General features: G+C 45.3%; 1 long non-coding RNA gene across 1 annotated transcript; it reads right to left on the bottom strand.

The window, feature by feature from the left end:
* Positions 1–21,377: 21,377 nt before the first annotated feature.
* Positions 21,378–57,875, bottom strand: LOC147120566 (uncharacterized). Its single transcript, XR_015077856.1, has 2 exons — positions 57,331–57,875; positions 21,378–22,298 (listed from the first exon to the last, which is right to left on the bottom strand). It is a non-coding gene; the product is annotated as an uncharacterized LOC147120566 (long non-coding RNA).
* Between the last annotated feature and the right edge of the window lie 14,214 nt (positions 57,876–72,089).

Raw genomic sequence — 72,089 nt, 5'->3', positions numbered from 1 at the left:
CTTAAATGTAAAGGCATGCTAAAGATGCCTGTGTGTTGCATGTACACAAAAGTCACCAGTGGTAAACGGGAACCTTTTGAAACTAGCTTTCATAAACCGCAGCAAAAGAAAAGCCCATTTTTATTACTTAGTAATATAATGCCTATATGACATATGTGGGTTCATAAATAACCTAATATCTTGCTGGAGAAAAAAAAAATGATCATATTTTACCGGACCAATTGCATAATGAATAAACTTCTGCTTGTTTGCATTATAGTCACCAATCATTTTTACCTCAAACACATCAAAACTGAGGTTATATGTGGAGCTGTTAACCTTTTGCCTTTTGAATTTTTACTAAGTAGCTAAATCAACCTTTATCTTGCATTCCTAAATTACATTGTTGTAGATTTTTAAAATAATTAAGTGAGGGATATACTGTGCCACATCTGTGCTGCTGTTTTTAAGTCAGATTGTAATATAGAGAAATGATTACCTCTCATCGTCACATCATTTTCAACACTGGAATAGTTAAATCATCATTGATATGGCATTTTTAGAACCACCTTCAATTCTAGTTCAATGCATTCAGCATTACCTCCTCATACGATTGCCCCGACTCAGCCTATTTTATTTTAAATTTTGAATTGGTGTTTCTTTGATTCCCCCTAGTCACAAGAAATTGAAAGTGTCACTTTCTTTGTTAATGAGATTAAATCTTGCTGATATGAAAAATTGATGGTATACCCCACTTACAGGTAGTTGATATTTTGATAACTAGTTTTGTGTTGTCATAACAATTTTTGACAAACCTCTGAAAATCCACTAATTCTACAATTCCACGCCGTCTGATGCTTCCTTCAAGCCAGAAAACTTAATATTTGCTGCAAACCCATTGTTTCAATTAGTTTAGAGGGTAGTTTCCAGGACTTGCTGACACCGTGTACACAAGCAACTCATGTAATACTGGTACGTTTTCATTTATAGGAGGGTACAATAAGGGATATTTCAGACGTAATGCAAAATTATAATGGAATTAAGAACCTGGTATATTTTGTATATTGAGTGCTAAGACATACCTAATTATAATAAGTGTAGTAGGTTTCTAATTAAAAAATATTAATTTTAATAAATAATTCTGTTGCCCAAGGAAATCTGTTGAAAGTATTTTGTGATGTCATGTTATAATTGTGCACTGAAACTAGTTCAATTGATATTCTTAAACGTAAGTTTTATAATAGTGTATATTTTATTTATGAACTACTAAATGATTTTTTTATTATACACTCTGATCAGTCATGTGACAGCATTATTCTAAGTCCATCACATCACAATGTAAGGGAAGAATTACTCTGGTTGCTTTGCATAATGATGTCACAAATGTGATCATGAATATTTCCCTTAGTCACACCTTTTTGAATGTGTTTACAATATAATTAGAAATACTGACCTGGGATGATATTCATCAACACAATTACCCTGTCACTCCACTTAGTGAATAGAGCAATTCTTTTCCCACAATCGTCAGTCACTGCAGATGCAGCTCAACTTTTAATTGTTATTTAGCAGCAATTTTATTTTATTGAGTCTTTTAGTATATAATAAAATTGTATTCACATTAGAGTGAGCATAAGGCAATAATTGCATTTTGAGGCTTACATAATATCCAAAAACCCTTTCAAACTTTTGTTCTCCTGGCTTAGGATGTCATTTAAATCTGTTTAATTAAATAACAGCCTTGCTACTGTAGGAATAGAAGGAATTGAGAAAGGAACAGAAGAAAATGCTGATAGGGTTAGCTAAAGTAAGGTGGGAGGTGGCTTGTGTGGAGCATAAACACCGGCACAAACCTGTTGCGCCCAATGGCCTGTTTCTGTGCTGTAAAATTCTATGTAATTCTTTGTAATATGTAAGAGCAAATTGTTTGAAAATGCACACTCACAAACACAGGACTGGATTTTACCAGCCCTGAGGAGGTGGGTTTGGAGGCGGGATAGCTGGGACAATAAAAAAGAATGGGAAATTAAAGAAGCATGCAATGAGGGCACAGCAGTCATCATGGGTGATTTTAATCTACATATAGATTGGGCTAACCAAATTAGTAACAATACAGTGGAGGAGGAATTACTGGAGTGTTTAAGGGATGGTTTCCTGGACCAATATGTTGAGGAACCAACCAGAGATCAGGCCATCTTAGACTGGGTATTATGTAATGAGAAAGGATTAATTAGAAATCTTGTTGTACGAGGCCCCTTGTGTCGGAGCGATCATAAGATGATCGAATTCTTCATTAAGATGGAGAATGAAGTAGTCGACTCAGAGACTAGGGTCCTAAATTTAAATAAAGGAAACTACGATGGTCTGAGGAGCGAGTTGGGTAGGATTGATTGGGGAATGTCACTCAAAGGGTTGATGGTGGATAGGCAATGGCAAACATTCAAAGACCTCAGGGATGAATGACAGAATTTGTTCATCCCAGTTTGGCATAAAAATAAAACAAAAAAGGTGACTCAACCGTGGCTAACAAGGGAAATTAGGAATAGCATAAATCCAAGGACAGGACATATAAATTGGCCAGAAAAAGCAGTAAACCTGAGGATTGGGAGCAGTTTAGGATCCAGCAAAGGAGGACAAAGGGATTAATTAAGAAAGGGAAAATAGAATACGAGAGTAAGCTTGCAGGGAACATAAAAACTGACTGTAAAAGCTTTTACACATACGTGAAGAGAAAAAGATTGGTGAAGTCAAGCGTAGGTCCCTTGCAGTCGGAATCAGGGGAAATTATAATGGGGAACAAAGAAAGGGCTGACCAATTAAATACATTTTTTGGTTCTGTCTTCACAAAGGAGGACACAAATAACCTCTCAGAGATGTCGAGGAACATAGGATCTAATGAAAGGGAGGAACTGAAAGAAATCAGTATTTGTAGGGAAATGGTGTTAGGGAGATTGATGGGATTGAAGGCCAATAAATCCCCAGGGCCTGATAATCTACATCCTAGGGTACTTAAGGAAGTGGCCCTAGAAATAGTTGATGCTTTGCTGATCACCTTCCAGCATTCGATGGAATCTGGAACAGTACCCATGGATTGGAGGGTAGCTAATGTTACCCCACTATTCAAAAAAGGTGGTAGAGAGAAAATGGGGAATTACAGACCGGTAAGCCTGACTTTGGTAGTGGGGAAAATGCTTGAGTCCATTATAAAAGATGTACTAGCAGAGCACTTGGAAAACAGTGACAGGATCGGACAAAGTCAACATGGATTGACAGAAGGTAAATCGTGCTTGACTAATCTACTGGAATTTTTTGAGGATGTAACTGGTAAAATAGATAAGGGAGAACCAGTGGATGTGGTGTATTTGGGCTTTCAGAAGGCTTTTGATGAGGACCCGCATAAGAGATTAGCGTGTAAAGTTAAGGCACATGGGATTGGGGGCAAGGTATTGACTTGGATAGAGAACTGGTTGGCAGACAGAAAGCAAAGAGTTGGAATAAACGGGTCTTTTTCCAAGTGGCAAGCAGTGACTAGTGGGGTACCGCAGGGATCGGTCCTTGGGCCCCAGCTATTCACAATATATATTAATGACCTAGACAAGGGAACTAGATGTAATCTCTCCAAATTTGCAGATGACACAAAGCTGGGTGGGTGTGTGTGCAGTGAGGAGGATGCCAAGAAACTCCAGGATGATTTGGACAGGTTGGGTGATTGGGCAAAAGCATGGCAGATGCAATATAACGTGGATAAATGCGAGGTTATCCACTTTGGTGACAAAAACAGGAAGGCAGATTATTATCTGAATGGCAATAGATTGGAAGAAGGGGAAATGCAACGAGACCTGGGTGTCCTTGTGCACCAGTCGCTGAAGGTAAGCATGCAGGTGCAGCAGGTGGTTAAGAAGGCAAATGGCATGTTGGCCTTCGTAGCGAGAGGGTTTGAGTACAGGAACAAGGATGTCTTGCTGCAGTTGTACAGGGCCTTGGTGAGACCACATCTTGAGTATTGTGTGCAGTTTTGGTCGACTTATCTGAGGAAGGATGTTCTTGCCATGGAAGGAGTTCAGCGAAGATTCACCAGGCTGATACCTGGGATGGCAAGAATGATGTATGAGGAGAGATTGGGTCGATTGGGCTTGTACTTGCTGGAGTTTAGAAGAATGAGAGGGGATCTCATTGAAACTTATAAAATTCTGACAGAACTGGACAGACTAGATGCAGGAAGGATGTTCCCAATGGTCGGGGAGTCCAGAACCAGGGGTCACAGCCTAAGGATAAGGGGTAGGCCATTTAGGACAGAAGTGAGGAGGAATTTCTTCACCCAGAGAGTGGTGAACCTGTGGAATTCTCTACCACAGAAGGCAGTAGAGGCCAATACATTAAATATATTCAAGAAGGAGTTCGATATATTTCTTAAGGCTAAAGGAATCAAGGGGTATGGGGAGAACGCAGGGACCAGGTACTGAATTTGGATGATCAGCCATGATCGCATTGAATGGCGAAGCAGGCTCGAGGGGCTGAATGGCCTACTCCTGCTCCTATCTTCTATGTTTCTAAATTAGTTAAAGGTTTAGGCCAGAATTTTCCCGCTGCTGTGCATGAGGGTTTGGAGGTGGGTCAGCAGTAAAAGCTGCAGAAATTGCGAGCGCGTCAGGAACAAACCGTCATCCCACCTCCTCGCGCCTTTAACTTGGGCACATTTGCTAGCTTGCCACAGACCCGAACAGCAGAGGCGGGTGACCTAATTAAGCTCATTAAATCCTTGTTGTGAGACCTGTAGTGTATGTACCTTTAAGAGAGAACTACTTTTACAGCTCCTGTATACTGTAGTACCGGCAGTGACCACCCCTGTATATAAGCCTTGAGCATGCCTCTGTATTGCCAGTCTTGAGACTACCCTACTCCAGTAAACACCTGTTGATTGTTAAGTTACAGCCTCCGTGTAGTTATTGGAAAACATCATACTTTAAGAATCACGGATTCAACAGTGGCGACGAGGTCGATTCGAATCTCCCTGCAGCTCTGCATTTCCCTTCAAGGATTCGCTCCAGGAGGGCGGTGGAAGAAAGTCGAGGCCAGAAGCATGGGCGTCGACCACGAGCAACCGCCCAGTCGTCCGGCAGAGAGTGAACATCGCAAGGGAGGCTGTTGAGAGCCGGGCATGGTTCCCCAGCCACGGCGATCCAGCAACAGACTGGCAACAGGTACAGCACAGAACCTTCCCGGACAGCGGCGGCTGGAGCAGACCGACGGCAGAGAAAAAGCCGAGCAGCGTCGGCAGGGTAAGAGAGAGGGTGAAGCGCACAGGGCGCAGCCGGGGTTTGAAAACTGAGCGGCATCGAGGAAAAACAAAACATAGAGAGAGAGAGGGTAAAGCAGCAGCCGGGTTCAGGACCAAGCGGCGGAAACGGGAAAGGCGCACAGGAGAACGCGCAGAGCACAGCCAGGGCTTAAGGGCTGAACAGCGCCCACGGAGATAAGAAGGGAGAGCGCGGGAGATGCCATTTTGTGCCAGCGGTGAAGAAGGGAGAGCGCGGGAGACGCCATTTTTGACAGTTAAATCACACCTAGGGATGCCGAAGAGTGGCAGTATCTCTGCGTTCGACAATGAAGTCGAAGATTAGGCGACATATGTGGAACGCATTGAGGTGTACTGCAGGGCGAATGAAGTGCCAGATGCTAGGAAAGCACTGGTTTTGTTAAATTCCATGGGTGCAAAAACTTATGGCTTACTGCGAAACCTAATAACCCCAGAGAAGCCCGTGGATAAGAATTTCGAAAGCATAGTAGAAATCCTACAGGACCACTTAAACCCCACACCGCTGCTGATAGCAGAAAGATTTAAGTTCCACAAAAGGAACCAGCATAAAAACGAAAGTAATGCTGAGTACTTAACGGAACTGCGCAAGCTATCAAAACACTGCCAGTTTGGAGTGGGACTAGCAGATACGTTAAGGGACAAGTTTGAGTGTGGGCTTCAAAGTGAAGGAACCCAGAAACGGCTTCTATCAGAGAAGGATCTTACGCTGGACAAGGCTTTCAGCATGGCAGTATCACACGAAGCAGCCGCAAGGGGCGCTGCAGAGATACAACGGAGACTGCAAGAATATGGCACCAATGAAATGTCATATAGAGCAGGAAAGTGTTATCGCTGCGGCAGAACAACACACGACCAGAAGGATTGTTGGTTCAAGGACCAAGTGTGCAGACAGTGTGGAAAAGCAGAACACATAGCAAGAGTCTGCAGGTCAGGGAAGAAAACCAACAGCAAGAAATCTCCACAGGAGAAGTACAAAAAGGTACATAAGGTGATGGACAGTAGTTCAGACGAACAGAAAAGTGATACAGACTCCGGAAGCAAGGAGCTGGGTTGTCTGTAACTACATAAGGTAACCAAAATGGAGGATTATCAGACTATCTGGGTCACACTCAAGATAGATGGAGTCCAAGTGAAAATGGAATTGGACACAGGATCAGCCCTAACAGTCATAAACCAAAGGGACTACAAGCGGCTATTTTCACATATACCCTTGAAAGCTACAGAGATTGTCTTGAAGACGTACATGGGGCAAAAAGTCTACCCCAAAGGAAAAATAAGGGGAAAGTGATATACAAAGGCCAGGAAATATCTAAAATGGACCTCTATGTATTGCCAGATGGAGGACCACCACTACTAGGACGTGAATGGATCCAGAAGATACAATTAGATTGGCATTCCATACAGGCACTGAAGGTTGAGGCCAAAAAGGATGACGACGTCACACCTGGACGACTATCAAAAATGCTAACTGACGCACAAGAAGTGTTCCAGGAGGGACTTGGAACACTAAAAGGCATAACAGCAACGATTAAAATAGAGGAAAATGCAAGCCCAAAGTTTCTGAAGGCCAGACCAGTGCCTTATGCGATCCAACCAGCCACCGAAGCAGAGCTGGAAGGGTTGGAACGTCCAGGAGTACTGTCCAAAGTAGACTGGAGCGAGTGGGCTACACCCATCATTCCTGTAATGAAGATGTCGTTGAGTAATACGCCTGGGGAACCAAAGAAGGTTCGCATCTGTGGGGATTTTAAGGTGACAGTGAACCCAGTCCTTCACACGGTACAATATCCGCTTCCACGGATTGAGGGTATTTTCGCCTCGCTATCTGGAGGTAAACGCTTCACCAAAATTGATCTAGCCCAGGCGTATTTGCAAATGGAGGTAGAAGAAGCCGCGAAACAATACCTCATGATCAACACTCATGAAGGTCTCTACCAATACAACCGGCTGGTGTTCGGGGTAGCATCGGCTCCAGCTATTTGGCAAAGGGCGATGGATCAAGTCCTGCAAGTGACTCCAGGGACCCAGTGTTATTTGGACGACATCCTGGTCAAGGGCGAAAATGACAGTGATCACCTCGACACCCTGGAGAAGGTGCTCACTAGATTAAAGGAATATGGGCTACGAGCTAATCGCCACAAGTGCGAGTTTTTCCAGAAGCAGATCTCGTATTGTGGCCACGTTATTGATGAAGAGGGGTTACATAAGTCCCCTGAAAAGATTGAGGCAGTAGTCAAGGCTCCAGCACTGGAAAATGTGTCAAAACTGAGGTCGTTCCTCGGGCTGGTGAACTACTACCATAAGTTCTTACCAAATTTGTCTACAGTATTACACCCACTGAACACCCTACTGCAAACGGGGGTACCATGGAAGTGGAATGACGAATGTAAACGAGCTTTCCAGAAGTGCAAAGAATTGATCACATCAAAAGAGGTGTTGTCCCATTTCAACCCAGCACTACCAATTCGTTTGGCATGTGATGCATCACCCTATGGTATTGGAGTGGTGCTGTCGCACAAATTCCCAGACGGGTTGGCGAGGCCAGTAGCCTTTGCATCTCGGTCACTAACCTCAGCCGAGCGCAACTACACCCAGATTGACAGGGAGGCCCTCAGCCTAGTATGGGGAGTAAAAAAATTCAACCACTATCTGCATGGGCAGAAGTTCACCTTGCTGACTGACCACCAACCACTTGTCTCCATCTTTAATCCAAAGAAGGGCGTTCCGGTGATGACTGCACAACGGTTACAAAGATGGTCCCTTTTTCTAGGGGCGAACCAATATGAAATAGAATATAAAGGCACGAAACAGCATGGAAACGCTGATGGGCTTTCACGCCTGCCACTGCCTACTGGGGAGGAAGCACCAGCAGTGGACCCTATTGAGATATTTTATTCATCAATAATTGAACGATTGCCAGTAACTAACGCGGATATAGAGAAGGAGACCCGCAATGATCCGACCCTGTCTTGGGTATATGATTTGACGGTGAGGGGATGGCCAACGCATGGCGACTCACTGTTGCCAGCATTCTCATCCAGAAGAGAACAGCTGTCAGTATGCCAGGGGACAGTGATGTGTGGATCCCGAGTGGTAATTCCACCCAAGTTAAGGGAGAGAGTGCTAAATGAGCTTCACGAAGGTCATCTGGGAGGGGTGAAAATGAAAAGCCTTGCTAGAGCTTATGTGTGGTGGCCGGAGATCGTTCAACAAATCGAGGACCTAACCAAGAGCTGCTCAGGATGCCAGAAGGTCCAAAATGCACCACCACATGCCCCTCTACACCCATGGGAGTGGCCCTCCTCTCCATGGCAACGGGTGCATATTGATTTTGCTGGTCCATTCATGGACTCAATGTTCTTAATAGCAGTGGATGCTCACTCGAAATGGCCTGAGGTGATAAAAATGTCCTCAACCACTACAGAGAAAATGATTGCAGTCCTACGGACCACATTTGCCAGGAATGGCTTGCCAGAGCAGATTTGCTCTGATAATGGACCACAGTTTGTGTCCGAAGAGTTTCGGAAATTTATGAGAAGGAATGGGGTAAGGCATTACACATCCGCCCCGTATCATCCAGCCACAAATGGATTGGCTGAGAGGTTCGTACAAACCTTTAAAAAGGCAATAAAGGCCATGTGCGATGATGAAATTCCACTACAGCATAAGGTGGACAATTTCCTGTTAGCCTACAGAAATGCGACACATGCAGTTACCAACCAGACCCCGGCCATGATGTTCTTTAACCAAAGGTTGAGATCTCGTCTGGATTTGCTCAGACCAAATGTGCGAAGAAATGTTGAAGATAAACAATTCCAGCACATCAATGAGAAGCCGACAAGGAGCTTCAATGTAGGACAACCAGTCTTGGCCCGTGACTACCGAACAGAGAAATGGCAACCCGGAACGATATGCACACGGCAGGGGCCATTAATGTACACAGTGGATGTCGGGGAGAACATTGTGAGACGCCACGTCGATCAGATCTTAGCGTCACAGGAACGAGTCAACCCCATGTCTCGCGTACCTGGGGATGAACCCGACATACCGGTAGCATCTACCTCAGAAACAGTAGCAGTGGAAACTGATGAACTAACCGACGAAAGGGGGCCAGAATCTCCTCCGCACCAAGAACAAGAACCTCAGGAAAGGCGCTATCCAGAAAGGATCAGGAAGCCGCCCCAAAGACTGAATCTATAAATGGACTATTTCTGTTTAATGTGCATGTTAAAGTGTTAATTGTTATTTGAATATTATGGGTACTGCTAATCTAAAAGGGGAGGAATTGTAGTGTATGTACCTTTAAGAGAGAACTACTTTTACAGCTCCTGTATACTGTAGTACCGGCAGTGACCACCCCTGTATATAAGCCTTGAGCATGCCTCTGTACTGCCAGTCTTGAGACTACCCTACTCCAGTAAACACCTGTTGATTGTTAAGTTACAGCCTCCGTGTAGTTATTGGAAAACATCATACTTTAAGAATCACGGATTCAACAAGACCCTTAACAGGGATTTTAACCAGACCTTTTGATTTTTACTGGAACCACGCAGCTCGGGAACCACTTCTGTCAACCTGAGGCGGAAGCTCTGTGGCCATTGATTGAGGTCATTAATGCAGAGCATGGAAATCCAAATAAATACTCCCACATGAGAACTCATTATCTGCCTATGGGAAAGGCTCTTGCTGACTCCATCTTGAGCTCAGATTTAGATGTCTAGAGTTTGCAAGTCTTTTCTACAACCTCAGAAGCCACTCTCACCACATTGCTAGTAACTATCACAACATTGACAGATTGGTCCTCTTATCTCTACTTGACCTGACATCTATTACTTTATCATTGGGTGCCGCTTATACTATCTCACCTTGGTCCTCACAATCGGACCAGGATGTGTCCCACTACCAGTAGAAGCAGGCACACCAGCAGCAGCAGCAACAACACCACCAACCTTCTCCTCAATGACCTGATGCTCCACAGGATAGGGGGCATCATTACAGGGCTACAGCGTGCCGGAGGCGATACCCCCAACACAGGGTATACAGGCAGAGAATGAGCTTCCTCAACATGACTGAGAAGCAGTGCTAAAGGAGGCTCAGGCTATCGCGCCAGGTCGTCAGACATTTGCAGCTTGCCTGCAGCCCAGAAGACCTGGTGGACACTCCTTACCAGTGGCTGTCAAAGTCACCAGCACCCTCAACTTCTTCACCTCAGTCTCCTTCCAGGGATCTGCAGCAGACATTTGCGGAATCTTGCAGTTGGTTGCCACATCACCCAGGTCACAAATGCCATGTTTAACAAGTCAGCCAATTATGTGAGCTTTGCCAATAATGAAGTCAGTGTTAGTGAGCGTGCACTTGGCTTTACCGCTCTGGCAGGCTTCCCACAGGTGCAGGGCATCATTGACCGCACACATGTGGCCATCAGGGAACCCCATCATCACCCAGGAGTGTTTGTGAACCACAAGGGCTTCCATTCCCTCAATGTGCAGCTGGTCTCCAACCAGAGGAAGATCATCATGCATGTGTGTGCCAAATTCCCTGGCAGCTGTCATGACTCTTTCATCCTGCGCCAGTTCACCCTCCCTCAGCTCTTTGCACCACCAAACACACTTAGTGGCTGGCTGCTTGGAGACAAGGGCTATCCACTGAAGACATGGCTCAAGACACCCTGAGGGGGCCAAGCAATGAGACCTTGGAGTGTTATAATGAAAGCCACATGTCCACCAGATGTGTCATAGAGCAAGCAATAGGCATGCTGAAGATGCGCTTCAGATGCTGTGACAGATCTGGAGGAGCCCATCAGTATGCACCAGCCAGGGTATCCAGAATCATCGTCGTCTGCTACACCCTGCACAATAGGGTGCAACAATGAGGATTAGAGCAGCATGAGGAGCAAAGTGCAGAGCGCACAGCCTCTTCAGAGGAAGAGAAGGAGGAGCATCAGCTGGAAGACAAGGAGGAGGAGCAGGAGGAACCTGAGGTCTAGATGGCACCAGCAGCGGAGCACATTGTTGCCCGGGAGGTCAGGGATGGCCTCATCATGGCCAGATTTACTTAACTTCCTGCATTGCACCCATATGGCTGCCACATGCTGTGCCCAGTTCCCACCCCCAACAACACCATAAAGCATCCCTACAATGAACAAGCCATTCCTTTCACACTGACCCCCATTGCTGGAGGTTACATTATGTCTCACCATTCACTGCAACTCACAAAGCCACTTTCAAAGTAGCAGCCAAAAATGGGCAGGACTCGAAAGTGGTGAAAATAAATACTTTTATATGTGTGATAACAGTAACAGAACCTTAACAATAACACTCCTTTATACACTCATGTGCTTACCCTTGTGCATCTACTTTTGCGTCATTTTTCTTTTATGTGTGCTTCTACGAGGTGCACCCCCTATGGCTTCAGAAGAGGTAGAGGCAGGCTGCTCACTTCCCTGCTGCAAATGCTTTGACGCTTTTAGTGGATGTCCTCTGTGTTTTGGAGCCTGTGATGGCCCCGCCAAAGTCTGCTCCTCCTGCGACTGTGCAGAGGCAGATTCAGCCATCGCGATTCGAGGAAGCATCTGGGGCTCTGAATGGGGTGAGGGGGAGGCAATGGGGAGAAGTGGAAGTGCTTTGAGAGAAGCCCCAACTTCCATGTTCCCTCTCACCATCATCCCTCTCATGGGTCACTCGCACTTCCCTGCTAGCAAGGAACTGGAGAACATAAGAACATAAGAACATAAGAAATAGGAGCAGGAGTAGGCCAATTGGCCCCTCGAGCCTGCTCCGCCATTCAATAAGATCATGGCTGATCTGATCCTAACCGCCAATCCACTATCACAGAACCATCTCCTGAATCTAACAGAATTAAACACACGAAATAGGAGCAGGATCAGGCTACACGGCCCCTGGGCCCGCTCCGCTACCCACAGGGCCATGTCCGATCCGAACCTAGACTCATGTCCAAATTCCTGCCCGCTCCCCGTAACCCTTAATTCCCTTTGCTTCTAGGAAACTGTCTATTTCTGTTTTAAAGTTATGTAATGATGTAGCTTCTACAGCTTTTTGGGGCAGCATATTCCATGGACCTACCACCCTCTGAGTGAAGTAGTTCCTCCTCATCTCAGTTTTGAAAGAGCAGCCCCTTATTCTAAGACTATGCCCCCTAGTTCTAGTTTCACCCATCATCGGGACCATCCTCCCCGCATCCACCCGATCCAACCCCTTCACAATCTTATATGTTTCAATAAGATCGCCACTCATTTTTCTGAACTCCAATGAGTAGAGTCCCAATCTACTCAACCTCTCCTCATATGTCCATCCCCTCATCCCCGGGATTAACCGAGTGAACCTTTTTTGTACTGACTCGAGAGCAAGCATGTCTTTTCTTAAGTATGGACACCAAAACTGTATGCAGTATTCCAGGTGCGGTCTCACCAATACCTTGTACAACTGAAGCAATACCTCCCTATTTTTATATTCTATCCCCCTAGCAATGAAAGCCAACATTCCATTGGCCTTCTTAATCACTTGCTGCACCTGCATACTAACCTTTTGAGTTTTGTGCACCAGGACCCCCAGATCCCTTTGTACTTCAGTACTTTCCAGTTTCTTGCCATTAAGGTAATAACTTGCTCTACGATTTTTCCTGCCAAAGTGCATAACCTCACACTTTCCAGTATTGTATTCCATCTGCCAAATCTCTGCCCACTTACTTAGCCTGTCTATGTCCCCTTGCAGGTTTTTTATGTCCTCCTCACTCACTACTTTCCCTCCCATCTTAGTATCATCTGCAAACTTTGATATGTTACACTCGGTCCCCTCCTCCAAATCGTTAATATAGATTGTAAAGAGTTGGGGACCCAGCACTGACCCCTGCGGAACACCACTAGTTACTGATTGCCAGTCTGAGAATGAACAATTTATCCCAACTCTCTGCCTTCTGTTAGATAGCCAATCCTCTATCCATGCAAGAATATTACCCCCAATCCCGTGATTTTTTATCTTAAGCAATAATCTTTTGTGTGGCACCTTGTCAAATGCCTTTTGGAAGTCTAAATACACTACGTCCACTGGTTCCCCTTTATCCACCCTATATGTTACTTCCTCAAAGAACTCCAGCAAATTTGTCAAACATGACTTCCCCTTCATAAAACCATGCTGACTTTGTCGTATTAAATTATGATTATCCAAATGTCCTGTTACTGTCTCCTTAATAATGGACTCCAAAATTTTACCTACCACAGATGTTAGGCTAACCAGTCTATAGTTTCCAGCCTTCTGTCTACTGCCCTTTTTAAATAATGGTGTTACATTAGCAGTTTTCCAGTCTGCCGGGACCTTTGCTGAGTCCAGGGAGTTTTGGAAAATTATTACCAATGCATCCACAATCCCTACTGCCACTTCCCTCAAGACCCTAGGATGTAAGCCATCAGGTCCAGGTGATTTATCCGCCTTGAGTCCCATTATTTTACCGAGTACCACTTCCTTAGTGATTTTGATCGTGTTTAGCTCCTCCCCCCCTATAGCCCCCTGTTTGTCCAGTGTTGGGATATTCTTAGTGTCCTCTACTGTAAAGACTGATACAAAATATTCATTCAGTGTTTTTGCCATCTCCATATTTCCCACCATTAATTTCCCGGTCTCATCCTCTAAGGGACCAACATTTACTTTAGCCACCCTTTTTCTTTTTCTATAACTATAAAAACTCTTACTATCTGTTTTTATATTTTTTGCTAATTTACTTTCATAATCTATCTTTCCTTTCTTAATCAATCTTTTTGTTATTTTTTGCTGTCTTTTAAAATTTTCCCAATCCTCTATCCTCCCACTAGATTTGGCTACCTTATAGGCCCTTGTTTTTAGTCGAATACTATCCTTAATTTCTTTACTTAGCCACGGATGGCTGTCTTTTCTTTTACACCCTTTTCTTCTCAGTGGAATATATTTTTTTTCAAAGTTGTAAAATAACTCCTTAAATGTACACCACTGATCATGTATCGTCTTACCCTTTAATCTATTTTCCCAATCCACTCTACTCAATTCCGCTCTCATACCTTCATAGTCTCCTTTATTCAAGCTTAGCATGCTTGTTTGAGATCCAACCTTCTCACCCTCTAATTGAATATGGAATTCAACCATGTTATGGTCACTCATTCCAAGGGGATCCTTTACTAGGACATTTTTAATTAATCCTGTCTCGTTACACAGGACCAGATCTAAGGTTGCTTGCCCCCTGGTCGGTTCAGTTACATACTGCTCAAGGAACCCATCCCTAATACACTCAATGAACTCATCCTCAAGGCAGCCCTGCCCAATTTGATTTGTCCAATTAATATGATAGTTAAAATCCCCCATAATTATAGATGTTCCCTTATTACAAGCCTCAACTATTTCCTGATTGATACTCCGTCCAACAGAGTTGCAACTGTTCGGAGGCCTATAGACTACACCCACTAGTGTTTTTTTCCCCTTATTATTCCTTACCTCCACCCAAACTGTTTCATTATCCAGATCTTTTGACCCAATATCATTTCTCTGTATTACAGTGATTGCTTCCTTTATTAACATAGCCACCCCACCTCCCCTTCCTTCCTGCCTGTCCTTCCTGATCGTTAAATAACCTGGTATGTTTAATTCCCAGGCATTGTCACCCTGCAGCCATGTTTCTGTAATGGCCACAAGATCATACCCATATGTAGTTATTTGTGCCATTAACTCATCTATTTTGTTACGAATGCTACGTGCATTCAGATAGAGAACTTTCAAATATGTTTTGTGACACTTAGTTCCTGCTTTTGCCCTTTTTATTACTTTACCTTTTACTCCATACCTTCTGCCCCTTCCTGACATGCTCTGGTTTTTAATTTCCCCACTGCTACCTAAGTCTATGGCCTTCTCTGTTGTCATTTTTATTATTTGCTCTCTAGGAACCTCCCCCCCACTAGTTAGTTTAAAGCCCTCTCTACAGCCCTAGTTATATGATCTGCCAGGACTCTAGTCCCAGCACTGGCCAAGTGAAGCCCATCCCAATGGAACAGCTCCCTCCTGCCCCAGTACTGGTGCCAGTGTCCCAGGAAGCAAAACCCATTTCTCCCACACCAGTCTTTGAGCCACGCATTTAACTGTCTAATTTTATTTGCCCTAGCCAAATTCGCTCGTGGCTCAGGTAATAATCCAGAGATTATTACCCTTGAGGTTCTGTTTTTTAATTTGACCCCTAGCTGCTCATACTCCTTTAACAGAACCGGCTTCCTAGTCCTATCTACGTCGTTTGTACCAACATGGACCACGACAACTGGATCCACCCCCTCCCACTGCAAGTTTCTTTCCAGCCCAGAGGAGATGTCCTTAACCCTGGCACCTTGCTGCACAGCAGTGGGGCCATGAGGACCCAAGTCTATATTTAGATCCCTCCTTGATAGGAGATCTATGAGCCTCTGCCTTCTGTTCTCCATAGCTAGCATGTGCTCATGTGAGTGGCGCATTAGCTGCTCCATGCAGGTGGCCATCCTTTCCATGGAAGAGCATATCATCGCCATCGCCTGTGACATGGTGGGGCTCATGTTGGAGATGGACTCCTCCATTCTCTGCACATTTGCAGACATCGTGGCTGCAAAACCTGCCATAGCCTCCTGCATTTCTTATGCCCCTCCAGGATCACCCTCTTTCTTGATGGCTCCCGAGGTTCAGCGCCTGCATGCAACTAAGCAGAGCTTGGAGCGTCCTGCACCCTCCGGCAAGGAGTCTCCACTGCTGTCCATGTCTCCACCATCTACTGTTGCTCACTTGTGAAGTGTGAGACACCAGGTGACAACACTACTCTATCTCGCATAGAACCCACCGAGGTGTGCGTATCTGCGCTGGTGCTGGGTGCACTTGGGTCTGCTGATGGTGCGCCCTCAGAGGCTGGAGGTTCCTATGAGGAGTCGTCTTCCTCCTCCGCTTGGATGGTGGGGTGGGGGGCTCTTGATGGACCTGTGGGAGAGTAAAAAGAAGATTTAGAAATGTTATATTAAGAATGGGTAACGATGCCATTATGCACATGATGAACATTCACTGGCTGCTGACATCAGTCAACATATGAGTGACTGCTGTATGCCATGTGGCTGTATGAGATGTAATTCTGTCACTAGGTTGCTGAGAGGTCCCCCCCGCTCTGTCTCCCACCGCCAGCAGCTCTGCAACTCTTGACACCGCCAGGGCCACTTCCTCTGCTACAGTCAAAGTACTGAAGACTGGAGGGCCACCTCCGGTTCTCTCTCTCTCCCTGTTGTTGTTGGCTCTCTTCTCCTGCAAGGAGGGAAAGACGAGACGTTTGAGTGAGAGTGATGGCATAAGTGTAAGGAATGTGTGGGTTACATCTGTAGAGGGTGACTATAAGGTAGTGTGATGCCAATGTCAAATGGCCTCTTTCTTTGATGTTACTTGGTATGATTACATTAGGATGAGGGTGAGTGTGAGGGGTGGTTAGTCAGATGGGGATGTAAGTATGTGCATAGAGAGAGGGATGGGTGGACGTGCAAGGTATGTTGGTATGAGTAATAATGTGCAGAAGTAGGCTTGGGAAGGCAGAGTGATGGGGATGTGGTGACAGGCACATCAAGAACTTCTCAAGGGCAATTAGGGATGGGCAATAAATGCTGGCCTTGCCTGCGATGCCCACACCCCATAAATGAATTAAAAAAAGAATGAAGGTGAGTGTGGCTTTGCACTCACCTTTCCTGATCTCATCAGATCATTGAAGAGCTTCTGGCACTGCACCCATGTCCTCCTGATGACATCTCTGCTGCTGACCTCCTCAGCAATTTGGAGCTATGTCCTTTTGGTTTCTTGGGGATGTCTCTTCCACCCATCAGCAGGTAAGAGGACCTCCCTGCGTGCTCTGACTCCCTCCAGAAGAATATATAGGGATTCATCCAAAAAGTGGGGTGCAGCCCTCTGTCTTTGTGAACTCATTTTTCTATTTCTCAGCAACAACACACTCCTCTCCAATACTCCCTCCACACCTCTGCATCTACCTTCAAATGCAATGTGCCCAAGGCTACTTTAAATATCACCGCTGGAAATTAGTAATCGATGATGTCATCAGACCCGCACCATTTAATAGGGCCGGGAAATGCGCATGCCTGTTTTAATAAGGGCCATTACCCTAAAGGCGCTCTGATCAATACATCGACCTGTTACGTGGGCCGCACGCACCCGACCCGACTCAGTAGGGAAAATTCCGGCCTTGGTGTCTGATCCTCCTGGTCCAGCGGGAACCCTTAAAAAAAATTGAAATTTAAAACTTACTTGGGTTTCTTTTGACTGACCCTGCCTGCCAGGTTTCACTGGGATGCCCAGCGTTGAGTGTCACCGGTGCGGCAGATAGTTAATATTGCTTCAGGATCATCATCGGACCCTTACTTTTAGATATTAACGAGGCCTGCCTATAGCAAGCGGCCCCCATGCTGCTGAAAACCCAGAAGTTAAAATAGCAACCGGGAATGCAGCGGGAAGCACCAGTCTACCATTTAACCACTCACCCGTCTCATTCCCACCAGGTAGACAGGTTAAAAACATCCTTTTCAAATCCATAATTTGAAATAAAATTAGTAATCATTTAGAGCTGCCTAGGCTAATCAAGGACAGCCAACATGCATTTGTTAAAGGTAAGTTCTGTTTAGCAAATTTAATTTGGTTATTTGAAGAGGTGACTGATTTAGTCGATAAAGGGAATACAGTAGATGTAGTGTAGATAAATTTCCAGAAGGTGTTCGATCACATGTCTTACAGGAGGCTTGTTAGAAAAATTCAAGTATATGCTGAAAGAGAAAATGTACCAATATGGATAGATAGTTGGTTTGGTTTATGGTCAGAAAACAAAGAAGTAAATGGGTGCTGCTCATATTGGAGAAGGGTTGCAAGTGGTGTATCCCAGAGGTCAATGCTGGGTCCACATTTGTTCTTGCTGTATATACAGGAAACTCTCTTTTAACCGGCACCTAAATATCCAGAAATCTCTCTTAACCAGCAAAATTCAGGAGTAGGTTCAGTTAAATTTTACTATATATTAGTGGCCGTGTAACCGGGGTTCCTGGATCTGTGGCCATGTAACCTGGGTTCCTGCACCTGTGGCCATGCAACAGGGACTCCTGGATCTGTGGCCGTGTAACCGGGACTCCTGCACAAGTGCTGTGTAACCGGGGCTCCTGCACCTGTGGCCGTGTACGGGGCTCTCGTACCTTGGTAAGTATACCTCTCTGTAATCCGGACTTTTTGATCAACCGGCACCACGCCGGTCCCGTCGGTGCCGGATAAAAAAGAGTTTCCTGTAGATGATTTGAACTTGGGTAGGGGAAGCACTCTCTCAAAATTTGCTAGTGACACAAGACTAGGGGGTAAGGCAAACAGCAGGGAAAACTGAAAAGGACTTTGGGAAGACATAGACAGGTTGGTGGGATGGCCCAGACAGGTTGAATATGCAAGTTAATGTGGATAAGTGTGATATAATTGATTATATCTTGCTGGAGTGGGGCTTCTCGCGGTGTACACCGTTAGTTAGACTTTTTCCTGCAACCTTCAGCTCGAAAAATATTTGCGCCGTAACCTGCTGGAAGTATGAGCTGATACAACTGGTCGAGGGCAATGGTGAGCGGTGACTGTATCCCCTTAACAAATGTGATTAAAGGATTGATAAAGAAACAGAGGAATTATGGAGAAGGAAGTAGGGTCAAATAGAGTCAAATCAGGTACGGAAAGAGCAATAAAGATTGGATTAAGAGAGAGATTTAAAAAAAAGAAAGGAAAAGTAAGGATTTAAAAAATATATATTAAGTTTTAAAGAGAGCATTTATCTTTGTGGCTTGCGTGCTACCTGGATTCCTCAGACCCTCTGATCTGAAGGGGTCCGTGGTTAAAGACCCACTGCCAGCTTCTTCAAGCACCCGTGGGTACAGGCTCCCATCTGAAGCAACACCAGGAAAGTGGTGGTGCGGGGTGGGGGAGGGCGGGGGGGGGAAGCTCAGAACGAGCCCTCTTGCCTCGTTTCCACAGGAGCACATGGGAAATCCCAAGACAGCATAAAGCGGGTCAGAGATCCAACATCAAGGGTCTCTGCCTCTATTTCCAGTTAGTGCCCAGGAAAGATAATAAAAGAAAGACTTGCATTTATATAGCACTTTATATGGCCTTAGCAGTCCTGAAGTGTTTTACAGCCAATGAAGTACTTTTGAAGTGTTGTAACACAGGAGAGCATTCCCATGGCATACTGACAGAAACATTGACCCCTCTGTATTTTGAAAATGCTGTGGGGTGTTTTGTACCCCAAGGGTTAACACAAACCTCTCTAATAATTTTTAACACTACAACACTGCTCAGTATTATTCTTGGAAACATATAATAGAAGTTGCATGCATATCTCACAAGTTACAAAGGAAACTCAGTACAGTTTAAAAGAGCAGTAACCACGATTGAATTACAATCCCACGCAAGATGGATTTTGCATTTTCATTTTTTTTCATTATTTTGAAGAGTACATTTTTTGAGTTTAATATTAATCCAGCCAACAGCATATTTTGCCATTCAGGGATATCATGCAGCTTATTATGTGCATTTTACAAAAGATCAAGTTTTCCCCTTTAGCACACATCAAATGCTGCAAATTTCTAACCTAATCACAGTGACCCTAGGAGCTAGCTCTAAAGTAGTGAATTACCGGTAATTGTGAGAGGCCAACCACAGATTGTAGTAGGCTACACTGATAAAATCTATTATAGAGAGCTTTGATTTTGTTAATCCTGGGAGCCTTGTGTACATGTGAAACTTTGTCCAGATAGATATCTTAGATAGTCAGTAATGTCTCTCGTTTTATCAAAATATAAATGTAGGAAATTGTACTTAAATGGAGTAAAAAAAAAACCTGAAACATTGTGACATTTAAGCCATTGTGTAGTTTAGCTTTAACTTTATTTTTTCTGAACTGTTTTGAGGATATTGTCTGGGTTTTAGGTTGCTATTGTTTTCTTCCTTTAGCTGCAGTAGACCAGGCCTTTCCTAGTTTACGTTACGTTTAGCGTCTAGAAAAAAGCACAGAGCTTTTAGGCATTACTGGATTAGTGTGTCAGAACTGTCTTTTATACCTGCTTTAGGGATGAGTGCAGGTTTGAGCCTAATGAATAAATGTATCTGAACCAGGGTGGTTTAGCAGAATTGAGCAATTCCATACTTGTGCTAGATTATTTATTCTTCCAAAGGTGAAATGGAAATTTTGATCTGATTTATGTGTTCATTTGGCCCTTGAGTTCTAGGAGGGAGACAGGATTTTTAGTTTAGTTTCACTGTGTTTTTGACTAAATTTGGCTCTGCTTTAGCCTTAAGGGGAACTGTCTATGGGAGCATTTGCGTACACATAGACAGTTCCCCTAAAGGCCAAATAAGATTTTCTAGCTAGAATCTAACTTTAATGTCAATGCCCTGTAAAAACAAGTCTGATAGTGGTAAATTCCTCTTAAAGAGACCTTGTTGTCAAGGTTCCTGTTGGGGAGAGCCAACCATCAATAAACAAATAGGGCAAAAGTTCAGCATGCAAGAGAGTAATTGAGTAAGAATGTGCAGTGATTTTTCCATTGTTAGGAACCAAGGAGGTTAGTGATTGACATTGATGGAGAAACAAAAACTTTATTGTTATATGACCTGATTAAGTCTCATCCATTTGGAGTCCTTTTTTATGTATAGTTAAAAACAAAATTGGCCCAAATTACAGATAATTTTCTCCTGTGATCCATTTCCCAGCCAAGATGGTGAGAAGGCAACATGCTCTGCCAACAACACTCTTCAACCCGCTTCAATAAGGAACACAAGAATGACATGGAGTGACTCTCTCTGAAGAAGCAATTGGCTTCTGTTCTGTGCCTCAATTTATTACAAGTAACCGGATGTATGTGCAGTCATAAGCATGAATCCTGACTCTGCCGCTGAGTGATCAAGCAATTTGGCGTGACAGTGAGCTGTGTTATCATGCTGAACGATACCCCTTTAGTAACCTGTATCAGTAAAAGAAAATACCAGATGGTTGTATTAGGAAATGGAAAAGCCACTTTGAGGCCGTCAGGTTTTCAACTTACATAAGGGTTTATTTTCCAATCCCCACAACATACAATGGATACAAATTTGGCACATACATCTTCAAAGAGCTTCACACATATATGGCAACCATGATCACTTGCTGACACACAGGATGGGCTGCAGGATGGCTGTGCGATTGCCATCAATGACTCCTGAACTTTAGTGAATGCAGTAGTCCAATGATATTGCAAAGCCAAGTCATGCTTCCCTTCTATTCAGTGGGTAAAGAGATGCAGAATATACTTACTTGTACATTACAACAACAATGTGCCTTTATATAGCACCTATAAAGTAGTAAAACATCCCAAGGCGTATTAGTCAGTTGTCTGATAATGAACGGACAGCACATTGGCTAATAGTGCACATAATCCTTCTGCTCAAAAAGTTGTGCGAGGAAGTAATCTTGACTAATGTTGGAGCTACTGCCCATATGATGACGGTTGGCTTCAGGTGTCCTTGCAGCAGATAGCATGGGCCAGCAACTGGATCAGTGCTGACACAGAGCCTGAAAAGCTAGTTTGCCATAATATTTCTAGGTATCTATAGAACAAGTTGCAGATATAGATGCTGACCATCTGGCCTGCAGATCTCCTTGATGTGCCTTATTTTATTTTGTACCACTTAAATCCATGGAATACTGTATTTGTCGTGCTTCAAAACCTCACCCATCATCAATTTTAACTTGACTCACGGATTGATACACGATTCTTCACTTCAATGCCGAATCATTCTCCGAGATGCCATGAGTATTTGCATCGTAAGAGGCCCTTTTCATGTCCCCTTTTTTTTATTCCAGTTCTTGCTGTTCTGCTGAAGTCTTGAAAATGTTTCAATTACAGTGTGCTTTCCAGTGAATTAGCAGGAAATATCTGGCAAATTAAGTGATTCCACATAAACATTATGTACTGTGAAGGAGAAAGAAAAACGCAATGTTCAAAATAAAAAGTATTTTTTCATAAAAACGCCAACAAAAATTAATACCAAAGCCAGTAATAAAAATGCACTGTAAAACCCCAATTTAAAATAAAGGCTAAAAACTAGCTCCATCACTCGTGGACTTTCTTTAGGGTCACTCCAGATGGATGAAGGGATCATCCAGCCCAAATTAAGTAAATTGAAAACTGTATTATGTTTCATTTCAATATATTATAATATTTAAATGATCCTATAGCTCCTTCCGCAAGACAACTTTAGACCAGTCTAAAAGATCTCCTGGAAAATCGTGCTCAGCACTAAAGATGGTGCAGATTTGGCTATATGGATCTGAGCTGGATGTTCTAGTTCCCCAGTACTTGTTCCATTGCTGCACCACCAGAAAATATATGTTATGATGTTCACAACTTGTCTGGGTGGGAAATGTTTATGGTTTCATCACTGGACTTGCAGATAATGGTGATAACAATGTTCCTGTAAAACACTGATTATCTCGAATAGCAATTTATACTATTTCCATGACTCATTTTCTATTCAAATCAATAAGAAAGACTTGCTTTTATATAGCACCTTTCATGACCACCGGATGTCCCAAAGTGTTTTACAGCCAATTAAGTACTTTTTGAAGTGTAGTCACTGTTGTAATGTAGGAAACACTGCAGCCAATTTGCGCACAGCAAGCTCCCACAAACAGCAATGTAATGATGACCAGATAATGTTTTTAGCAATGTGATTGAGGGATATGTATTGGCTTGGAAACCGGAAAAACTCCCCAGCTCTTCTTCGAAATAGTGCCATAGGATCTTTTATGTCCACCTGAGAGAGCAAAAGGGACCTCGGTTTAACATCTCATCTGAAAGGCGGCACCTCCAACAGTGCAGCACTCCCAAAGTACCGCACTGGAGTGTCAGCCTAGATTTTGTGCTCAAGTCTCTGGAGTGGGACTTGAACCCACAACATTCTGACTCAGAGGCAAGGGTGTTACTAACCGAGCCACGACTGACACATGAATAAGCACAAACTTTCACATTCATGTTATGGATTCGTTGACATGCTAATTGATTGGTGCATAATTCTGTTTCACTATCTCATAGGTACATTCATTTAAATTTTATAAAAAACTACCAATGACTTCAGTGACAATGGTGTTATATCACTAATATCTGATCTTTTTCTTCTGAGATATTGTTAATATAATGATTTTGTTACTGGACTAGGAACCTAGAGGCCATGAGTTCAAATCCCATGGCAAACTGCAAAATTGAATTCAATAAATCTGATGTCTCAGCTGCCACCAAGAAAAATTGACCATGAAACCTACCAGATTGTTGTAAAAACCCAGCTGGTTCACTGATGTCCTTCAGGGAGTCTGCTACGACTACCTGGTCTGGCCTACACATGACTACAAGGTTCACATTTAATGCCCTCAATACACAGTTTTAACTATCATAAGAAAAGAAAACGACAATTATTAAATCCATGTAAAGCACTGACTATCTCTACGTAACCAAATCACAACCTTCACTCATCAGTTATATTTTCAGCTTACTCATTGAATATTTGTGGCATTCAATTCCTTCCTTTGTATATCCTTTAAGTATGCCAAAGGTGCTGGTCTCAGAACCTATTATCTCACTCCTTTGGAAGAACATATTCCTTACTGATGTTGTAACATCTTCTCTGAGGTTCTAAGAGATTCCTCCAGAAATCTCACTGACATTTAGCTATTTTCAGTGTCTGCTTCCATTTAGCTAAAAATAACTTTCTTCACCAGTTGTTGTGTTTGCATTCTTATCAATGGAAGAAATAGAATACATATGGCAAATAGTGGTGTCCACTTGTGATAGTCAGACCTTCATAATCCATGAGTGACTTTATTAAGGAGCTATTGTACCCATGTGACCTTCCTTACTTGAGCAATAAACTGTGTATCCCACTGTTCAATTCAATGTATCTTCTCTGTAATTTTTTAATTTAAGTACTACATTTCATTTAGCATGAATTTATAATGAGCAGTTCTGCAACTAGAACTGGTTGAGAAATATGATAGTATAATAATAAGGTAGCTGGGTAGTTTCTATGGTGTGAAAATGTAGAGAAAAAGTGTAAAAGAGGTTGATCCGATGCAGTAATAATATCATGTTTGCACAACATAGCCATCACCAGATTTAAGGTACTTATTACTTGCCCAAGAGAAGTGAAGACTATTAATAAGACCCTCTGGGCTGGTAATGCCCTAATAAAATGATATTATTATTCTCAGTACTGTATTTTCAGTTTTTTGTGCTCTGTCAATGCTTTATTATGCTAAAAGGCCATCTCTTTTAAGCCTCTGCATTGTAACAACACGCTCTTGAACATTTTGATGTTATATCATTGCATCTTTTCTGCACTAGGGCTTCAGCTTTAGTGATTGGTTCAATTGGTTCCACAACGTTGAGCCACCTGATATCTGGCGAGGTGTTTAATTGGTTGGTTGGCCATGGTTAAATTAATTACTAGCTCTCAAATGGGTCATTAATACCTTGGTTATATCATTTAGACACAGATTGATGATAGCAGTGAAGTAGCCTGAAAGAAGACAGTTGTGATATGCAATATACTTGCTAGGTACCACACCTATGTGTTGGGCCTCATCCTAATCGGGTTTAGCAATTATTTTTTTATCTGTTCATGGATACATTTTACCTTACTGATTTCTTCAAACTCTATTGATCGCGTTCATATTGTTAAAGATTGTGCCTTCTCTTTTACTGATGGCTTATTAGTTGTCAAATATGGATCACTGAATGATCAGTCAGAAAAGCAAAATTAACTCATATTTTCCAAGAGTTGAATTCTTTTTAGACAGATTGGGGGAGAAATTCCCCATGAGGGCCGTTCGGGGTGCCAAGTGAAAAATGTTTGGAAAGTCAGCGCCAGGCACTAACCTTTTCAAACATTTGTTAAATTTCCTCTTTCTGCTCCAAGAGGGAAGTGGAGCTAAATCAAGCACTCTGCTTGCCTCTTGGAGAGCAAGAGGCGGGGAATGTCCCGATCCGGTTGCAGGGGCTCTTCCCTGCATTAAAGGGAAGGGCCCCATGCTGCAAGCTCTGTCGGTTTCATTGTAGATTTCTGGACCATTGGGAAAGCGGGAGTGCCGCGCAATCAGCAGAGCGCTGGGCTGAGCGATCGCAGCACAGACGCCGCAACCGGTGGCCGAAAATAATTTTTTTTAAAAAGATCGGCTTTTTGGGGGGCCAGCCGGCCACCCGCCGCGCCTTTAAGTTGCGCCCCGTGAGCGGCCGGCCTCACTGTTCGCGACCCCTGTAGCAGTTGGTAACATCGCCTGGCGCTGCTGCGGGGGTCGCGAGTGCGAATTTTTCTGCCGAGGCGCTACCGGGGCGCTGCGCCCGGAGATGATGTCATGATATTCGGGCGCAGTAGAGTAGGGCGATACCCGGTAGCACCGCCGCTAACCTCCCACCGGAAACGCAAACGAGGGGAATTTCACCTCCATTATATTTTTTTAATGTACTGAAATCCCTATAATGCTTTTACATGAAGCTCATGTAATTGTATTTATATTTTGTTACAAAACATTATTTTACAACAAGGACAACTAGCTTTTCTTTTAGCACTATTGTCACCTTTTTTTTAAGGTTGGAGAAAAATCAATACTGAAACCTGTGGAGAGTTTGTAATAACACTGTTGAATGGAAGACTGAACATTTTATTTTCTCCAGCAATGGATTTTTACATCTATACTATGTGAGCAAAGGTTCCTGTCTTTTATAAATGTACTAGCTGTCAAGAATATTTGAAATGACCAAAAATGTCTTTGTAACATTTTTTTACATTGTAAAAAGGTGAAGAAGTACTGCACACTATGGTTTTAAGGATTTGCACCCTGAGTCCCAAAGTAGTCGCTTGTGAGGTTTGAGTTGGGTAGTGGCATCATAAAGAATTGGCATTAGTAATGTTCCTGTTCATACAGATGGCATAGTTCCTATTAAATGTTTTTGCTGAGTTCCCATAGTTATTTTTCATTGCTGCTTCTCTGAAGAAGTCAGGCTAATTGTCTCAGCTTTGCCTTGTTTTTTTTATTCCTCACCTCCAGTGTTATGAAATTCTGTCTAGGAGAGGGGATACATGGAGGAGAAAGAGATGAATTCTATTGCTCTTTTAGAAAAATAATTTTCACAGCAGCAGAATGTTTATGGAGTTTCAATATGCTGTGTCAAAGAGTAACTTTGATGGTTATGCTGTTCCTTACTTTGTAATGTGTATACATTTGTCACAGGATCACAGCAATAGAATTGGTGTAATACACCACTAAAAGATTAACTGGTCACTCAGCTTGTTTGCTTTTAGCAGGGGCTTGTTATGTGTAGATTGGCTGCCATGTTTGAGATGTCTTGAGGACATGATATGTTTTTTTTCTAGATGCAGCAAATAAAAAAATGGAGCAAAGTAGTGATACATGGAGGAGAAAGAGATGAATTCCATTGCTCTTTCTGAAAAAGAATTTTCACAGCAGCAGAGTGTTTATGGAGTTTCAATATGCTGTGCCAAGGAGTAGTAGAATGTGGGCACGCTCAGGGCTGCACCTGTGATTGTCCATGGTAAATTTTAGGTTTCAGCCATGTCTCGGGGAATACTGTCGGACTCCGGCCTCTTGTAAAAGCCCCTCCCTACATCTCACCACTTACATAAGAACATAAGAACATAAGAAATAGGAGCAGGAGTAGGCCAATCGGCCCCTCGAGCCTGCTCCGCCATTCAATAAGATCATGGCTGATCTGATCCTAACCGCCAATCTACTATCACAGAACCATCTCCTGAATCTAACAGAATTAGACACACAAAATAGGAGCAGGATCAGGCTACACGGCCCCTGGGCCCGCTCCGCTACCCACAGGGCCATGACCGATCCGAACCTAGACTCATGTCCAAATTCCTGCCCGCTCCCCGTAACCCTTAATTCCCTTTACTTCTAGGAAACTGTCTATTTCTGTTTTAAATTTACGTAATGATGTAGCTTCTGCAGCTTTTTGGGGCAGCATATTCCATGGACCTACCACCCTCTGAGTGAAGTAGTTCCTCCTCATCTCAGTTTTGAAAGAGCAGCCCCTTATTCTAAGACTATGCCCCCTAGTTCTAGTTTCACCCATCATCGGGAACAACAATTGTGGGTTGCACAGCTATAGGTTGTACTATCTGGAATTCCCTCCCTAAACCACTCCATCTCTCAACCTCCCTCTGTTCCTTTAAGACACTCATTAAATCACACCACTTTGACCAAGCTTTTGATCAACTCCCTTAATTTCTGCTTTGGCTTGGCATCCATTTTCTGCACACCTCTGTTCAGCACCTTGGAGCATTTTTATACATTAAAGGTGCTATATGAATGCAAATTATTGTTGTTATTAATAGACCAAGATAAGGCCAGTGCTTTCTCAAAATGCCTTCTAGACCAAGGAATGTTATGTGGTATAGGTAAGTCTAACGAGGTGAAGAGGAGAAAACATAAATAAAATACACAAAAAAACTGTGAAGAGTAGGACAATTTAGCCTTGTCAGAGCTACTGTGTAGAATTGAGATAGTATGAAAAGCCGTATGCTAAAGAATGGCCTAGATTGTATTCTCTAATCAGTGGGAGAACAGAATTAAATTTCTAAGACCCCAGTTATTAGCTTAGCATAGAGTTGTAAATAACAATGGCTGTGAACATCAGTACAGTTTGTATATGGGCAACCTGACATAATGGTTCATTTAGCTTTAAGTAACCATATGGAATCTCTTATGAGAAACCCCATGCTGAGTGTGGCAGAGTCAAACATTTAATATGGATATGCAAAATCGAAACCAAACTAGGCTGATGTTTGTGTCATATGAGTCTCTAGAGGTGAGAAGAATTCAAAATGTTTTTTTAATGCTTTGAGAGCTGGAAATTGGACAATGTGTCCTCTTTGGGGATTTACACTGCAGTTCACATTTGGTTTGATTCTGGTTTTTCTCATTCCTTCCATATATTCCTGGATGGGAACTGAAAAGTTAAGGTTCTCATATATCTGTGTTGGTTTTAACAGCACTAGTGGTTGAGTGAAAATAATAACTTGAATATCATGGGAAGAATATTCAGATTTGTGCATAGCAGGCCCCATTGCTGGCAGAAAGTAGCCACAAGCTAAGTAGCAGCTGAATACTTTCTGGTATCAGCTGTAAACTGTGAATTTGAATATTTTACTTTCAGTTATTTAACTTAAACTATGATCAAAGCATTAGAAGACGAGTACAAAATTAACAAGCCTAAGGTGGGACTAGAAGTTAGATTTTGTTTTCCCTATAGTACATGGCCTAGAAATTCCGTCGCGCCACTTTTGGGGCGCTAAAGTCGGGCGGTCGCTAAAGTTAGCGCCCGCCGGAACGTGTAGGCCACTTCGCCGAAATTCAGTAGATTTGGCCAAGGAGTTTGGGCGAGCACTGAAACTGGCGTTGCACTCCTATCTTTAGGCGCTAAGCCGGCGGTGCGGACTGATAACGCCGAGGCCGGGCGCAGCGCAGATGCGGTCATGTTTTGATTGACAGCAGACACCCTGACGCCGGCCAGCTCTTAAAGGGGGAAGGGTCGACTTTGTCTGCTGCCACGCCCTGGATAGTGGAGCCCTGCAGCTAGGCCTCAACACTGCTGGTGGACCCAAATAGCGCCTGAAGCCATGCAGAAGGCCCGTGAACGAGCGCAGCGCTTCTCAGAGCCTGCTTTGTGGGTGCTGCTTAAGGGTTTGGAAAAGAGAAGAGAGATCTTGTGCCCGGACAGTGGCAAGAAGGCTCCCAGGAGGCAGTTCAGGAGAGCCTGGAGGGAAATCGCCCACAGGGTGTCAGCCACCAGCGATGTCCCCAGGACTGGTGACCAATGCCGCAAGAAGTACAACGACCTCACTCGGTTGGTCAAGGTGAGTAGACTTTCCAGTGTCCTCCTCATCCTTGCATGTGCACCTCACATTATGGACAAAGGGACCTCAAAGGCCTAATGGCCATCCCTCCTCCCGCAGCTATGGCACTGGCATGATCATCAATAGCACTTTCTGCACTTTACACACTGGCCAAGCTATTCGACCATGGGAGGCAGTGCACACAACAACAGGGCACCACACTGGCCAAGCTATTCCACCATGGGAGGCAGTGCACACAACAACAGGGCACCACACTGTACTTAGAGGCCGTCCTTTCTCTTGCAGGCCAAGCTGGCCCAGAATATGAAGAGCAGGAATGTCACCGGGGGAGGCCGTGCCCAGTTCCAGGAGCTCAGTGAGCTGGAGGAGCGCGTGGCTCGACTCATGCGTGGCCGGGTGGTTGGCCCCGTTGCTATTGGTGATGCGGACCCTGTGCTGGGCCCCAATGGTAAGGACATGACCGTTTGGACCTCTCTCGTTCCCCTTGCGCTTCAGATCTACATCCTTTGCCACTGTCCGACCAATGCGCATAATGCCACCACTCATGCCTCCCTCGCTGACGCCCTGTCCTCACTCTAAAGCTACTCTTGTGCCTTCCTGCTTTCAGCTGGTGAGGAGGAGGTCCATGAAGCTGAGAGTGCCAGTCCCTCGGAAGAGGAGGACGACGAGGACCAAGAGGAAGGCGGCACTTCGGGGGAACCCTCATCCGCGTCAGGGGATGGCAATGGAGGGGAGACGTCTTGCCTGGAGGAGAGCCAGGGGGAAGTGTTGCAGGGGGGTGTAGCTCCTGGGCCCAGTGGCGTCCAGGCACGCGGGAAGGGTCGGGCAGCACGGCTGCCTTCTCCCCAGAGGGGGGAAGTGTTGCAGGGGAGGGCAGTTGCTGGGCCCAGTGGCGTCCAGGCACGCGGGAAGGGTCGGGCAGCACGGCTGCCTTCTCCCCAGAGGGGGGAAGTGTTGCAGGGGAGGGCAGTTGCTGGGCCCAGTGGCGTCCAGGCATGCGGGAAGGGTCGGGCAGCTCGGCGGCCTTCTCCCCAGAGGGAGAGTCCGCCCTCCAGTCCGGAGACGGTCCTCGCCCAGGAGGTGCGCCACCTTGATGAAATGTCCGCGGCCTCGGAGCGGCGCCACAACGAGTTCATGGGGGTTGTGGGACAGATGCCTCAGGCCATTGAGTCCCTGGCTCATAGTGTGGCCGCTTTCGGGGACTCACAGGCCAGGGGTGTCGACCAACTCACGGCAGCACAAGCCAGGGGTGTCGACCAACTCGCGGCAGCACAGGACGCGAGTCGTGAGTTCATGAGTGGTGCCGTGCAGACACTGGCTGATCTGATGCAGGCACAGACCAGGGCAGTTCGGGCACTCACTTCTGCCACACTCGCGGTGTCACGGAAGCATCGCCAGGGCACCCGCCGCCCTGCTGCAGCACAGCGGTCTGGCCTCCACCAGATTGCTGCGCTTGCTGCAGTGCCAGCCCGGCCGAGTGCCAGTGTCTCTGGCGACCAGCGAGCGCCTGGCATCAGCCAGCTTGCCCCCATTGCTGCAGCCGCCACTGCCACTCCCCCAGCCAAGATGCGACGAGCTGATGCAGAGACTGATGCTGCCCAGCCACAACTGCAGCAGTCAGCAGCCGGCCCCTCCAGGGCCGGACCTCGTCTAGGCCGACCCCCAAGGGCATCTGCCATCACGCAGTGTGCCCCTCAGGAGCCTTCCCCCAGCCTTGCCACACCCACAGGGCCCAGGTTGAGGCGGAGCAACAGGTCGGGCAGGGGCCGGAGAAGCCTGCACAAGGACTCGCCCTCTCGGCACACCAAGTAGAGTGTGTTGCCAACTGTTTTTTTTATATGGGGGTGTTTGTGTTCTGGGGGGGGGGGGGGGGCTTATTTTGGGAAGGCCGAAGATGAAGGCAAATGTTTTTTTATATGGGGGTGGTTGTGTTCTGGAGGGGGGGGGGCTTATTTTGGGAAGGCCGAGGATGAAGGCAAATGTTATTGACAAGTTTTGTTATTCCTCCCCAGGTTGTGGGAGTGAGATATGTTTTTGACTGTTTTTTGGGGGTCTTGTCTGTTTCTCTGTTTCATGTGGGAAGGGCCCTGAGTTTGTTAAATAAAGCTTTTTATTTATTCAGCTTGTCCAGGTGTCATGTTTCAAGTGGTTGTTGCGTTAACCGGCTGAGGGCTTGCGGAGCGGCTGCATTCAGGTGCGTTCATTGCCACAAGCCATTCCCTGACAGGGGGCCTAGAAGTGCCGTTCAATAAGCTGCCGGCGGACGGCCCTTGGACCATGTGGCTCCCTCCTGGGCTGGTACTCCTCCTCCTCCTCCTCATGGTCCTCCTGCTCGTCCTCCTGAGGTGGTGGTTGAACGTGAGGTGGCAGTGCCTGAGTCCTGCGGATAGCCAGGTTGTGCAGCATGCAGCAAACGACGACGAACTGGGAGACTCTATCCGGCGAATACTGTAGAGATCCGCCGGAACGATCCAGGCAGCGGAACCGTTGCTTGAGGACGCCAATCGTTTGCTCTATGATGTTCCTTGTGGCTTGATGGCCTTCGTTGTATGCCTCCTCCGCAGGGGTCCTGGGCACGCGGAGCGGGGTCATGAGCCATGTACACAAAGGGTAGCCCTTGTCCCCAATAAGCCATCCCCTTGGTGGAGGCTGTGCCTCGAACATGTCAGCCACAGTAGTCTGGCGCAGGATAAATGCATCGTGGCTGCTTCCTGGAAAGCGGGCATTGACAGCTAGGATGCGCTGCCTGTGGTCACACACCAGCTGTACATTGAGGGAATGGTAGCCCTTCCGGTTGCGGTAATCCTCGGCATTGTCGATAGGTGCCCGCATAGCCACATGCGTGCAGTCAATGGCGCCCTGCACCATGGGGAAGTCGGCGATCCTGGCAAATCCGACTGCACGCTGCTCCTGCCTCTCTAGGGTCATGGGGAAGGAGATGAATTGGTGTCTCCTTGCGAAAAGGGCATCGGTGACCTGCCGGATGCAGCGATGCACGGCAAACTGGGAAATGTTCGCTATGTCCCCAGCAGCGGCTTGGAATGATCCGCTTGCATAAAAGTTCAGAGCCACCGTGACCTTCACTTCCACCGACAGAGACGTCCTGCACATCAGCTGTGGACGCAGATCTCTGTGAAGCAGCTGGCAGATCTCTGCAACCACCTCCCTTCTGAAGCGCAGCCTCTTAACACAATGCGCGGCGTCATGGTGAGATAGGACACCTGCTGCCGGTATTCCCTGAGTGGGTAAGGCCTACGTTGCCGACGCCTGATGGCCCCTCTGCGTCTAGGCATGGCTGGCCCTCTCACACAGCGTCTGCGAGCCCTTCGCACATAATGCTGGAACTGAGGGTTGGAACCCCATGCAGCCCCCATAATAAACTTGCAAACAGTGAAATCACAATGAGTGAAAGTTCCAAGCTCTGGCCAGAAGCCAAAAATACCTCTCCTATGTTGTCCCAAATCAGGAAGGTCTGTTCCTTGGTCTCTGTCCAGAAATCCAAAGCACTAAAGTCATTGCAGCAAAATGGCTGGCCTTTATAGTTCAGTGTAAGTGCCCTTTAATTAGCGCTCCCTGAGGCCCGCAGGGCCTGTGCTGCGTTCCACTTCACAGTTCTTAACAGCGCCACGCCCACATTGGACGGGCGCCACTGAATTTCCGGTTTGGGGCGCACAAACAGCGTTGCACGACGAAATGACGTCATAAGCTGCGCGCGCAGCTGAGCGGGCGCAAACACTTTGCGCCGGCGCTAAATGTCAACTGAAGTTGGGCGTAGGCGCAGATCGGCCTGCGCCCGGGCGCTAAGTGCCTAGCGCTGGAAATCTACCCCTCTTATGGCGCTAACGGCTGGCGGACGCAACTGAATTTCTAGGCCCATATCTTGAATGTTCCCCATCAAAAGCAGTTGGCGCCATCTTTGCCAACACCTTTTATACAGAGGTGGATACCTACCTGGGTAAGATTGGGACTGTAGGTTCTAAGGTTAAGTGCAAATATTGATAATTAAATACTCCTGTGGAGCACATTGGTTCCTGTGCTACGTTGTGGAATGCAGTTGTAAAGTGCAGTCACTTTTGTTAAGTAGACAAACCTTACAGCCAATTGCACACACCAATATTGTGCAAACAACAAATGAGATGAAAACCCAGTTAATTATTTTTGGTTTGGGAGGAATGTTGGCAGGACACTGGAATAACTCCTTGTTCTTTTTCAAATAGTGCCATGGAATTTTTTTTACATCTGTCTAAATAGGCACCTCCAACAATTCAACACACCCCCGGTACTGCACTAAAGTATCAATCTAGATGCGGACTCCAATCCTGGAGTTGGGCTTAATTAAACCCACAATCTTCTGGCTCAGAGGTGAGAATGCTACCAACTGAGCCAAGCTGCTACTTACCTTAAGGAGTCAGGGGCAAATTTCACAGAGTTTTATCATTTCCCAAGTTTTACTTATCTCTGAGGAGATTAAATAGATTGTATAAAATACACAGCAGGACAAATTGTATGTGCTGGATGGAAACAATGGAGTTAGCCAGACAGCCATTGTCTGTTCTTTAATGCCCAGTACTCTTGTTCAGTAATACAACTGGTGTACAAGGCAAGAGGAACATTCAGCCAAACACTGAAATGTAGGCTAGATACAATTTTCTTTTTTCTTTTCCCTTTCCCTTTCTCTATGTTTCCCCTCTTTTCTTAAGGGCTGACTGATGCTGGGGTCTGCTTCCAAAGGCACTGGCCTCCAGCACTTCAAGCAACTGGCCATTTATCATGTATAAGCTTGAACAGTGAGTGCCAGTAGGCCATTCATTTGTAGTTGCTGTGACTGCCGAGGCAGACCCTGTTTTTACCCAACAACTCACAAAAAAATATTTTCCAGTAGGTGTTACTGGATGAGCATTGGCAGCAGAAATTCTAAGTCATTTCCTTCTTCCCCAGGTGAAGCCAAGTGTAGCGTTCCTGTTTCGACTCCAGCCGAGGTGACATAATTTAACACTGACCGTGGCTTTAACCTAAGACTTTGTTGGCCCGTCTTATTCAGTTGCCCATTCATAAGGGTTTACATTTTACATGGAGTATTTTTTTTTAGTGCGATTCTTGAAGCTCTGTAATGGCATGGGGACATTTTGTATTTCGCAATCTGTATAAAACACCCCATAAATACATCAGGTCCCCTTGACTTAATGGAGCTTAAGGGACTTGGTAGAACTAAAAGTGTGCTTCGTGCAAAATGTATCACCTTAATGATATTGAACATTGTATTTACCAATTGTGCAAATGGAGAGAGCTCAGCCAGATGCAGTTATGACAATAAATACAGGTCCCTGAACTCCTCACTACAGTGAGCTCTTATAGTTGCAGTTATGCCTCACTAAGGACATAGTCCTGCTATTTAAAGGGAACTATGGAAAATTAAAGCCACTCAAGTGGTTTACCATTACCACTGGTTCACATCAGAAAGTGATTTTTCAAGCAGAGGCTAGGTCATAGAGTCATAGAGTCATAACGGCACAGAAGGAGGCCATTCGGCCCATCGAGTCCATGCCGGCTCTCTATGGAGCAATCCAGTCAGTCCCATTCCCCCGCTCTATCCCCGTAGCCCTGTAAGTTTATTTCCCTCAAGTGCCTATCCAATCTCCCATTGAAAACATTGAGTGTCTCCGCTTCCACCACTTCCGTCAGCAGCGAGTTCCAGGTCCTCGCCACTCGCTGCGTAAAAAAGTTTTTCCTCACATCCCCCCTGTATCTCTTGCCCAAAACCTTAAATCTGTGTCCCCTAGTCCTTGCACCATCAATAAGGTAATCCCATTGAGAAATTTACAGTGTCAATACTGCAAATCTGGACTACTATCCCTGGTCATCATGGTTTCTTAAGCATATTTTTTTCCCCAGTTCCTCACCACCCCTCCCCCACACCAATAGACCTTTACGCCTAGTTAAGAAATCGCAAAGCTGAGGTGGACATTTGAGACCTTGAGTGTTTACCTCAATGCCACTTGCAGCTGTTATGACAGAAGTATGGAACATGCATTTAAATCTAACAATTTCAAATTTAGATTGTTCACGCAAATAGTTTTCTTTCTTTTAAGCAGTGTCCTGAGCTCAATGACTGATAGCAAACTAGGTTCAATTAAGTAATGAATCCCTAATGTCAAGAACCTTTAAAATCATACTTAAGAACATGCTCCACCATTCAATGAGATCATGGCTGATCTTCTGCCTCAACTCTATTCACCGGCCCTATCGCCATGTCCCCTGATGCCCTTACTAGTCAGAAATCTATCGACTTCCATTTTGAATATACCCAATGATTGAGCCTCCACAGCCCTCTGGGGTAGAGAATTCCAAAGATTCACCACCCTCTGTGTGAAGAAATTTCTTCTCATCTCAGTCCTGAATGGCCTACTCTTTATCTTGAGGCTGTGACCCTTGGTTCTAGACTCCCCAGCTAAGGAAAACATTCTCCCAGCATCCATCCTATCAAGCCCTGTAATAATTTTGTATGCTTCAATGAGATCCCCTCTCATTCTTCTGAATTCAAGAGAATACGGGCCTAGTTTACTCAATCTCTTCTCATACGACAGTCCCGCCATCCCAGGAATCAATCTCGTGAACCTTCGTTGCACTCCCTCTATGGCAAATATATCCTTCCTTAGGTAAGGAGACCAAAATTGTACACAGTACTCCAGGTATGGTCTCACCAAGGCCCTATATAATTGGAGTAAGACTTCTTTACCCCTGTACTCAAATCCTCTTGTAATGAAGGTCAGCATACCATTTGCCTTCCTAATGGTTTTTAAGTTCATATATATATAACTTTTAAATAAATTATGGGAAATGAGTCGGGCTGTGCATGGTATTTTGTTTTTCATTGATATAAATAACTTGGACATAGATGAAAAGGGAACGATATTGAAATCTGTTGACAATACCAAACTAAGCAGTTTGGTATTGTGTGCAGTTTTGGTCACCTTATCTGAGGAAGGATGTTCTTGCCATGGAGGGAGTGCAGCGAAGATTCACCAGACTGATACCTGGGATGGCAGGAATGACGTATAAGGAGAAATTGGGTCGATTGGGCTTATACTCGCTGGAGTTTAGAAGAATGAGAGGGGATCTCATTGAAACTTATAAAATTCTAACAGGACTAGACAGACTAGATGCAGGAAGGATGTTCCCGATGGCGAGGGAGTCCAAAACCAGGGGTCACAGTCTAAAGATAAGTGCTAAGCCATTTCGGACAGAGATGAGGAGGAATTTCTTCACCCAGAGAGTGGTGAACCTGTGGAATTCTCCACCACAGAAGGCAGTTGAGGCCAATTCATTAAATATATTCAAGAAGGAGTTAGATATATTTCTTAAGGCTAAAGGGATCAAGGGATATGGGGAGAAGGCAGGGACAGGGTAATGAGTTTGGATGATCAGCCATGATCTCATTGAATGGCGGAGCAGGCTCGCGGGGCCGAATGGCCTACTCCTGCTCCTATCTTCTATGTTTCTATATAAGATGCATAGCAAACTGTGAGGAAGACTATCGGAGATTGTAGGAGCACAAGGGCAGGGTGGCCAAGTGGACAAATAGATGGCAGATGCAGTTCTGTGCAGAGAAATGCCAATTATTAAATTTTTGGAAAAAGAACATCAAAAGAAAGAAAGAGTGGATGAACAAAGAGATCTTGCGTGCAGATATATAGGGCTAGATTTTCAGTTTAGGCAGTTTTGGGGCGCTAGCTTTAGCGCCCGCCCGAAGTTAGCGCCCGCCCCAAAGTAGCGCCCCGTTGCCGGGAATTCAGTGGCTTCGCCCTAAGAGGTTGGTGGAGCGCTAAAAGAGGCGTTCCACTACTCTCTTTAGGCGCTAAGCCGGCGGTCCAGAGGGATAGCGCCCAGGCGGGGCGCAGCACGGGTGCGGTCATTTTTGCACTGACAGCAGACCCCGTGGTGCCGACCAGCTCTTAAAGGGGGAAGGGACGAATTAGTCTGCTGCCACGCCCTGCACACTGCAGCCTTGCAAAGAGGCCTCAACACTACTGCTCAGCCCCAGGGAGTCATGGCAACGCCAGAGAAGGCCCGTCAGCGTGCCCTGCGCTTCTCAGAGGGTGATCTGGACATCATGCTCACAGCTCTGGAGGTGAGGCGCAAGATCTTGTTTCCAGACAGTGGGAGGAATCCAACCCACCACGACTACACCAAAGCCTGGAAGCAGATCGCCCAGAGGGTGACATTCACCGGCGAGGCCCCCAGGACCCACACACAATGCCGTAAGAAGTACAACGATCTGACCAGGATTGTGAGGGTGAGTAGCCTTTCCAGTCTCCTCCTCATTCTTGCATGTACACCTGACATGATGGGCAAAGGGACCTGAAAGTCCTTTTGGCCAGCCCTCAGCCAGCAGCATTGGGACAGTCATGAGCATCAAATGGCCATTCGGCACTCTACACTTTGGCCAAGCTATTCCACCATGGGAGGCAGTGCACACTACATCAGGGCTTCACTCTGTCCAAGCTATTCCACCATGGGAGGCAGTGCACACTACATCAGGGCTTCACTCTGTCCAAGCTATTCCACCATGGGAGGCAGTGCACACTACATCAGGGCTTCACTCTGTCCAAGCTATTCCACCATGGGAGGCAGTGCACACTACATCAGGGCTTCACTCTGTCCAAGCTATTCCACCATGGGAGGCAGTGCACACTACATCAGGGCTTCACTCTGTCCAAGCTATTCCACCATGGGAGGCAGTGCACACTACATCAGGGCTTCACTGCGCCCTTACAGCCCGTCCTTTCTCTTGCAGGCTAAAGTAGCGTTTAATCGCCAGGCCCGTGCCAGGGGTGGCCGCGCCAAGCTGCAGAAGCTCACTCGGCTGGAGGAGCGCGTGTGTGTGCTCATGGGAGCACGTGTGATTGTCCCCACAGCGTGCGGTGTATCCGACCCTCCACTGCCCGGCAATGGTAAGGACCTCGCCTTTTGGCCCTCTCGCGTCGCACTGGCCCATCCGAGCTACCTCCTTTGCCACTGTCCCACCAATGCGCTGAATCCCACCAGTCCTAACTCCCTCGCTGACGCCGTCTCCTCACTCTGAAGCTACTCTTGTGCATTCCTGCTTTCAGCTGGTGACGACCAGGACCCTGAGGCTGCCAGTGACAGCACCTCCAACCAGGAGGAGGAGGAGGAGCAAGCCGGACCTTCGGGGGAACAGTCACGTCCCGCAGGAGAGGAGGAAATGCTCGACACCTCCTCACTGGACGAGTGCCTGGAGGAACTGTCGCAGGGCAATGCAGCTTCTGGGACCAGTGGCGTCCAGCCACCCAGCAGCCGTGCGCGTGGCCCGCGGCCTTCCCCCCAAAGGGGGGAAGGATCAGAGGGGAGTGCTGCTGCTCGGCACACTCGCCGTCACCAACGCGGCAAGGGTCCCCTAGTTCGGCCCCCTCCTCCCCAGCGGGAGAGTCGCGACTCCAGTCCGGACACCTTCACTTCGGAGGAGGTGCGGAAGCTCGATCAGATGGCCGACGACTCGGACCGGCGCCACACGGAGCTCATGAGCGTGGTGGGGCGCATGCCTGAGGCCATCGAGTCGCTGGCGACCAGTGTGCGCGAGTTCGGGGCAGCAACTGCCGCGACTGGCCGCATGCTAACTGATGCCGTCAAGACCCTGGCGGATGTGATGCGCGCGCACACCAGGACCAGAGGGCCACTCACTGCTGCCACACGCGCTGTCTCAGGCAGGCATCGCCAGGGCAGGCGCCGCGCTGGACCATCCCAGCAAGCCGGCCGTCGGCTGATTGCTGCGGATCCTGCAGTGCGGGCCCGGCCGAGTGCCACCGCGCCACAGCACCAGCCAGCGCATCCCAGACGCCAGCTGGCCCACATTGCACCATCCGTCGCCGCCATTCCCCCTCTGGGGCGTCAAGGGCAAGCGGCTGCAGCTGATGGTGGCCAGGCTCAGGCGCGCCACTCAGGAGACGGCCCCTCGAGGCCCAAACGCCGTGTAGGCCACCCCCCAGCGGCATCTGGCGGAAGGGCATCTGAGCCTCAGGCGCCTTCCCCCAGCCTCGCAGCAGCCACTGGGCAGAGCTTGCGAAGGAGCAGCAGGCAGGGCAGGGGAGGCAAAATGCTGGCCAAGGTCTCGCCCTCGCGGGCCACTCAGTAGAGGGTGTGGCCAGCTTTCCTTTAATATGGCGGTGGCCATCTTTATTTTGCCCATGGTTGTGCTTTTGGAGGGCTTTTTTTTTGCGTTAGGCCGACGTTGAGGCCCGGTTTCAATAAAGGTGGAGTGGCTCCTCCCCAGTTTGTGGGAGTGAGTCGTTTGTTGGGCTTTTTGTGGGGCCCGTTTATTGTTTTTGGGGATTCATGTGGGAAGGGCTTTTCATTTTTGTTTAATAAAAAATTATCTTTATTCATGCAGTCTCCATGGTTGTTCTTCTTAGTGTTTGTTGGCTTCGCCGGCTGAGGGCTTGCGGAGCGGCTGCATTCATCTTCCCTCATGGCCCCTGGCCATTCCCTGACAGGGGGCTTAGAAGTACCGTGTAATAAGGTGGCGTCGTGCGGCCCTTGGCCCTGGTCGCTCCCTCCTGGGAACGTACTCCTGCTCCTCCTCCTCCTCCTCCTCCTCCTCATGCTCCTCCTGCTCCTCCTCCTGAGGTGCTGGTCCAACGTCAGGTGGCAGTGCCTGAGTCCTGCGGATAGCCAGGTTGTGTAGCATGCAGCAAACCACCACAAATTGGGAGACCCGGTCCGGCGAATACTGGAGAGCTCCTCCGGAGCGATCAAGGCAGCGGAACCGCTGCTTGAGGACCCCAATAGTTAGCTCGATGATGTTGCGGGTGGTTTGATGGCTCTCGTTGTAGGCCTCTTCAGCAGCGGTCCTGGGCGCGCGGAGCGGGGTCATGAGCCAGGTGCACAAAGGATAGCCTTTGTCCCCGAGTAGCCATCCTCTTGGGGGAGGCTGTGCCTGGAACATGTCATGCACAGTACTCTGCCGCAGGATAAAGGCATCGTGGCTGCTGCCTGGGAAGCTGGCATTGACTGCCATGATGCGCTGCTTGTGGTCACAGACCAGCTGCACATTCAGAGAATGGTAGCCCTTCCTGTTGCGATACTGCTCGCCATGCTCCAGAGGGGCCCGCAAAGCCACATGCGTACAGTCAATGGCGCCCTGCACCAAGGGGAATTCCCCGAGTCTGGAAAATCCCAATGCGCGCTGATGCTGGCTCTCCAGGGCCATGGGGAAGGAGATGAATTGGCTTCTCCTTCTGAACAGTGCTTCGGTCACCTGGCGGATGCAGCGATGCGCGCCGTACTGGGAGATGTTTGCTATGTCCCCAGCAGCGTATTGGAAGGAGCCGGTGGCATAGAAGTTCAATGCCACTGTCACCTTCACTTCCACCGACAGAGACGTCCTGCACCTGAGCTTTGGCCGCAGATCTCGGCGAAGCAGGTGGCAGATCTCTGCAATCACCCCCTTCCGGAATCGGAGCCTTTTAACACATCGCGCGGCACTCATGTTTAGGTAGGAGCGCTGCTGGCGGTATAGCCTGACTGGGTAAGGCCTACGTGGCCGACGCCTGTAGCCCCCTCTGCCTCTAGCCAGGGCTGCCCCTCTCACAATACGTCTGCGAGCCCTACGGACATGGAGCTGCAGCTCCGCGTTGGCACCCCATGCAACCCCCATCAAATCCTGGCAAACACTCTAATTTCCAAATGGCCACTTGCAGCGCTGTTGCCTGAGTCCAAAAATACCTGGCTCTTGCTGCTTGAAACCAGTTAGCTATCCTCCTTGTTGTGTCTCCAGAAATGCGTTGCACAAGACTGTTTTCTGAAATAATGGATGGCCTTTATACTGGAGAGGACGTTCCCTTTAATTAGCGCCCCCCGGGGCCCGCGCTGGTTGTGTTGCGTTCCTTTTTCCAAACGCTCCGGCCGCCCGCCGCACAATGGGGCGGTCCGACTGAAGTTTGCAATCGGGGCGGCCAAAGGGCGTTGCACGAGGATGTGACGTCATTTTCTGCGCGCGCATCCGGGCGGGCGCTAAACTTTGCGCCGGCGCTAACGGGCAACTTAATTTGGGGCGGGGCGCAAACTGCGCTGCGCCCGGGCGCTACACGCATAGCGCCCGGAAATCACTTCTCTTAAGGCGCTAACTGCTGGCGCAAGCAACTGAAAATCTAGCCCATAGAACTTTAAAAATTAGGAGTATGCGGGTAGAAAAGGTCATAGAAAAGTAAAATGAGATTCTGGGTTTTATACATAGGGGCATCGAATATAAAAGCAAGGAAGTGATGTTGAATTTATGCAAGACATTGGTTAGTCACAGTTGGTCTGTTGAATGTTATAGGAAGAATCCCATGGAACAGGTTGAAAAATTGGGTATTTTACTGGAACCAATAAGTTTAAGGAAAGAATCATGGAATCATACAGCACAGAAAGGGACCGCCGGCCTATCGTGTCTGTGTTGGCTCTTTGAAAGAGCTATCCAATTAGTCCCATTCCCCTGCTCTCTCTCTATAGCCCTGTGGTGAAGGGTTTTAAGATTACGAAAGCTTTTGGAGAGTAAATAATAAATGATTGTTTCCATTGGTTGGCAGGTTAATAACAAAGGGGATATAGACTCAATTATCGTTACATGAATGAAGCTGAAGTTCGAAGAACATTTTTTCATACAAAGAGTTATTGCAACATGGAATATCTAAAATCAAAATGGCTATTCAGGCAGAGCTTATGACAGGATTTAAAAGCGAATTGGATAAGTTTTAGAAAAGCAAGTATATAATAAAAGGATATGAAGATAGGGCAGGGAAATGGGAGTAGAGTAGACAGCTCTAGTGGAAGAGCTAACACCAGCATGGGTGCGATAGGCTGAATGGCCTCCTTTTATGCTCGAATTTCTAAATTCCTAGGCAAAATTGTCAAATTGATGTTGCTCCAGCTCCCAGTGGATTTATCCATTAATAACATCCACAACATGTTCCTTGTGCTATATGTTCCACTTATGATACCATCCACTGGTAAAGTTTACTTGACAGCGGGATAGCACATTTATTTTGGAAATAAGATTTGAGGTACATATTTAGGGTTTTGAACTGAATAAACTATCAATAGTTGAAACTGGAGGTGACGAATGCCGTGATTCAAACCCATAAACAGCTGGTATCGAAGCAGACATTCTACCATCTTCTCAAACTGCTAGCCCATGATAAATACAATTATTTTTTCAAAGACTTGTGCACTCCAGACCAAACATAAGCTGTGTGATTAATTGTGTACAAGCCAACTGCAAGGACTAAGATATCGTATTTTACTATACTGTTCCATTAACTGCTGTTTGTCTACATGATTTTTTCTAATTATATTTTTATTTGAAATTGAAAGAACCATGTGTTATTAGTTAATAAGCTTTTAAAAAAAAAAATCTGGCCCTCACAAACAAGCCAAATAGAGATCATGAAGAATATACACTCTGGAGCTTTCTGTAATGCAGTAACATGCTCTCCACCAGCATTTATGTGGTTAAATAAAAATGCTCTGTTATTCTGGCACTCAACTCTTTGAGGCTGACAACTCTATGAAACAGTGTGTTAAAACTTTACTGTTTATCTGTATAAATTAGGTTTTGGTTTAAGTCATAGCCTTTAATCTATAGCCTCTGAACATTTTTGTCTTGTGCTGCTTTCCCTAATTAAATTTGGAAATGAATTCTAGATGCAGTTATCAACTTGCACTTATCAAAACTTGAGACGCATAATAAAAAATTAATTACTAGCACTAATTTCCATATTATTCTTTAAAAAAAATGTAAAATTCATCTAAAATAAGTGGGGACTTTGTCTTTGAAGATCAAGACAATTAATATGGATCAAAGCTTAGGTTCTGTTGAGATGATTGCTCATTATCATAAAAAAATTGACTTAGAGAGGAGAAACTCTTAATAGGTGAGAGCTATTGAAGTATGTAAGGAGTACTATGATCATATCAGGACATTTGATGATTAGTGATTGAGTGCTAGCTGATTCATTATGAACAATTATTGATTAATATTAGTTTAACTGACTATTTAATTTTTGTTACATTTCTTCATAATGCCTACCAAACACATATGCCAGATATTTTGAAGCATTACATGGTACTGCTAGCCAACGATGTGTAAGAAAGAGAACAACAAAAACATGTACTTTTACCATGCTTCTTATGTCCAAGAAGACATTTCAAAGTTCTTTATATTAAGGATAAAAAACAATGGATGCAGAGCAGGGGTTGTCTTATGAGGAAAGGTTGGACAGGCCAAGCTTGTATCCGCTGGAGTTTAGAAGAGTAAGAGGTGACTTGATTGAAACATATTAAGATCCTGAGGGGTCTTGACAGGGTGAATGTGGAGAGGATGTTTCCTCTTGTGGGAGAATCTAGAACTAGGGGTCACTGTTTAAAAATAAGGGGTCGCCCATTTAAGACAGAGATGAGGAGAAATATTTTCTCACAGAGGGTCGTGAGTCTTTGGAACTCTCTTCCTCAGAGGGCGGTGGAAGCAGAGTCTTTGAATATTTTTAAGGCAGAGGTAGTTAGATTCTTGGTGAGCAAGGGGGTGAAAGGTTATCGGGGGTAGGCAGGGATGTGGAGTAATCAGATCAGCCATGATCGTATTGGGTGGGAGGGTATGCTGTGAGGAGGATGTCGTGAAACTCCAGCATGATTTGGACAGGTTGGGTGATTGGGCAGAAACATGGCAAATGCACTATAATGTGGATAAATGTGAGGTTATCCACTTTGGTGGCAAAAACAGTAAGGCAGATTATTATTTGAATGGCAATAGATTGGGAGAAGGGGAAGTGCAAAGAGACCTGGGTGTTATTGTACACCAGTCGCTGAAGGTAAGCATGCAGGTGCAACAGGCGGTTAAGAAGGCAAATGGTATGTTGGCCTTCGTAGCAAGAGGGTTCGAGTACAAGAACAAGGATGTCTTGCTGCAGTTGTACAGGGCCTTGGTGAGACCACACCTTGAGTATTGTGTGCAGTTTTGGTCGCCTTACCTGAGGAAGGACGTTCTTGCCATGGAAGGAGTGCAGCAAAGATTCACCAGGCTGATACCTGGGATGGCAGGAATGACGTATGAGGAGAGATTGTGTCGATTGGGCTTATACTCACTGGAGTTTAGAAGATTGAGAGGGGATCTCATCGAAACCTATAAAATTCTGTCAGGCCTAGACAGACTAGATGCAGGAAGGATGTTTCTGATGGCCGGGGAGTCCAGAACCAGGGGTCATAGTCTAAGGATAAGGGGTAAGCCATTTAGGACTGAAATGAGGAGGAATTTCTTCACCCAGAGAGTGGTGAACCTGTGGAATTCTCTGCCACAGAGGGCGGTGGAGGCCAGTTCATTAAGTATATTCAAGAAAGAGTTGGATATATTTCTTAAGGCTAAAGGGATCAAGGGATATGGGGAGAAGGCAGGGACAGAGTACTGAATTTGGATGATCAGCCATGATCTCATTGAATGGCAGAGCAGGCTCGAAGGGCCGAATGGCCTACTCCTGCTCCTATCTTCTATGTTTCTATGAATGGCGGAGCAGGCTCGAGGGGCCGAGTGGCCTACTCCTGCTCCTAAGTCATATGTTCATATGTTTGTAAGAAGAAGTGTGCTGGCTGGTTGCTGGGTGATAGTCTTGCCTCTTAGGATGGATGTGGTCCAATATTTCCTTTTAGTGGGTCACTAGATGGCTCTGCAACTATTAGTGCCATATTTAATGCTGCAGTGGCTGCCTGGTCCAGCATGCTATCTGGCACATCTCAAGTCATTTGAGTAGGTTGACTGGGTGAGACAAATGTTTTGGCACCCTGTTATACATCTGTGTTGATTCCTGCCATTTTCCTGCTGCATGTCCTGTGGTCTGAGAACAGGTCGCTGGGCAGCAGTGGGATTGTTGAAGCCTTGCATTATGGATATTTCAATCTGAAGTCCCAACATACTGAAACCAGACAAAGAAGACTGCTGTATGTTGTAATCCAAGGTGTCTAAAAGGCCCAATCATAGTATCCATTAGCAAAACTCTGCCTGGGCTTAAGACCTTAATCACAGGCGGCTCCACTTTCCCTGGGGTGGCCATGCTTCCCATCAGGGTCCGCAGTTCGATTAGTTGTGTATCACTGGAGAGAAGCGGATAGTGGACTCCTTTACAGTAATCACCAATTTTGCAGGGTGCTTGACAAACTCTCAAAAGACTATATGGAAGACTGATGTTCAAGGATCAGATTTCATTGAAGACCCAATCCTTCGGCTCAGCAGCTGAAGAAGAACTTGAACTGACATGCCAGGCAGACGTTATCTGCTCTTCTACAGTCATCTCCTCTCTGTGCCCTGTGATTCACCCAGTATGCCCTCCTGAAAATCACTACTGGAATCTCCTAGAGTTGATGAACCTAGGCTGGTGCCTGCCAAAGTAGGAGTGAATGACGAAAGGTGCTGGGGTCATTGGCAAATGGCATCTTATCTTCTGTTATCCTCAGAAGAATGCTGGTAGTAAGACACCCCTTCCAACAGAGCTTACATATCAAGGTATTGTGAATCATACTGTGGTGTAATGCAAGGCTTCAACAATCCCACTGCTGCCCAGTGGCCTGCTCTCAGACCACAGGGCTTGCAGCAGGAAAATGGCAGGAATCAACACAGATGTGTAACAGGGTGCCAACACATTTGCCTCACCCAGTTAACCTATATTTCTGTGTGTCAGTGAAAGTAAGTAGGGAGAGAAACAATAAAATGCAAAGAATGGTACTAATCTTGACCTTAGGGAAGGCCTTTGAACTCACGTTCCCTCACTATGGCCTCGCTAGCCCAGAAATTAGCCGGCTGACTCCTTGTACTGAGCAAGTGAGCAATAATTGGTAGGACCACCCCCATCCAAATTTGTTCCTGTCTGTAAGCAGATACAAATACATATACATTGAAATTTGAAACAGCATAGATTCTATGATTCATAGACAATGGTACCCAAGTGCCCACAGTTTTGCCACCTTGTGTGAGTTGAACAGCCAGCATGCAAATAGGAAATAGTCCTTTGCTATTCTGAATGATCTTGAACAGGTTGTCAATCGACTTACCAGTATCCCGAATCATCCTGATCATCTTGAAGACCCTTTTCCTCACCACCAACCCTTGCATGGTATTTGGCTCAAAAATGATGTCCCAGTTTGTATGGTTCATTGTGGATCATCAGCAGGAATGGCTCCCAGATCCGTGCTCATCTGCCTGACTAATGTGACAAAGGTCACCTCATGCTCTATGGAAGGATCCAGTTGCAAAGAATTTCAAGGCAATGGTGACCTTGACTGGTAGGGACAATGCTGTTTGCCTGATGGGAGTGGGCTACAGGTTTTCAACCAGCACTTAACATGCTTCTTCAATATTCTTTGGGAGGAAGTGCAGCCTCCTGAGGCACTGCCAGTAAAGTCTAAGTAAAACCTTCTTGGCCTGTAGACCCTGATGACTGGGTATGTGTGTAGGGAAAAGAAGCCTTCTATGATCCCTCACTCTAGCAGCCTCTAATCTAGCCGCTTCCATTTTTCATCCTCCTCTTCACAGTATAAGAATAGAGGGATTCACATTGAGAAATCCATATTCCCAACAGTGCAGCTGTACATGCCAGCAGAGAGAAGAGCAGTGCCTATGATTACAGTTATGAATTCTGTGGCGCACAGAATTGTGGGGCTGCAGGCCCAGTTTTATAAATTTCTCAGTAGACCTGCACAGTGCAGAAAGTGTCTGCAATGTTCATTCACAAATTCCTGCCTGTGGTACACATCAATACAGTCAGGCCATGTGCATGGAGTTCTTAACCACTCAAAGCTTCTTCCAAGGTATATTTAGAACACGGATGAACTGAACATGCACAGTGAAACATGCTTATTATTAAAGTCAAGTGCATTTCAAGGAGATGTTTGTTAAGTAGCACAACAGGATGTAGTTGTACTCAATACATGGGACAGGTTTACAAATGTTATCAACATCTTCTGTTACAGCAACTGCAAGTGTTTAATGTTGAAGTGTTTAATGTTGCTTGAGCAAGAAAAGGGGCTTTGGGGCAGAAACAGCAAAAAGAAATGTAGCGATTTAGTCCACCATGTTAAATAAAGGAGTAAATGTAGAGGTGACAGGGCATTTGGATTAATTTGGAGTTTGGATTCCCTCCTAAAATCAGATGGTTTGAATTTCACAAGTCCACAAAAATACAAATCATTAACATTACAGGGCACCAAAGAAAGGGACACATCTAGAAATTATAGACCAATAAATTGAATATTTGTTATAGCAAAAGTCTTTCAATTGATCTTCGGTCTTTTGAGCAAGTTCTTTGAAAAGCATTAAATTATTACTGGACAGTCGACATGGGTTCAGAAAAGGAATGTCACGTTCAACTAATCTGGTGAAGCTTTTTGAAGACTACTGATATGGAGTACAGGCAAAATATAATTGAGAATGTAATTCAGAAGGCTTGGACACAAGTGATTGATGCTTGAGGTATGGAACCATGGAGTAGGATAAAAGAATCATTGAAATTACAGGACAGAAGGAGATCATTCAACCTATCAGATCTGTACCAGTGCTAGCTTTTCAACTGGAACTATCTGCTCTAATCCCATTTCGCTGCCATTTCCCCATATTCTTTTACATTCATCCTTGTCAAATACTTATCCAAGTCATTTTAAACTATAGTATAGTTTGTATAGAATCATGGAAATTACGGTACAGGAGGAATTACAACACAGAAAAAGGTAAAGATGGTGCAGTCTGAAAAATTGGCTTAAAAAACAGGAAACAAGGGGGTAGATCTTGACTTTGTGCGATAGTGTAAAACGGGTGATAGTGAGTCGGCAGCCCATTTTACATCTCTCACGATTGGAAATAGATGCTGAGAGGCTGTTTCCCCTGGCTGAAGAGTCTAGAACTAGGGGTCAAAGTCTCAGGATAAGGGGTCAGTTACTTAGGACTGAGATGAGAAGTTTCTTCACTCAGAGGGTTGTGAATCTTTGAAATTCTCTGCCCCAGAATGCCGTGGATGCTCAGTCGATGAGTATATTCAAGACTGAGATCGGGCACTAACGGAATCATGGGATATGCAGAAACATAGAAACATAGAAGATAGGAGCAGGAGTAGGCCATTCGGCCCCTTGAGCCTGCTCCGCCATTCAATGCGATCATGGCTGATCATCCAAATTCAGTACCCGGTCCCTGCCTTCTCCCCATATCCCTTGATCCCTTTAGCCTTAAGAAATATATCCAACTCCTTCTTGAATATATTTAATGAATTGGCCTCTACTGCCTTCTGTGGTAGAGAATTCCACAGGTTCACCACTCTCTGGGTGAAGAAATTCCTCCTCATTTCTGTCCTAAATGGCTTACCCCTTATCCTTAGATTGTGACCCCTGGTTCTGGACTCCCCGACCATCGGGAACATCCTTCCTGCATCTAGTCTGTCCAGTCCTGTCAGAATTTTATAAGTTTCAATGAGATCCCCTCTCATTCTTCTAAACTCCAGCGAGTATAAGCCCAATCGACCCAATCTCTCCTCATACGTCATTCCTACCATCCCAGGTATCAGCCTGGTGAATCTTCGCTGAACTACTTCGAATGGCAAGAACATCCTTCCTCAGATAAGGTGACCAAAACTGCACACAATACTCAAGATGTGGTCTCACCAAGGCCCTGTACAACTGCAGCAAGACATCCTTGTTCCTGAAAAGGGCGGGAAAGTGTCGTTGATGTAGAAGGTCAGCCATGAGCTTATTGAATGGGGGAGCAGGCTCAAACAGCCATATGGCCTACTCCTGCTCCTATTTCTTCAGTTCTTAGATGTAAAACAGGCTGCCAAATCGCTATCACCCATTTTGCACTATCGCACAAAGTCCAGATCTACCCCAATAAGCCATAAATTGGAGCATTTGGCTTCCAAAGCGGTCACAGGCAGGTTACTCCCGGGTTGTTCTTAGGCCTCTTGCTATTTTTGATCTATAATATATATTGACTTGGATAAGGTTATAGCCAGCAAAATTATCAATTTTGTAAACAATACAAAAATAGGAGGCATGACAAATAATGAAGAGAAATGGGGTAAGAATACATTTACAGTTCACTAGAAATACTAAACAGGGGAAATATTCAGGAATAAATGTATGATGTCACTACACTCCGTGACCAGAAGAATTCTTACCCAATGAATCCTGATTCAGAAAGGTTTAGTTATTTTAGGCAACTAGGTCAATAGATGGAAGATGCAATTAAATGTAGACTGTAGTGTATGTACCCGTCTACCTTTAAGGGAACTATTGAATGTAACCGTTCACCTTTAAGAGAACTACTTTAGGTGTGGCACTATTTGTTTGGCTTCTGTATACTGTAATACCGATAGTGACCACACCAGTATATAAGTGTTGTAGCAGGATTTCTGGGGCAGATTCGCCCGGACCTTCGAATAGTAAAGACCTGTTTGTTTGTTACTTCTGAAGTCTGTGTATTTATTAACTGCACAACCCACAGACTTTACATAGACAACTATAAATAATTATTATGGGACCGAGGAACCAAAAGAGAGGGAGTATGTATTAAATTGAACAGCCTACACCATACTAATAAAGAATTTAACTTCAGAGTCATAGTGGAGACTCCGACCAGTTCCATGGGCGATGGAACTGAAGAGACTCTTCAAAGGTAAGTCTCAAATTATCGGGGGCCCACAAAAATAATCTGGGCCGCTGCTGTCCTGGGACCCTCTCCCTCCACGATAGCGACTTCCCTCCACTGTCCCCCAACCCCCACCCCCACTTGACCCGATCTTGAGGCCTCAATCTGGCGCACTGCAAGTTTGGGACTCCGCAGCTCATCTGTTAAATTTCAATAAGGTTGGGGGCTTCAAAATTGTGGGAGAACCTCTTTGCCGTTGGAATAATTGTATCATTGGTCGCCCAAAGGCCAAAATCCACCCCACAGTCTTTAAGATCTGAAAGGGCGAGAGAAAATTGGAGGTGAAAAATGGCAGCTAAACTTTTTTTTAATGATTTCACGAGGGAGTTACTGTGGCATCAATGAAGACTGGAATTTATACAGGGGTTCTCTGAACTCCCAGTGTAGCTTCAGCTGAAAGAAAGACCAAATCCCGAAGATGCAGTGTAAAATTCTAAGAATGGACATTCACACCATTTCACCAGGGCTTCTGCTGAACAGAGCGCGCGGAAGAGGGGAAGAAACCCGCAAAAATTCTCCCCAGCATGGATAATGAAACATGAGTTTATTGTCCCAATTTAAACCTAACCTACCCAGCAAAAACAGGCCAGGTTCAGCTCGGACGCCCTGCTCGATTTTACACTCCATTGAAGTCCGAACCGAACCGGTCCCGTTCTCGCCGGCAATGTTAGGTTAATATCGAGACTTATATTTCCCTAATTAAGCACCATCACGTGAGGCACAGTCTCACTGTTCCCAAATGTGGAATTGCTAAAAATTCCGACCGAGTGCAGAAGAAAATGATCATTTCTTTTTATTTTCAAGTTTGCCACGTGAGTTTTGAATCCATATTTTGATTATCTACTAGTAGGAAGGACTGGTTACGTCACAGATGACGGCAGTGTTTTAATTTATTGGGTAAGAAAATACAAAAGCTGTACAGTCAATTATTATTTCTTAAATAAAGTAGCCATTATCCTCTTAGTTTACAGTGCCTCAGCTGAATGGAGGGGAATAAAGCACATAAAAAATTCTTTAATAACACTTTAACAAGCAAATCTGTGCATTTATGTTCCTGTAATTTAGCTTTCAGGAATTTAACCTACCTTACTAAATCTTGTATGAGAATAATTTGTGGCCTAGGGTTGCCTTATTGACAGTCAGTGTAAAGCACTGACATCCCTGAACTGTTTAATTATTGAAATGAACTGTAACAGTACACTTGATTGTTGCTGAGGTCACTTAATAGCGGTGGAAGTAGAGAGGCATGCGGCTGCTTTCAGTGCCCCTGCACTGCCTCAGGCATTGTCTCAAACCCACACTTTTTCTCAGCCTATTGCACAGACTGCAGCAGATAGGTAGCCTGATATGGGCACCAATTTACTGTACTTTAAGAGGTCTGACGGTGCTGTCTCGTTTTAAGCTCAGCCAAGATTGCTCTGGTGACCACCGTGACACTGTGATTCCCATGCCCCTTTGCATTCCATTCAAAGATCCCAAGCAGTTTTTTTTTCCTACGTGCCGTCCAGGATGTAGACAAATGAATTCCAGTGACCTATGCGGAGGCGTAGCTTTGGAATAAAGATCCCTCCTGTCCGCACTCTTTCATTAGCTCCTTCCCTGGAGCCATTTGCATGTAGTAAAACATACAGTAGATGCAAAGACTAATTATCAAATTACACTCTGCAAGAGTAGAACGCCACCCCATTATACACTTCACATGGCATTTCAACCTCTTAGTGCCTGGCGTTTTCTGTCATGACATATCTAAATTCTGATTCCGAGCTATTTTGCCGTACTCCTGATTACAAAAAAAAATCCACAAAGTTCCATTCTTTAAATAGAAAGTTGACCTTTGGCCTCTCAGAAGTCTGCTGTTTCATTATTTTTTTTTCAGTGTTTTTTTGGCTCAGTACAGAGACCTGTGCACCAAAGCCTGTGGATTACAGGAAATAATGACCTATATGTGCTCAGTTGTTCAAAGGAAATTAGTCCAGGCTGATTTTTATTATTCTCCGTAGCCCCACATTCTCCAGTGTAATCACTCATGCTGCAGTATAATTTACTTTTACATCATAGGAAATGTGTAACTTTCTGCCTATATTCTCCCATGACCAATCATGTCCTGCTCCTTGGCTAAACTAACCCTGATGTGGAATGCAAAGCCTTGCTAATACAAGCCAGCCTAGAAAACAGAGCAACTAATCTGTTTGCAAATTAGGACGAGCAATTTTGGCAGTTTTTCCCAGGTATTCCTTGTTTACAATTTAGTCTTAGTTGTAATCATCTGTGAGGTACTGCAGAGACCATTAACCCTTTCACCACTCAACAGGAATTGCGGCTTTTAACATGGGCATTGCTTTCAAAGCCTGTCCAGCACATATAACAGTAATTGATCCTGTTTAATAAAAAAATCCTGTTTAATATATAGGAGCTATGAGATTCCTTTCACAATAGGATAAATCTCAATATCACAATTTATCAAATTATTTGCTTTGATTATGGACACCTGTAATATTAAAATGCTATTCCAACCTTTCTGTTTTATTGCCTTATAACACACCACACACGGTAGTGTTATCTTCTCTGTGTCATATCTGTGTGAAAGCCGTATTAGACATGTTTGCGGCTGGTTCTAATGTAAGGTATGCAAATATCATTATTTTTCCAAAATAGTACTAGTGCTTTAACCTCATTGTGTTTATTCTGTGGTTGATTAGACTAATCCTCCAGAACTCACATGGGCTTGCACTTCCTGAGCATACCCCTGCCACCGAAAGTGCAGCAGACTTTAGACCACCGCGTGCTAAGAAAGTTGACCCTATCTAAAATCCTAGGACCAGGGTCATTTTGAAAATCGAGACATCAGGCCCATGCCTGTAGACGAGATACAGAGGTGCCCACCCTGAGTGCCCTGCAGATCGTTGGAGTGGCACCCTGGCAGGAGCATTATCAGCAAAATAGAGATATTTATATATTTGAGCCAAAATATTAACCTTTACTGTCAGAAATGCTTTGTTACGTTATGCTACCTTCAAACAAGCCCCTGCAAATGGTCTGACTGGCCCGCAAATGCACGAGAGACAATTTGGCAGTATTCAGACTGTCACAGAACACAACTGAAGTGATCTGGGTTCACTTATAACATGTTTTTGTTAATTGTCAGAATGCGGGTGATGCCAGCAAGGCTGCATTAGCTCATCCCTAATTGCCTTGACAACTGAATAGTTTGCTATGCCACTTCAAAGGACATTAAGAGTTAACCACATAGTGTGAGACTGGAATCATGTGTAGGCCAGACCAGGTTCCCTTTCCCGAAGGACGTTAGTAAACCAGTTGGGTTTTTAATCACAATCCAGCTTTCACGATCATTTTACCTGGTGCTAGCCCACAAATCACCAGGATTATTGAATTCAGTTTCACAATTTGCCAGGTTGGGATTTGAGCTCATGATCAGTGAAACCAGTCCATGATCTCCAAGGGAAATTTGTCGGCCGGCAATATGATATCATATTGTATTAACACAGAGTTTGTGATGTTACAACATCTGACAGTTGAAGGCTCCTCTCCACTGAAGGTGCAAGGCTGTAGCAGCTTCAGTGTTCCGGAGTTCCGGCTGCCCTTTGGGCCATTCCTAGTGGAGGAAGTTGACTCTGACTTGCTCTCAACCAAGATCAGACCCTTGACTTCGGTCTGAAGGCACTATTAGTCCCTGTTGACATGGAGAGCTACAAGCTCATGAGATCACAAACTGCATAAATCATTCAAGAAGCAGAAATCTCTTAACCATTTCACCACCAAAACCCCCAAATTATATTTCCTATCATTTTCCTTTGTTTGCATGTTATCTTTTCCTTTTGTGCTATTAATAAAGTATCCCTTCAGCATGGCATAGTATGCATACTAAGCACATAGAGTTCAGTGTAATTTGTGTACACTCCTCACCATCCAGAATAAGAGTGTTAGTGTAAGCACAATGGACTAATGAACATGCACAATAGCACAACTGACAGGAAGCAACAGTAAAGGAAGGCATTCAGAGTTGACGTCGGCATTATGTTATAAATGATCACAAATAAGATCTTTTTCAAACTATCATTACATTTTCTGAAGCTTAGCATGATTCTTTTCAGTTTCAGATTTAAAATTCTTATAAAACGGAATGATAAGTGCAGCACTTTATTGACCAAAGAAATAGATGGAATGTGAAGGCCAACATTTTCTCTTTCCCACAATGTTTTACCATCATCTAGGTTATTATGTCATTTTCATAGATCATCATTTCCAACTTCTCAGTATATTGATACCCATTATATTTTGATGCTAATTATTACAGTTTTGTATTTCTGATTTTAAAAATATGGAAAAAGAAATTGATTTTTTCAAAACTGATCATCAAAGTAATTTAATATTGTCAATGGTTGATGCCCCTATCTTTCACTGGGGAGGACCCTTTGATTTATTTGGATTTGGAGCTGCTGAAATACTTATGTTCCGAATCCGTAAATCTGGAAAACAAAAGCACGACTGTGGTGCACCAGGCTGGTAGGGGGAGGCTTCTTGGACCACCAGAGAAGTGGAAAACACTCATAGATATCTCTCAGAACACTAGGGAATTAGATTCCATGGATAGATAGCCCAGTCAGACCACCGCATAAATGGAAGTCTCGGACATATCCCCTGCCTCCAGCGTTATGAAAACAAGTTTCTCAAATGCATCATCACTAGACCATCATAGAAATCAGATGGAATAGACAGATACCAAACAACAAAATACAATTTAAGAAAAACCTTGAAGAAACTAAAACTACTGGTTGCTCCCTTGCAGCTGCTACTTCACAATATGGAGGCATCAACATTTATTTTGCCTTGTTGGTAAGAGGGGCAATTGGAGAAAAGGGACAAAAACCGGCAAAGTGATCCCTCCATGTGCAGCACCATTTTCCATTCCGAAAGGAATCGACACATGCAAGCCTAAATTGCCTTAAATGTTCACAACTAACTCCAAATTGGAATGATCAGGATTTGGAAAATGCCTTGAAGCTCATCACCCATACAACACTGTATCTATGGATGAGCATTAGCCACAATCCAAGCTCACCAAATTTCCAGGCATAATGGGGGAACTAAACTAAGGTAAGAAGAGCCTTTACGGTGTGTTTACTTGGCTCAGTTGTTATTGTGCTCACTTCTAAGCCAGAACGTAACGGTTTCTAGCCACGGTTGAGCACATAGTTTAGGCTGACACTTCAGTGCCTTGCTGAGGGAGTACTGCATTGTCAGAGGTGCCATCTTTTGAATGAGATGTTAAACTGAGACACTTCTCATTGATCAAGTGGATGTAAAAGTTCCCATGTTATTATTTGTAGAATAGTGAGATCTCCAGGTGTCTTTGGGTGAGTTTTAACCTCTTCCAGCTCAACACTGAGAAAACTGAAGCCATTGTCTTCAACCCCAGCCACAAACCATTCCCTTACCACTGATTCTATGCCTTCAAGGCCACTCTGTTTTCACAACCTTACCATCTGCTACAACCCCGAGCTGAGTTTGAGTCCCCATAGTCCTCTCCATCATAAAACGTAATTCTCCCTTTGCAAATCACCCCTCCTCGACAGCTACTTCAGTTTCTCTGCCCATCACCCTCTCCCCTTCTTTAGAAACCTCTTGAAAACTCACCTCTATGATCAAGATTTTGGCAACCTCTCCAAATCTCTCTTTTCCTACCCTGGCATCTGTTTTCCATACACCCAGCTGCTATATAAATAGAAGTTGTTGTTGTGCTTGCCAACATTCAACCTCAACCAACACCACCACCAAGAATAGATTACCTGGTCATTCATTTGATGTGCAAGCGCAGGCAGCGCAAGGAGCGCACGTCAACCCAAGCACCCCACCCACCCGCCCCTTCAACCATCATCTGCCCCACCTGTGACAGAGACTGTAGGTCCCGCATTGGACTCATCAGTCACCTGCAAACTCATTTTTAATGTGGAAGCAAGTCACCCTCGGTTCCGAGGGACTGCCTAAGAGAAGAGAGAGTGTGTGAGACCTTGCTGTGCACATATTGGCTGCCACGACTGATTGCAAAGTGTTTCGGCTCATCCTGAGGATGGGACAAGGTGCTATATTAATGCAACTTTCTTTCCTTCAACTACAATTCTCAAATCAGTCCCAAACATGAGGGTTCATGTCTCATCATCAACCAACTTCATAAAATCATAAAAGTAACATTTAGGGGGATTTCAGAAGAAAAGCAAATGGATAATGTGGCCATTTTAATACTAGTAGGTTGAAATGAGGGGGAAGAGGGGTGACACTGGGGTGATCTAAGCATCCTAACTTTGGCCAGCTTGCTCAACTGAAGGTAAATCCTGAGGACTTACTTCCATCAACACTTGCATTGTATTTTCCCTTCTGCTGTTATTATACAAAGCAGATACATTTGATAATGTTTTGTTTGCCGGATGATAAATGCTTTAAACACAACTCCACAGGAATCATAGGTTAGTGCCATAATGAGGACATTAGTGTAGGCACAGTGAGCTGATGAACTTCAGAATGTCAAATACCATATGGAACAATGTTGATTTAGTGAATCGGTTCTTGGATTAGTTTTATAAGCTTAATTTTTGATACCTATGAAATTAGCCTATATAATTTGACAGAATTGATACCTCAGGTTTAGCAGAAAATTTCATTTGCCCTGCAATCAATTTTGACTTACAGTTATTCCATCGTACAAATGTGTAACCATGGTATCACTGCCATCAGCAATTGATTGCAATCTTTGTTTCAAAAAAAAAAATTAGGCTCCAACTAGAGCTCTGGTGCTTGCAATAAAAATTAAAAATGACAGCCTAGCCATCTTTACTAAAGAGGTATTTAGTAAAAATGTACCTTTTAAAAACAAAATGTGTGAATTGATTGACAGAACAAATCCAATATACTTTAGTGTGAGCAACACAGACGTCCTCTAACAACGCTGGGTGTCCCCACAGAAACCTGGCACTGCTGTTTCCTGAACTGTTGTTTATGAGCTGTCTTAAGTGATAGGCTGGTATTGCCAAGGAAGACCTTGATTTTTGAATTTTTGAATAAAACTGGTTTCGCTGATTCAGCGCTTGTGGCAGATTGTGGTTCGTTTTTCATAGATACTGATAGAGGCCGTGTTCAGTACTGTGCCACCCCTTCTTTTCCCATTTGGAGGCTGCCGAGAGGAAACAACCACTTTGACCTTGACAGTCGCCTGGGCCAACTTCTGAGCCACTAGCAACTGTTTTCGTGCCACAAAGTAAGAATTCCCACTTTCCCCCTGACCATAAAACAATACCCATGCTGCCCTTGACGAAAACAAAACACCTCACCGTCAAACCAGCACCCTCCTTCTATTCTTGTACCATCATTCTTCTCACCCATGCTTGTTTTCCTTATTCCTTCATCTCCTGCTTGGCAGCACAGTGCTGCCCTTTTACCAGCGTCCTCTGAGGCAAACTGCAGCGATCCCCGGAGTCCAGCTTGAGGTGTTGCTGCCACCCCTGCTCATTCACAGGCGACGGAACCTTTAAATAACTTAAAGACCACTGACAGGCAAATCACAGCATTCTGGCAGGCATAGTTTAATTTTAAAATTGACCACAATTCATCACAATAAAAATCCTTTAAAATTGAAAGATCTGGGTCTCCCATTTTACCTGTTCCTTTAAAATCGCTGCTGCTTTTAAGGCTCAGTCAACAGTTGGACCTCTTCCCCTCTGGCCCTGCACCCAACAGACCGCTCCTATGTGTGCTAATGAGGACTCAGAGGAAGATTGGCATTATTTTGCCTCCCCGACCCCGGTTCCTAGGGAAGTGCACTTCCAGTGTGCTGTTTCCACCTTGTTCCCGGGCAATGGTAGAAGAGGAATACTGTCCTTCCTATATTCAAAGTAGGAAGCATAATGTGAAGCAATGGAAAATGTGAGGTACAGATCTAAGGAAACAGATAGAAATCAGACAGAACCCAATGGGCAGTTGGAGCAATGATGTCATTGGACTCTGATCTGCATATTTAAAGAGGATCCCGCTGACTTGGGCTGGGTGTCCTCGCCACCCACAATTTAAAATTGCAGTCAGCCAGTGCAGAGCGAGAAAAGAGTGGGTAAATCCCCCGCTCCATTTTAACTGCCCACCCCCCGCTTACTAGGCAGAGGGAGTTAAAATTGACCCCGTACATATTAGTTGATTGGCAAAAGATTAGCACATAGAGGCATGTGATTCCATTCCATGGGAAAATAACATTTGACTCTGCCCCCCGCCTCTCCTTTCCTCCCTCCCCCACAGTATAGCAGGGTAAAATGAATATCTATGTATTGTTACATTTTTACATTACTCATAAGAAACCCTTATTTATATGAGAGCTTATTTTTAAAAGATGATATTTGGTTTAAATTAACTCCAGAATCTTGACTTTTCTATAAGAAAATATGTAAATTATATGTAGGTCAAAAATACTTGCAGTGAGTTCATTTAACAAAAAGCAGAACACAACTTCCACTGTGTCAAATAAGTTATATATTGGTATTTAGTTGCAGTTTTTATTACCTGTAGCTGAAAGTTTGAAAGTTTTAAAAGCTTAAGCATACTATAAAACTGCTACGTCTATCAAATAGCACTCTCTTGTGTTCTTTCCATTTTATTAATAACACAGTAGCTCAAGTCTCTAACTACTGTCCTCTATATAATCCAACACATAGCAAAAGTTGTGCCATTATAACCACAATTCTGCCACTACATGAGGTACTAGTAAAATCAATGTTACAAATTACCAGTGTTTGATTACACACTCTACCCTCATTATAAGGATCTCTGTTATATGTAGGATAACAGGCATCTGAAAGTGTGTTACAAAGCTGTAACACATTTGAGGGGATTCAGATTATGTCAAATTATAAGAGTTTCAAAAAAAAAAGAATGTTGGGTAGTTGGAGGGGAGGGAACAGTGTTATTTTTTTTTGATCCAAGTAAAAGAAGTCAGTGCTAGGAATGGATAATTGACCAATTATTCTATCTAGTGTTAGATTCAATCGGGGAGAAATTGCCGAAACGTGCGGCGAGTCAACGCAGCAATCACAACATAGGCCAGTCCTTGCCGGGGTGAGGCCCATGCCACATTCGGTACTAGGTCTCATCTGCATTTAACTGGTGAGCCACAGGCTCCAATCGGGCGACTGGAAGCAGAACCAATGGTAGCAACTTGGCCTGGCTGCGACACCGACAGCAGCCCTCAAGTAGGTCCTGTGGCGGGGCCAGGAAGCGCAAAAATACACAACGTTTTTGGGCCTTTTTCTTTAGCAACCTCCAGTGGTCTCTTTAAGGACCACTGGTTAAGCCACTCTAGATCCGTAAGAACGATTCAGAGCTTGCGCAGTCCAAGCTATGCCTGGTGGCTGGTAACTGGTATAGGACCCTGATTTGCAAAACCAAATCAGCCTGCTGCCTGTTTAAGGCGGGTGATCTGGGCAGCTAAAGGTGACCTGATCCTATTTTGTGTGAGGTGCAGGAAATCGTGACCAACTTTGGACCATGTTTCGTCTATTTCATGCCTGAATTTATCTCCCAATGACTCCAGACACAAATCATCTACAGAATAAAACTTTGTCAACACTGCCACCAACAGTAGCAAGTCTCAAGTTCCCCTAATCAATATTGGATAAACTGCACCAGTATGACATTTCCCAGCAGCCATACCTGTGGCCTTCCCAAACAAGGGTGACATTTTAGCTACAATTAGAGCCAAATTATGAGCAGTTTTGTGCCACAGACACATGGCCAGTAGGGCCTAGATTGAAATTAAGCACCATTAATTTATAAATGACACACAAAGGAGACTTTTACCTCATCTGTCTAGGCTGAATTCAAACACAGGTGGCAGAGACCAAACCATCGTATTCTAACCCACTTCATCACTCCTAGGCAGTCTATGAAATCATCTATTGTATAACAGGCCATTAACATACACTCAGCCTTCTGTTGATTTCTAGCATTTGCAACTGTACTGCTTCAAGAGGTTTCACAGAAATTTCAGGACAACTGTTGCTGCATCCTTTGTTCTGTTTGGAAAATGACAGATAATCGTTCTTTTTGTAATGTGTGTCCAGAAGTATTGTATTATGATGGAAGTTAATCAGGGAGGCCATTGTTACAGTGGAGGTTCAATGGTGTTGCAGTTTTATTGTCTGTAATAACAGGTGAAGTGGAGATACTCTGAGACCTTTGGTTTAATGTCGCTCCTTTAAGAGAAGACTGTATTTATGAAAAAAAAGTGTTCAGCAAACTTTTAATTATGCGGAGAATGGTGGAGCGGGGCAATGGGGGGAAGAGAATAACAGTGGATCATTTTTGTCACGACCAAAATTGCTGATACCCCTCTCTGTCACTAGGACAGGATTTCCATCTGTTGCTTAGAAAGATCATTAACCCCTTCCCAAATCACAGAGACGGGGTCATTATAATATTCAACATTGTCGGCCCATTCCTGTAGCAGGGCAACAAAGGCACCCGCCCCAGTGAAGTACTGGAAAATCAGAGCGACGTCCTGCTGATGGTGGGATCCAGAGACCTTTAATGGCTGAAGATTAGAATGAAAAAGATCTTTCACCATAGGGAAACCAAGGTCTACATTCTGAAGTAATCAATCTCGTCCGGGAACAACTAACTTTACTCTGTAACATTCCTGAGGTCTTTGGAAAGACCAAAAATGGATGGAATTCCCAAGGTAGTCCATGAATGGCCCAGATATGCCCCCAAACTATTGCTGGGCATAGGGAACAGGCATAAAACTCACCCGTCCGCCATTCCCCCCCCCACCCCCCGTCCCGTGACACACCAGTCCTTTTCAATGAGACAAAAGATTGAATCACAAAAAAAGTATGCAAAACACTTTAACACAAAGCCTTTAATATTGGTTACATGAAGCAAAATAAAATGGCAGGAGGTTTTACAGTGTATTAAAGTAAATGCTATTATGTCATTTTGCATAATCAAGGGTGACCTTTATGACATGAGCAGACATTATCAAACTCTTTATAGCTGTCAGGACCGACACTTTTAGAAGAGCATTGTATTTTTTTTAATTGACAGGATGAATCCACTTATTGTAAGGAGGCATATTGTTTTATTTAACAGCATTTTAACATTCATCCAGAATAATTTTTGCAGCAGTTTTTAACATCATAAAATTCATATAAATTCCTATCTCAAACCACCTTATTTTGCATAAAAGTTATACCAGTGACCTGTGTGTTATTGCATTAAAGTGTACAGACTGGGGTCGATGTTCAACCCCATTTTCAGGCAGGAAGAGGATGGTAGCTTGAGGGAAATAAAGGTGCAGAACTAACTGCCCTGTTTCCTCTGCCGTTCCACTTGCCGCCATTTTGATTGGGACCTAGGCATAGGTTGTCAGAGCTTCCGCCTGAATCAGTCGAGAGCCTCATTAATGCATGCCAATCCTATGAGGTCAGGAGAACCCCAATGCCATTTTCATTAACATTAGCATGGTGAACGCTCAGGTGTACTCGATGGTACAGGCTGGAAACAAGCAGTTCCAGGGCTATTTTAAAGGGGTACTCACCTGCAGATGATTGGTATTGCATAGTTGGAAGAGCTTTTCTGAGAACATTTTTGCTGAAATTGTGTTACTTTTTGCATTTCCTAGCATGTCAAATGTTCTATCAGCAGAGAGAGGCGTTTCCTTTACTGAAGGATAGGAGTGATATTGGTCATCCCTTACAGGCTGCAAGGAGAAACAGGCCCAGCAGCAACAACAGGTGGAGGAGCTTCAGAGAGCCACACTTGGCCCTGCAAGGAGTCTAGGAAGGAGGAGAGCTGCTTCAGGCAGCCTTACCAATGTCATATGCTCTACAGGTCCAGAATGAGCTACCTGAACCTCAGTGAGGAGCAGGGTAGGAGGAGATTGTGCTTCTCATGAGATGGCATTTCAGGTAGGAGCTGCTGTCCACTACCAGAGCTGGCAATGCATTTCCTGTGGCAGTTAAGGTTACCACAGTGCTGAATGTCTATGTACCAGGATAATTCCAGGCTTCAGCTGGAGACATATGCTGTATGTCAGGCTGCAGTTCATTCCAGCATAAAGCAGGTCACAGACGTGCTGTTTGCCAGGGTTAATGACTTCATCTTGGACCCCAAGAGCCAGCAAGAAAGGGCTCTGGGTTTTGCAACCATTGCAGGATTCCTACAAGTGCAGGGTGCCAGAGACAGCACATATGTGGATGTCAGGGCTCCTGCCAATGAGCCTGGGACCTTCATGAACTGAAATAGAGTTTCACTCTCTTAATGACCAGCTGATATATGACCACTGGCAATGGTTCATGCAGGTGTATGTCCACTTTCCAGGTATCTCTCATAATGCCTACATTCCCCCTCTATTTGACAAGGCTGGCTGCAAGCTGACGAGAGATATCCCCTCCAGACGTGGCTGAGAATCCCACTCCAAAACCCACAGATGCCTTCGGAGGTCAGATACAACAATGCCATGGCTCAACCAGAGCAGTCATCAAACAGTCAATAAGAGTCCTTCAACAACAATTCCGCTGGCTAGACCAGTCTGGAGTTGCCTTTAGTGCAACCCTGAGAGAGTGGCGAGGATTGTGGTGATGTGCTTCCTCCTGCATAACTTTGCCACGCAATGGAGAGAGCTACTGTTGCCGACTGATGAAGAGGACTATCCACCACATGAAGAGGAAGAAGCTGATCACCCAGAGGATGCAGCTACAGTGGGAGGCATCCGACATCACCCTGCAGCCAAAGTTGTATGTCAACAACTCAGTGAACATCGCTGCTCCTAAACATTCCTCCCTCTACTCCCAACACATTTCCCATCCAGATCACCATCTGAACCAATCCATCTACCCTCCAATAAAGAACTTCCATTCCACTGGTTACCATTGACATATATGCAACCTTGCTTTACTAAATCCATATCCACTATATAAACACTCTACAAGCAACATCATAAAAACAAATGGTGTTATATTTTAATGGTGTTCACTAATGCCAGAAGAAATAATAATCTCCCAGGTGCAGGCCTAAAGGCCTTTCTTAGGCGACTTTTTGCCAATTCTACTACTTGTACAAGGTGCCTCCCCAGTGCCTTCCACATGAAAGATCTTTCTTTTGAATTCTGGACCACTAAAGCTTGCATCTCTGTCTTCTTCCGCAGAGCTAGAACCTGAGCTTGCCAGTCATTTCCTGCTCTGTACTTTCCACCATCACCAGCTTTTGTTCACTAGTGCTGAGTGATTCGCCTTGTGCAAACCCCTCTAACTCACTATGTATTCCAACCTGGAGTGCCGATTTCCGTGCTGATGCTTGGATAGGATGGAGTGAGCGACATATGCATCATTTGCATAATTCTCAGGGAAAAAGAAATTGGTAAATATTATGCATAATAACAGGTGAATTACAAGGAAGTTTAGGGTCATATAAAGGCCCCAAGCAAATTTAGAGGCACATATATATCTGTTATGACCTGTTTGTGTGCTATTTGTGTGATGTCACTCTAAGGAGAAAGTAATCTAACAGATCTCGAGTACAAGCGAGAATCTTGGCAAAACTGTCAAATTGAACTAGGGTTAATGGAGAGGAAATTTCTGAACAATCATTAGTTCATGGAATAATCGAGTAATCTGATTTCTCCATTCTAGATCGCAAGGCAGCATTTGCTAAACAGAACAACCTAGTTTTGTTATGCTTTTACGAGCAGTTGTTAAACATTGACAATTTCTTTGCACAATTGTAAACCAGGTACTCAAAATCCACTTCACAATGTCTGGTGGTAAATGCAGTTTAAAATGTTTGATGAATTATGCCCTTAATAAATGGGTGGGGTAGGCTGAATATGCAAATACAGGAAGAAGATTTCCCTTATGCCCTATGCATAACAAAATTGTAAACCCATTTATAAAGAATGTCTTTAAAATGTTGTTACACACTTTGCACAGAAGAAATCTTTGCCCTTGATTGTATAATAATTCACTTTTATAATTTAGACTTATTATTGCTAAGCATTTTAAACAGTATTCATTGTTTAGTTTTTTTTAAATAATAATATTATTTATGATGTATTTAGAAGTTTGATATTTCTCCATGCCCTTTAGAGAAACAGCACTTGGGCTTCCTTCATGGAACTTGTGGCCGTGTGGTCCAGTTCCATTAAAGTACTCCTCACCTCACTCCAATTTTAATCAACAGGGATATGGGGACACTGAGCAAAAAAACATTCGGAATATAATCTCCCTTAATTAAATCAACAGCAAAGTAACATTTGCATTGAATACAACTCAACTCATCTTGGAATTTACAAGTAAAACTTCTCAACAATAGAAACCCACACCTTCATTACATCAGTCATTTCTTACTGGTGCACATTCCCAGATAGCAGTCCCTGTGGCAAGACACTCAGTGACAGCCCTTAACCCTTGCATTTATAACAATAACAACAACAACTTGTATTTATATAGCGTCTTTTTAATGTAGTAAAACGTCCCAAGGCGCTGCACAGAAGTATTATAAGACAAAAAATTTGACACCAAGCCACATAAGGAGAAATTAGGGCAGGTGACCAAAAGCTTGGTCAAAGAGGTAGGTTTTAAGGAGTGTCTTAAAGGAGGAAAGAGAGGTAGAGAGGTGGAGAGGTTTAGGGAGGGAATTCCAGAGCTTAGGGTTGCTCAAGAGGACAGAATCTCAGGGGATGTGGGGCTGGAGGAGATTACAGAGATAGGGAGGGGCGAGGCTATGGAGGGATTTGAAAACAAGGATGAGAATTTTGAAATCGAGGCGTTGCTTAACTGGGAGCCAATGTAGGTCAGCGAGCACAGGGGTGATGGGTGAACGGGACTAGGTGCAAGTTAGGACACGTCAGCCGAGTTTTGGATCACCTCAAGTTTGCGTAGGGTAGAATGTGGGAGGCCAGTCAACAAGGAGATGAAAAATAGGAGGGGGCCAAGAATAGATCCTTGGCGACACCAGAGGTAATGATGCGGGAGCGGGAACAGAAGTCATTGCAGGTGATTCTCTGGCTTCAATTAGATAGATAAGAATGGAACCAGGCGAGTGCAGTCCCACCCAGCTGGACGATGGTGGAGAGGTGTTGGAGGAGGATGGAGTGCTCAACCATGTCAAAGGCTGCAGACAAGTCAAGAAGGACGAGGAGGGACAGTTCACCATTGTCACAGTCACAAAGGATGTCATTTTTGACTTTGATGAGAGCCATTTCGGTGCTGTGGCAAGGGCGAAAACCTGATTGGAAGGATTCAAACATGGAGTTGCGGGAAAGATGGGCACAGATTTGGGAGGCGACAACACGTTCAAGGATTTTGGAGAGGAAAGGGGGGTTGGAGATGGAGCGGTAGTTTGCAAGGACGGAGGGGTCAAAGGTAAATTTTTAAGGAGAGGGGTGGTGTTGGCAGATTTGAGGGAGAGTGGAACAGTACCTGAGGAGAGAGCACCATTAGCAATGTCAGCTAACATGGGGCCCAGAAAAGGAAGTTGGGTTAAGAACAGAAAATGCTGGAAATACTCAGCAGGTCAGGCAGCATCTGTAGAGAGAGAAACAGAGTTAATGTTTCAGGTCGATGACCCGTGATCAGCAGTTTGGTGGGAATAAGGCTGAGGGACAAGAAAGTGGGTCTCATAGACAAGATGAGCACGGAGAGGTCATGAGGGGAGATCGGAGAGAAACTGGAGAAAGATGTGAGTTCAGGGCTAGGGCAGAGGGGAACCATAGAGGAAGTTTGGCCCGGTGGGCTCGGGGAAGGAAGGGAAGTGGTAGAGTCAGCTGAATGGATGGAACAATCTTAGAGACAAAGAAGTCCATGAGCTCCTCGCACTTGTCGGAGGTGTGAGTGGAGGAGACAAGGGAGAGCGGTTTAAGAAGACGGTTAGAAGTGGTGAATAGAAGCTGGGGTTTATCTTTGCATTCCAGAATGATTCTGGAATAGTGAGCAATTTTGGCAGACAAGAGCAGGACTTGATAATGCTTTCTGTGGTCCAGCCAGGTCTGGCAGTGAATGGCTAAACCAGTTGTCCGCCATATCCGTTCAAGTCTACGTCCCTTGGACTTAAGGGAGTGAAGATAAGGGCCGTACCAGGGGAAGCTGTTGTGCCTGTGTATAATAAGACACAGACTGCAGGAGAACGGTACACAGGTGTTTACTCAACGTGGCTCACACGGGAACTCATCTGTACAGATTACTACTCAGTGCTATATACAGGTGTGGTCACTGCCGGTACTGCAGTATATATGAGCTGTAAAAGATAGTTCCCCCCTTAAAGGTATATACATTACAATTCCTCCCCTTTTAGATTAACAGTACCATAACACTCATTTAACAAGTAAATATCAAACTAATTACAATTAACACTTTTAACATGCAACATTAGCTGAAAATAGTCTATTTATATATTCAGTCTTTGGGGAGGCTTCCTGATCCTTTCTGGATAGCGCCTTTCCCGAGTGTCTTGCTCTTGGTGCGGAGGCGATTCTGGCCCCCTGTCGTCAGTTGGTTCATCAGCTTCCGATGCTACTGTTTCTGGGGTAGATGCGACCTGTACGTCGGGTTCATCACCAGGTACGTATGGGCGAGGCATGGGGTTGACTTGTTCCTGTGACTCTAGGATCTGGTCAGCATGGCGTCTCACGATGCTCTCCCCAACGTCCACTGTGTACATTAGTGGGCCCTGCCGTGTGCATATCGTTCCTGGCTGCCATTTTTCTGTTCGGTAGTCGCGGACCAAGACTGGTTGCCCTACATTGAAGCTCCTTGTTGGCTTCTCATGGATGTGCTGGAATTGCTTACTCTCAACATCTCTTCGTACGTTTGGTCTGAGCAAATCCAGGCGAGATCTTAACCTTCGGTTAAAGAACATCATGGCTGGGGCCTGGTTGGTGACTGCATGTGTCGCATTCCGGTAGGCGAACAGGAAATTGTCCACCTTGTGCTGCAGCGGAATGTTGTCATTGTACATAGCCTTTATTGCCTTTTTAAAGGTTTGTACGAAACTCTCAGCCAATCCATTTGTGGCTGGATGATACGGGGCGGATGTGTAATGCCGTACCACATTCTTTTTCAAGAACCTCCGGAACTCTTCGGACACAAACTGTGGTCCGTTGTCGGAGCAAATCTGCTCTGGCAAGCCATTCCTGGCAAAAATGGTCCGTAGGACTGCAATAGTTTTCTCCGTGGTGGTGGAGGATATTTTGATGACCTCAGGCCATTTCGAATGCGCATCCACGGCTATTAAAAACATTGAGTCCATGAATGGACCAGCAAAATCAATATGCACCCGTTGCCATGGAGATGAGGGCCACTCCCATGGGTGTAGAGGGGCCTGTGGTGGTGCATTTTGGACTTTCTGGCATCCTGAGCAGCTCTTGGTCAGGTCCTCGATTTGTAGATCGATTCCCGACCACCACACATAAGCCCTGGCTAGGCATTTCATTTTTACCCCTCCCAGATGACCCTCATGAAGCTCATTGAGCACTCTATCCCTTAACTTGGGTGGAATTACCACTCGGGATCCACACATCAAGGTCCCCCGGCACACTGACAGCTGTTCTCTCCTTGTCGAGAATGCTGGCAACAGTGAGTCGCCATGTGCTAGCCATCCCTTCACCGTCAAATCATATACCCGAGACACTGTCGGGTCATTTCGGGTTTCCTTTTCGATACAAGCGTTAGTTACCGGTAGGTATTCAACTATAGTCGAATGGAATATTTCGACAGGATCCACTGCTGGTGCTTCCTCCACAGTAGGCAGTGGCAGGCGTGATAGCCCATCAGCATTTCCATGCTGTTTCGTGCCTTTATATTCAATCTCATAGTGGTGCGCCCCTAGAAAAAGTGACCATCTTTGTAGTCGTTGCGCAGTCATCACTGGAACGCCCTTCTTTGGATTAAAAATGGAGACAAGAGGCTGGTGATCAGTCAGCAAGGTGAATTTCTGCCCGTGCAGATAGTGATTGAACTTTTTCACTCCCCACACTAGGCTGAGGGCCTCCCTGTCAATCTGGGCGTAGTTACGCTCGGCTGAGGTTAGTGATCGTGACGCAAAGGCTATTGGCCTCTCTGAGCCGTCCGAGAATTTGTGCGACAGCACCACTCCAATGCCGTAGGGTGACGCATCACATGCCAACCGAATTGGTAATGCTGGGTTGTAATGGGCCAATACCTCTTTCGATGTGATTAGTGTTTTGCTCTTCTGGAAAGCTCGTCTACATTCGTCACTCCACTTCCATGGCACCCCAGTTTGCAGTAGGGTGTTCAGTGGGTGTAGTATTGTAGACAAATTTGGCAAGAACTTATGGTAGTAGTTTACCAGCCCGAGGAACGACCTCAGTTGTGACAAATTTTCCGGTGCTGGAGCCTTGACTACTGCCTCAATCTTCTCTGGGGACTTATGTAACCCCTCTTTATCGATAACGTGGCCACAATACGAGATCTGTTTTCTAAAAAACTCGCATTTGGGGCGGTTAGCTCGGAGCCCATATTCCTGCAATCTAGTGAGCACCTGCTCCAGGTTGGCAAGGTGATCACTGTCATTTTCGCCCGTGACCAGGATGTCGTCCAAATAACACTGGGTCCCTGGGATCCCTTGCAGGACTTGTTCCATTGCCCTCTGCCAAATAGCCGGAGCTGATGCTACCCCGAATACCAGCCAGTTGTATTGGTAGAGACCTTTATGGGTGTTGATTGTGAGGTATTTTTTTGATGCTTCTTCAACCTCCATTTGCAGATACGCCTGGGCCAGATCAATCTTAGTGAAGCGTTTCCCTCCAGATAGCGAGGTGAAAATATCTTCAATCCGCGGAAGTGGATATTGTACGGTCTGAAGGACCGGGTTCACTGTTACCTTAAAGTCCCCACAGATGCGAACCTTCCTTGGTTCCCCAGGCGTGCTGCTCAACGACTTTTTCATCACAGGAACAATGGGTGTAGCCCACTCGCTCCAGTCTACCTTGGACAGTGCACCTGAACGTTCCAGACTCTCCAACTCTGCTTCGATGGCTGGGCGGATCGCATAAGGTACCAGTCTGGCCTTAAAAAATTTTGGGCTTGCGTTTTGTTCAATTTTAATCGTCGCTGTCATGCCTTTTAGTGTTCCGAGTCCTTGCTGGAACACTTCTTTCGCGTCAGTTAGGATCTTTGACAGTCACCCAGGGGGGCACGGTGGCATAGTGGTTAGCACTGTTGCCTCACAGCGCCAGGGACCCGGGTTCAAATCTGGCCTCGGGCGACTGTCTGTGTGGAGTTTGCACATTCTCCCTGTGTCTGCGTGGGTTTCCTCCGGGTGCTCCGGCTTCCTCCCACAGTCCAAAGATGTGCAGGTTAGGTTGATTTGGCTATGATAAATTGACCTTTAGTGTTAGGGGATTAAATACGTGGGGTTACGGGGATAGGGTGGGATATGTGTCGGTGCAGGCTCGATGGGCCGAAATGGCCTCTATCTGCACTGTAGATTCTGTGATTCTGTGAGGTGTGACGTCGTCAGCCACAGTCAGTGCCTGTATGGAATGCCAATCCAGTTGTATTTTCCGGATACATTCACGTCCCAGTAATGGTGGTCCTCCATCTTGCAATACATACAGGTCTAGTTTTGGTGTTTCCTTACCGTTATATATAACGGTCACCCTTATTTTTCCTTTGGGGTAGACTTTTTGCCCCGTGTACATCTTCAAAATATTTTTTGTGTCTCTCAAGGGTATGTGTGAGAATAGCCGCTCATAGTCCCATCAGTTTATGACTGTTAGGGCTGATCCTGTGTCCAATTCCATCTTTACCTGGACTCCTGCTATCTTGAGAGTGACCCAAATGGTTCGGTGATCCTCCGTTGTGATCACATTATGTAGTTTCAGACAACTCAGTTCCCTGCTTTCGGAGTCATTATCACTCTTTTGTTTGTCTGAACTATTCTCCATCATCTTATGTACCTTCTTGTACTTTTCTTTGGTAGGTTTCTTATTGCTGGTTTTCTTTCCCGACCTGCAGACTCGTGCTATGTGTCCTACTTTTCCACACTGTCTGCACACTTTGTCTTTGAACCAGCAATCATTCTGGTCGTGTGTTGTTCTGCCGCAGCGATAGCACTTCTCTGTTCCATATGACATTTTGTTTGTGCCATATTCTTGCGGTCTCTGTTGTATCTCTGCAGCACCCCGTGCTGCTGCTTCATATGATACCGCAATGCTGAAATCCTTTTCCAGCGTAAGGTCCTTTTCAGATAAAAGCCGTTTCTGGGTTCCTTCACTTTGAAGCCCACACACAAACTTGTCCCTTAAGGTATCTACCAGTCCCGCTCCAAACTGGCAGTGTTTCGATAGTTTGCGCAGTTCTGTTAAATAATCAGCATTGCTTTCATCCTTATGCTGGTTCCGTTTGTGAAACTGGAATCTTTCTGCTATCAGCAGCGGTGTGGGGTTTAAATGTTCCTGTAGTATCGTTACTATGTCTTCAAAACTCTTTTCCATTGGCTTTGTTGGGGTTACTAGATTTCGTAATAAACCATACGTCTTTGCACCCATTAAATTTAACAATACCAACACTTTCTTGTCATCTGACACCTTATTTGCCTTGCAGTATACCTCTATTCGTTCGACATATGTAGTCCAATCTTCGACTTCATTGTCAAACGCGGTGATACTGCCACTCTTCGGCATTTTGGGTGTGGTTTCAAATGGCGTCTCCCAATGGCTTAATATGGCGTCTCCCGTGCTTTCCTTCCTCCCCCGCTGCTGCCAATGCCGCTCCCGGCGGTTCTCGTGGCAATGGCGGCGCCCTGTAGGTTTTGCGCGCTTCTCCTGCGCTGCTGCCAACGCCGCTCTCGGCGGTCCTCGTGGCAATGGCAGTGCCTCGTGGGTTTCTGTGCATCTCTCTCTCCCTCTCTTCGACGCTGCTCGGCCCCTGAACACCGGCTGCGCCCTGTGCGCTCTGCCCTCTCTCTCTCTCCCCTGTCGACGCTGCTCAGCTCTTTGCTGTGCCGCTCGGTCGGGCTCTAACCCGCCGCTGTCCGGGAAGGGTCTGCGCGCTACCTGTTGCCAGCCCGTTTCGCTGGACCACCTCGATTGGAAAGCCAAGCCTGGCTCTCGACAGCCTCCCCCGCAATTCTCGAGTCTCTGCTGGATGACTGGGCGGTTGCCCGTGGTCGACGCCTGAGTCTCTGGCCTTGACCTCCAATCCACTGAACTCCAGGAACGAATCCTCAGGAGGTTGCAGGTAGGTTCGAACTTGCCTCGTCGCCAATGTTGTGTCTGTGTATAATAAGACACAGACTGCAGGAGAACGGTACACAGGTGTTTACTCAACGTGGCTGACACAGGAACTGATCTGTACAGATTATTACTCAGTGCTATATACAGGTGTGGTCACTGCTGGTACTGCAGTATACATGAGCTGTAAAAGATAGTTCCCCCCTTAAAGGTATATACATTACAGAAGCGGCCAGGTTGAGAGAGAATAATTGTTTTAATAGGGACTAGTGCATCAAAGAATTTGGTGAGGGTATGGTTGAGCAGATCCGTAGCTGCAGAAATGTCATGGTGAATGGAAGGCCAAAGGCTGGACATTTGGGATTTCATAAGTGCATTTTAAGAGAGCTGGGAGAGAGTTTTTCCCAGGGGCGGACACAGAAGAAAGTAGGGTTGAGGGGGTATGGGGGTGGGGTGGGGTTGGAAGGGGGATGTGGGTGGAGAGCGATACGAGGAAGTGGTCAGAGATGGCCTTATCTGCGATTGACACGATGGGAGTAGCGAGGCCATAAGAGATGGCAAGATCAAGGGGGTGGCCGTGAATATGGGTTGGGGCGTTTACATGGAGAGAAAAATTAAGGGATTAATAACCTAGCAACAGGCTCACCTGGCCCTTGCTGCAAGGGCCAAATCGCTCCCATACGCCCGCAAGCTGCGTCCCTGTGTACATATTATTTAAGCACATTGTAAAAACATAACAAGACACTTAAGTACTGCAAGGATAGCAATTCTGAATATTTACTTAGGCTCTGCCTTTTCTGCTGATGTAGCCCAAAGTGTAGAGCACAAGCAGTCAGATGCTGCAATTTAACCTGCCGGAGT

The sequence above is a fragment of the Somniosus microcephalus genome, chromosome 4, assembly GCF_052327205.1.
Source record: "Somniosus microcephalus isolate GS21.2 chromosome 4, FLI_Smic_1.0, whole genome shotgun sequence".
NCBI classification, from domain to species: domain Eukaryota; kingdom Metazoa; phylum Chordata; class Chondrichthyes; order Squaliformes; family Somniosidae; genus Somniosus; species Somniosus microcephalus.
This window is presented reverse-complemented; position numbering and strand designations above follow the sequence as displayed.